This window comes from Gekko japonicus, unplaced genomic scaffold (genome assembly GCF_001447785.1).
Source record: "Gekko japonicus isolate JY-2015 unplaced genomic scaffold, Gekko_japonicus_V1.1 scaffold37, whole genome shotgun sequence".
Taxonomy (NCBI): domain Eukaryota; kingdom Metazoa; phylum Chordata; class Lepidosauria; order Squamata; family Gekkonidae; genus Gekko; species Gekko japonicus.
In genome coordinates, this window is record NW_015171503.1 from 3,548,509 (window position 1) to 3,620,385 (window position 71,877).

The window sequence follows — 71,877 nt, forward strand, 5'->3', positions numbered from 1 at the left end:
TAGTAAATTAGTGCACATGCTTAGGATGGCACTACATATAGGGCTAGTGCTAAGTAATATGAACCTCTGCAACTCTACCCCATGTGTACTTGTCCAGTAAAACATTACTCTTCTAATCTGGAAGTGTTTAATATCTACTTTTTATTTAATCTACAAAAATATAGTAAAAACAATACATCATCAACGACAAAAACATCAGGTCATGTATTTGGGATTTATTTAAATGTTTTGAGCAGGGCAACTTCAGCCTGTGTGCATGCTTTCTGAACAATCGGTAGCACTGAGTTCAGCAGCACTTACTCCTGGGTAAGCGTGCATAGGATCACAGCTTTCACTGCCTTTACCTGAACAATGGGAACATTACCTATGTGTCTGACCCATCTTCTTACAAACCCATTTCCTGACCGTTCTGGATTCTGCATGTGTTTGTTGCGCATTGCTGCAATGTATATGTAGAGTTGGAAAGCATTTGTGTTTACAGTACTGTGAATCCACTTGGCCAGTGTGTGTGAACATGAAGAAATCGGAGGAGGAGAGTGAAAATAACAAAGCCCTGTCCCTTTAAACCTCAGAGGGAGGGCCCAGAGCTTTGTAGGATGACATCAGTGGGTTTGGCCCTGACACTCAATGGAAACTCAATGAGCGAGAGCCTGGGCTGTACACACACACACGCACATACATACACGCACACTGCGAGGCTGAAGAGGAAGGAGGGAGGCAGTTGAGCAGAGAAGGAGGAAGCGGAGCGCTTGGACTGGGGACGGCCGCAGCAACCCTTTTCCAATCCTCCTTCATCCTTCCCTCGCCGGCTTCTTTCCCCCCTGACAGCCCCAGGAGCAGAAGCGGGAGAGAGGCTCCTTCCAGACAGGGTAAGTATTGGGGGGATCTGGGCTGGTCTTGGGGTGCAAATCCGGGGGGAAAGGCGGCCCCTCCGTCCCTTTGTTTTTTTGCTGAGAGAGGAAGATAAGGCTGGGGGAGGGGAAGGGGCTCCCTCGCTCACACACAGGGAAGAATTAGGTGACAGGCGGCTGAGACGGACCGAAGGGGGGGGGGAGGACAAAAGATTTTGTGTTGTTTTTTTTTAAAAAAGGGGGAAGACAAAGGATCCCGCAGCAGCCCTCCCCGCCAAAATTTCAGGAGGGCAGTTTAGGGGAGCCCCCCTCCCGCATACGTTCCTCTCTTGCCTCTGGCAGCTTCGCCGTCTTAAGTGTTGAAATGGCTTCAAGGATCTTTTTCCTATGGGGTTTTTTAAATCTCTATAAGGTCCCTGTTTTTTGGGGGGGTCCACTCGCCTCCCCCCCCTTCCGCTTTCCCTTACCTAGCTTCTCTGTGTAATTTTTAAACAATCAGCTGTGGGTAAGGGATGCATCCCCCTACCCTTCTTCTCTTCACCCCCGAAACTGTTTAATGGGGGGGGCGCGCGTAATAGTTATCCTTGGATGTGTATTTGTGAGAGTGTAACCTCTAACAAACAGGGTGTGCGCTAGGGGAGGGAGGGAGGGGGTGTTATTGTCAATCTCGTCTCCTTTTGTGCACGGGGGAAAGGTTGGGGTACTGTTGTGGGGGGGGGCTGTTTAATTTTATCATCCGTTCTGAGGTGTTGCTTTCTTGCCTGAGCTCGGAGCTTTGTGAGGAGACTAGCATAGGAAATAGAAGTTTCGTGCCATGTCTAATGGATCCCTGCCTTCCTCCTGCAATAGAATATTATTTTTTTCCCCAAAGCCATTTACAGTTTTTTGGCTGAGGGTGGTGTAATTTTAAGTGATGCTCGTGGCGGAGTGATAAAAATGACCTTATCAATTTTGATCTCTTTCTCTTAGTTGACTGCATTTGCCTTTAGGTCCTCCTCTTCTGTTCTTTTGGGGTAACCGTTCAAAACAGGGGGAACAAATCTGATCTTGCACGCTGCTTTTAAAATATTTTTTAAAAACCCATATCTCCCCCCCCCTTCCCACCAAACACTGAAGCTAGAATTAAATGCTTCTCTTTTCTTCTCCCCCCACCCCCATTCCTGCAACCCAGCAGCTTCCATTATATATAGCTGGTCATCTCTCATACAATCTGGCCTACCATCGCCCTAGGTACTACATACACTCTTGGTTCCTAGCAGCTCAAGCAAGACTAGCAGAGTCCTCTTATTTACACTAATTGTTTGGTGGGAGGGCTGGCTTGGTTACTTGCCTGGCCTGTCCAGTCTGTATTGAAATGCTGGTGTGTGTGTGTGAAAGGCTACTGTTTGTGTATATGTTTATATCATGGGATTGTACATATTTATATAATGTATAGTAGGTCGGGGGGGTGCTTGCATATGGAGTTGGTTGGATTATAGCTTTCTAGTGTTGTGAGTAAAGGACATATTAATATATTATAAGCATCCACTCACGCAGAGTGTCTGCATTTGCTCGATGTGTGGAACTCCTTTCTGGAAAACAAGAGATTTTGGTGGTCCTCTTGACTCCCTGGGGCTGATTCCTTGGCTTGGGGAATAGGCTTAGAATCTGTTTTCCCTTCTTTCTGTCCTTGGGAGGTAGAGGCAAAGGCCCGAGGCTGGAGAGTGTTTGGATGTGGGGAGAAAGCTATTTTCCCCCTCTGATTTGGAAGCCGTTCCTGAGGAAGACTGTCTGCTTTCTCTTTGCCTTTGCCATGAGCTGGTCTTACTGCCGCCTTCTGTGAACCCATCTATATGCCCAGGGCTTTGCTTGTGTTATTCACTAATGCTCCATCCTGTCCACGCTTACTAGGCGGTATGTCCTGTTGACCAATGTAGTTTTTAGGACCGTGCTTCACTTGCACATATATGTTTAAAGCAGGAGTGTGTGCGTGTGTTTACTGGTCTCCTATTACTACCCCCCTCTGATCTTTTGCTGCCCTCTCACTGACTTTAGACTCTGAGCAACATCTGCAATTTTCAAAGACATTTTTTTGGTCACTCAGCTGGAGGGGTTGTGGCAAAGCTATCCAGGATACCCCCCAGAACCAATCCATGGTAGTTGTGCAGGAACCAAAAGGTCACTTACTAGCTGGAGGGAAACCTCCCCCTCCATGAACAGCTGGGCCCCTGGGGGCTGAGCCTGCAGCTCTTTCATTGGATGGGTTATTAGCAGTTCAGGCCCTTTTCTTGATGTTTGGTCAAGCTGTTGAGCAGAGCTGGCAGAGAAATGGAGGCCACTCCTAACCTTTAGGGACCTAGTATCTGTAGAGTAACTTCTGAAAAATTCCACCTATAGCCAGCTTTTGTATCACTAATTATATAGCATGAAGGAATATGTAAGGTTGGTTTTAGATGCTGGGTCCGGCCAAAGACACATGAGCAATTCTACCCTCTGATTTATGGTCTTGTCCTCTTGGTCAGATGTACTGTTTTGTTCCGGGTTTGGTTTCTAGGCTGGTATGTCCATTGTATGATCTACTTGAGGGTGGGTGGTTTTGTGGTCTCTTGCAAGTTTGTAAGCTTTAAGTAAACATGACCTCTTTCTGTGTGTGTTGGATGTGTAGAGCTGTGTGTTGTCAGGCTTTTGATAATTCTCTCGAAGCGTTCACGGAACATCTCGGTGTGTGACAGTCATCTGCTCCTCTTGCTGCAGTCTGGTGATTAGTGGCAAATACGGGGTTGGGGGTAAGACCAGAACTGCACTTTATTGGGCTCGTTGTGGCATTCTTGCTTCTCCCGCAATGTGCCTTCTTAAGCAAAAGCATCCTCTTGTCTACTCAGTCTTCATCCATTCTTCCAAACAGCCCACCCTGTTGGGAGCAGAGCCTACATACAGTGCTTTAATAAAAGTGCTTTACATACATTACCATATATCAGAGTCCTCTAAAAGGATCCTCCCCTCCTTCAGATAGGCTCACATTATTTGAATAGGGAAGGGAAAGCTTAAGGTGATGGCCACCTAGGGGATATTGTTGGGAAACCTCCAGAACTCTGATTGATGAAGGTGTATACAACCAAATTACTCATCCTTTGCACACCTCAAAGGTGGTAAGGCTCAAGTTTGGCTGGATCTCTCGTAGGAATGAGTGCACATTGTATGTGTGTGTGTGGGGATGTGGTATGCCTAATAGCAAGCCTTCAGTGCAGACTTCAGCAGAATTACACCCTTCTAAGTCCATTGAAGTCAATGGACTTAGCAGGGTGTAACTCTGTTAAGGTCTGCACTGTTAGATCCTGAGAAATAACAGTGAACAATGTGAAAATGTGATTGGAGATACTCGATATTGTACTAAGTAGCACAACAAGTAATAGATCAGCAGTGTTAGAAATTGTATGTTTGTTTTTGTTCAGATCTATCTCTGTGACTCTTAGTTCTCCTCATGTTTCTCTTTTGGCCTTTTGTGAACTGTGGGAATGGTTGCGGAGGAGTCTCTTACTGCAATTGATTGAAAAAACACACCAGCTGTAGATTTCTTGGGCAGCTTCTGGGATGGATTAATTCCTCCCACCACAAGGTTCTCTGATTTGGTTTTTGAGTTTCCAGCATCCTGTTATTAAGCTTGTTTAGTTGTAAACTCTTACTGATTTCAGTGTGATTGGCTTCTGGGTAAGTACGCGTAAGTATCTTGTGCTAGGTGTGACTTTGGATTTATGAGAACAAAGTTTGAGTCCAGTGGCACCTTTAAGACTAACAGAGTTTTATTCAAGGTATAAGCTTTTGTGTGCATGCTCACTTCTTCAGATATGTGCACATGCACATGAAAGGTTATACTTTAAATAAAACATTGTTGGTCTTAAAGGTGCCACTGGACTAAAACTTTGTTCTGCTGCTTCAGACCAACATGGTGAATCCCCCTGAATCTATTTGGATTTATGGTTTATATGTTAGTGCTTGTTTGATCATTTTGCTTTACTTGGTCACTTCTCCCCATTTTGTCTCTAACTATACAATTGGGGGGGGGGGAACCAGAGTACAGTATGCTGAACCAAAAGATTTGGTTATCTTTATGGGCTGTAGGACAGAAGATGAAACCCAGGGGCAGTTAGAGGTCTAAGGACACTCACTCTATCTGGGTCTCAAAAGCTTTTAATTGGAAGGAGAGTCTCTGGATAAATCTTGCCATCCTCATTTGGTAGCCGAGTTAACAACTTCTAACTTTACTGTGTGTGTCCTCTGTTTCATCCCCCCCAGAGCAACTGAACCATGGAGCTTCGAGTAGGGAACAAATATCGACTGGGACGAAAAATTGGTAGCGGTTCCTTTGGAGATATTTATTTGGGTGAGTTTCTCTTTGCCGTGAATGTGTGTTTTCTGACTTCTGCGTCATCACAGGCTAGTGGGCTAGGAATGGCGAATTCATTCTTCCTTCAAGTTTGCATTCCCCTGTGAGTCGTAAGGGGGCGGAGTGTCTTGAGGGCCCCACTAGACCTGGGGGAGGCAAAGCACCTCTTCCCAATAGTTCTTGCCAACTGAGCAGTCATCCTGGAGCGGGAATGGACCACAACGCCTGGCTCCTGGAGCATTTTTTTCTGATCTCTGTGGGGGCCTCCAGTTTTACCTTATGAAGGTAATATGATGGGGCTTGCCCACAACTTGATTTTTAAGGGGAAAGGCACTTTACTACAATACTGAATCTTTTGAATGATGTATATAAATTACACACATGGATGCAAGTACCAAAGTACATAAATCCCATTACGGAGAAGCTGTTTTTGCTAGATTGCAGGTACCTTATGATGGAGCCTGGCCAGTTTTGAGGCAGTCAGTTTGTGTGACTTTGTAAGCTTCTGCGTTCTAGAACACTGGAGAACAGAGTGCTTCTAGGAGACAGCAATTGTCCATTTTTGGTATAAAATATTCTGAGGTTATTTATTCAACTTATATCCCACTCCTTTCCCCACAGGCAGGGCTTCTGTGATGTAGAAGATGGTTTTGGGCGATTGAGGATTGTTTGTCAAAGGAGTAAGCTTGTGGAAGTTGCTGGCTGCCAATGGCTTTGGAGCTGTTGCTTACACATCCTTGCCATGTAGCCAGGGGAGGAAAGACTTTCTGTGAAGACCTGCCTGTCTGTTGAAATGGGAATTAGATATTAGACCTCTGGCTGGGGCTGTTGAAGGTTTGGGGCACTGGAAAAATTCATAACTGTAAAAGATACTTATCTTCTGTATTGTACTGATTGGGAAGGAGGATTGTGGGTACTGAACTCTGGCACTCTGTGTCCTCTTTGCGTAACCTAAAACTTTGTTCCTCCTAACTCATCTGAATTTCATCTGTTGGCTTTTGTCTCATTTCTATGTTGTCCACTTAAAAATGTGCCCAGAAACAAACAGAGAGTCTTCTAGGTGTGGCCTTCCTACCCAGTGCTGCAGTGAAAAGGGGCTACCCTCTGTGTTCTGTAACATGATGCCTTTGCGTTACGTGGTCTCCCTCCCATGTAGCTGGCTTTCCCCATCATCCAGCCCTGTATCACGTTGCAAATGCCATCTCTGGTTCGCAGTCTGGCATTGCTACAAGATTTGCCAACTTCACTATTCCCCAGGTTCCTTTTCTGGAACACAGAGACTTCATTTCTGTGCTGCATTTCAATCAGAATCTTTTCTTTCTGCTTGAGTTGTAATCTCAGCTGTCTGATTCATCAAGTTAATATTTTCCTCACCTAAGGCAGGTAAACCCAGACGTTCTCTCTCTAGCACCACTAATGCAGTGCTTGGGATAGTTGTATCCTTTCATGTTGAGCATAGCTCACTCATGCCTTCTTTTTCTCCTCCTTATGTTGCTGTTTTCCTTTTGCCCTGGTATCTCCAAGCTTCTGGCCTCCACTATATCTACAGAATAGGTCTTTATGCTGTCTCACAAGTTTGCATGGTATTTCCCCTTTTTGTATCCTTTTCCTCCCCCATCTTTCCTTAGATTTGTATCTCCCCGTTTCAAAGATTCAGGGCAGTTTTATGTGAAAAATCCCCCATTTTATCCTCAGTGGGGTGGGTAGACTGAGAGTGATTGCCCCCACCCACGTGAACTTAATGAGTGAACAGGGATTGGGGCCTTGTCAGTGGCTGCCCAAAGAAGCCGACTTGACCTCCTGTTTAATGATTTTCCAAAAACATTGCTGAGACATGGCTTCTTAGACAGGTTCTTCTGGAATAATTTTACATCTGTAGTACCAGATAATGGTATTGCTTTACACATTTAATGTTGACTTTGTATCGATTGATGTGAGCTGTTTAAAGGTCATCTTGGGGCTCTACAACTGGATGTAAATGTTGAAGTAAGTGAAAATTTGAATCCAGGTGTCTTGGTCCAGTGTTCTGCCCACAGTATCAACCTGGCTTTGGTTCTGTCTGTCAACCCCCTTCATTTCAACAATCACTTCAGCACAGTTGGTTCTGTTTCATCTTTATTCCACAGTGCCGGTATCTTCCCTCCCCCCCAGCTACTTACCTATCCCACCTATATTAGTCCTCTATTAATTCTTGTCTTTGCCCATATATTTTATTTTGTAAAGCCTTGGGATGTGCTGTGCATCACTTTTTTGTGCTCTCTTCTACAACTCAGGATACTGCTGCTAAAGTGGTTGATTGTATGTATTGGCTTGGATCCCAAACAAAGCCATGCATGAGTAAGGCAGCTCACTCCCCCCCCCCCCCGTGTGTTCATGTGGTCAAGAGAGGTGTGGGGGGCATGCCTAGTGTGATTCTGCAGCAGGAAGGGGAAGTGGGCAATCACCTTGCCTTCTTTCTGCAAATGCAGTTCAGTTGGAGAAGCTGGATTTGCGCCAGTGAAACAGCACCTTAAGATCCAGGCCATGGTTCACAGTGATTTAATGGACTGTGATGATTTGCCAGTACTCTTTCATCTACAGCATATTTAATTTCTTTACCTGCTGTTCTAGAGCTGGGGTTAACAGCTAGGGATCTGGAATAAAAACAATAAGTGGACTTTTTTGTTAAGGAGGGCAGTTCTTGAAGTTTTTAAACTCAGATAGTTATCGCTGATGTGCATGTACAGTACCTTTACCGCATATGCTTTGTCTGTCCCACAAAGGAGCGGATAGACCTATAGGCACAGTTTAAATTAGAAGTATAATAAGGGTGCAGTATTTCCTCCAGGAACGAAGGTGGCAGTGCTGTTCATTCTGTGCCATAGCAACTGGAGGGCTGAGTCTAGGCAGAGGTTGGCGGGTTCAAGACAAGCAGCTCAAATGGATAATCTTTCATCCTGTCTTATATATCATAAGAAGGGAGAGATGTAAGTTAATTTTTTAAAGCAACAATTTAATTATTTTTATTTACTTTATATCCCACCCTTTCCCCCAGTGGGGATCCAAAGTGGCTTGCAGCATTTCCCCCTTCATTTGATCCTGATAGCAGCTCTGTGAGGCAGCTGAGGCCGAGTGTGTGTGGCTGTCCCAAGGGCACCCAGCAAGCTGCCATGGGCACAGCAAGGAGTGAAACCCAGGTCTTCCCGATCCTAGTTCAGCACTTAACCACGACACCATGCTTAAAATTTTTACCGAACAACTGGCTCTGCTTTCTCTCAGCACTGTCCCCCCACCCCTGGGCTGGACTTTTCTTTCTCCTCCCTTCCAGCCAGCTGTTCTTTCTTTTTCTGCCTCACTCCATACCCACCTACTCCTCCAAGTTTGGTGTAGTGGTTAAGTGCGTGGACTCTAATCTGGGAGAACCGGGTTTGATTCCCCACTCCTCCACTTGCACCTGCTGATGTGACCTTGGGTCAGTCACAAGCTCTGGCACAGCTGTCCTTGAAAAAGAGCAGTTTGTGTCAGAGTTCTCTCAGCCCCACCCACCTCACAGGGTGTCTGTTGTGGGGAGGGGAAGGGAGAGGAGTTTGTAAGCCGCTCTGAGACTCCAAGTGAAGGGCGGGGTATAAATCCAATCTCTTCTTCTTCTTCAAGGGCTAGTGCCTCCAAGCTCTCCACTGTGTTCTTTTCTGCTCTCTTTTATACCTGTTGCTTTCTCCACCTGTCTTTCTTGCTCCTCTCATGCTGAATTCTCCTAGCCCCGTAGAACCCTCCACTGCTCCCGGAGCTTTGTCCTCCAGGCTTTGTCTCTCTCAGGCCTCCTCTGGTCAGGTTCACCCCAGGTGTGGCAGATGGTACAACTCCTAGCTTAGGAGCTTGTCACCTGGAGCCACACACCAGGCCCAGCCAGCCAGCAGGTCCCTAGGCCTGGGCATGTCGACTGTTCTTTGTCAGTGCTCCTTGGCTGTTGCGAAGGATAGTCTGTTGTGTGGCTTTCCCCCCCTGCGTAAGGGCCTGGGAGCTGTGGCTGGGGCATGGGCTTGGGCAGGCAGCTACACCTGCATTACCAAAGGACAGTGTCGGTTTCACGGCGTCCCTCTTTGCTGGTATTGCAGCAGCAATTTTAATTGGGCTGCTGCAGTACCAGCAAAGAGGGACGCTACGGAGCTGACATTGCACTCTGGTAAGGCAAGTTATCCCAGTGTGTGTTGACTGCATTTCTAGTGCAGGAAGGACATACAGCCTTGAAGATTGTGTGCAGAAGAGAGCAGTACCGAGTGGCAAAATAATTTCTCCAGGCTCGTGTAAACTTGCTGCAAATATGTGAATGGTGAACACACTTTGCAAGATTTTGTTTTGGTTGCAGTTTTTCTGTCCTGAGTTCTGGGGTCCTAGAAATTCAACTTGCTGGGTACATTAATGTAGCAAGCTTTTAAAAAACCTGCACTGGATGAACTGAAGTGTTCTGGGCCTGTCCACATATCAAGGTTCTTATTTCACCCAGTTGTCACCTAGGGTGGCCAGGTCCCCTCTGGCCACCAGTGGGGGATGGGAGGAGGTTAGGGTTGCCAGGTTCAGGTTGGGAAACTGGGAGATTTGGGGGTGGGGCCTAAGGAGGACAGGGAGGGACCTCAGTGGAGTGCAATAGTACAGAGCCCAGCCTCCAAAGCATCCATTTTCTCCAGGGAACTGATCCCTGTAGACAAGATGAGCTGTAATTCCGGGGGATCCCCAGGTCCCACCTGGAGGCTGGCATCCCTATTGTCACCCCAAATTTACCCAGGTTTCAAAATGGGGTGTTTGAAAGTGAATCATATGACTTAGTCTCTCCCTAGTCTTTTCTTGCTGTCTGCTTGCACCCTTCCTTTTGTCCCTTGTAGGTGTCTGTGGTTCATCTCCTTGGACTGGTAAATAATGATGCATTTTTAACTGCATGTTTCTTTTAAAGGTGGGGGTGGGATGCTTACATTTACTGCTCCTCTGCTAAAGTATTGCAAGTAGGCTGCTGGGCGAAGCAGTTGGCTGGATCGCTTAGTACATGCCCTCTACCGCATGTGTTTATTGAACCAATTTTCTCGGAATGCCAATTGGATTGTGCGTATTGGACTGTAGAGGCTTAATCTCTGCGAGTGGTCGCCCTGTTGTTTGGCAGGATTTGAGATTGGAAATCAGTGCTGGAGATCAGGCTTGCATTGGGTGATGAGAGACAATATTGGACCCCATTTGCTTTCTTTGGTTCTGCAATTCAGTAGGTCTCGCAAACACATGTCTGGAATGTGGAGGCTTTTCTGTGTGAAGATTGTTTTGTTTAGGGAGCTCAGCTGAGCAACGCTAGCTGAACTGAGGTGGGGGGTGGGGAGAGTTCTCTGTGAGTCTCAGACACTGGAGCTGCTGCAGATTAGGAGAGGTGGTGGCAGACGAAAGATTTAAGCAGCAGGAGCTGCTGCTACAGGCTGGAATTGAGATGTCTCGGATTGTTGGGGGGGGGCAGTGAATATGGATAGGAACAATTGGAAGCCAAAGGCTGTTTGTCTTGCAGAGCATGTTGGGAAACTGGTGATATCTGCTTGGATAGTTCCTGGTTGCATGCCCCTCCCTCAGAGAGACGGAGATGCATTCTCTTTGTTTCCTAGCCTGTTAACTCTCTCTCTTCCTGCCTGACTTCACCCATCTGTTCAATTTCATCTCTTCCCCCCCCCCCTTGCCACTAGGTAACAAAATTGACAGGGAGGGAGAAGGAAGAGTCTGATGTTGCTGTGCTGTTGACTGTAAGTAGATACAGGGTGGGGTAACAGGTCCGTAACTTTAACATTTCTAGGAGTCCCTTGTGAAACGTGCCATTTTCACTTAGGCTGGTAAACATTAATCCATTTGGAAGATTACCCCACCCGATATGAGCAGTTTGAAACAAATGGATTCTGAAACACGGAGCCCACACAATTGGATGAGGGAGGGGAGGATGCTGCGTAGGATTGTTGATTTCCAGATCTCTCAGATCAGTGAAGCATAAGGTCTCTGTAGCTTTTACATCATTATGAAATGTCACGAAGAATGAGACTGCTTCTAGGGACTCTTCAGAGTCTAGATGACGGCGTAATCTTATTTGCGGTGAGGGCTACTTTCCTTTAATTCTGCATGAGATGGTGAAATGTGGATTCGTAAGGATTTAAGTCTGGGGTGGGATGGGCACATGGTGTTATTCCTTATATGTCCTCTACTGGAACACACTGTGCTTTGTCCTTCAAAGCAGACATCCATGGGGGGAGGGGTTCCCATGTAGTATAAGTGATTTGGTGGTGATTTGAGAACGAGTTGGCAGAGGAGTTGCGTTGAGGAAAATGGAAGGAAGCTTTTATAAACTTACATTCTTAATGCAAAAACTTCCAAGGTGGGTTATAAGTAAGCAGTAGTAAAATCATAATTAAATCAGTCAGTAAAAATCAATAACAAGCAACAATTTGCAGCAAAAGCCAATGACCAGCAGAGAAATTAGTCAGTAAACAGAGAAGGAGTTTACTTACTTCTATATGTAAAGTAAGACTTCCAACTTGGTGTAATCAACCATAAAACGTGAGTGAACAAGCAAGTTTCCAGTAGCTAAAACTAGCCAAGCTATGTACAGGTGAGTATCTGTGGGGAGGACGTTCCAAAGGTGAGGTGCCCCTCCATCATCTTCATCTAAAGCGGAGGGCCACACAGCGAAGGGCCTCTGCTCAAGCTTTTAACCGAGGGGGAGGCCTAGTTTAGAGCATGACATCCTTTAAGTATCCTCATTCCAAACCAGCACTATGAATTGTGCCCAGAAGTGAATACGCAGCCACTGCAAGTCTTTCAGGATTGGTGAGAGAGATTCCCAATAGTTTGTGCTGTTTTGTGATTTTGTCAGTTCATTTTTGCACTGCTTGAAGACTTCTGAACAGTCTTCAAATGATGCTCCATAGAGAGCGTGATGAAAGAGTGCATTCTTGATGTGATTGGGTCCTGGATGATCTGGTAATGCCTGTAAGGAAAGCTTGCTGCTGGCATGCGGACTGAAATCGGGTAAAGGCACTATATGCTTCAGAGGAGATCTGAGCCTCCCTTGCAGACCGGGAACTGGTAGTACCCTCACCTCAGAATAATGGGGAAGTCTTTGCAGTCAGAAAAAGCAATGTAGGAGAAAGCCTGGAGAAAGCATTTGGTAGGACAAAGGGACGTAGAGCTGTATGTTTGTGAAGATGCTCTTTGCATTTGATGGTTGAAATTTCTATGGTCCTTGCTCCAGCATTGTCGCCTGCAATCTTGTTTTAATACTGCACGCACAGTCAGCCTGCGGCACAGTTTCTACAAGCACCTCATGCAACAGGGACATGTGGCATGATTTGAAAGGTACACGAGGGTCTGTAGTCTGGTATAGTCTGGCTATGGAAAGGCAGGTGTGTGTACCTGCCTGTCTCTCCTGCACTGTGCTGCTGCCTGTTCCCTGGGCCAGGAGACCAGAGGAGGAAAATCACAGCGAGGCATGTAGGCTTTGTAGATACTGCACTGCTAGAATGACACCATCTCCCACTGCAGATCTGTCTGTGATGCACCTGCCAAAAAGCTGGGCCCCCACCGTCTTTCGACCCATTCACCCTTAATACCTTGTCTCTTGCTCACATCTGTCTTGTTAACCTAGCTGACCCTCTCTCAAATCCCATAGATGACAAAGACCTCAAATAAAGGTGTTCAGAAAAGTGTACTGATTTAAGTATGCAAGATAAGCAGGTTTGCATAATCGGAGGCTAAAGTCTCCCTGAATGAGGAATTTTGTATGCCATTTTATGAGCAGTAACCTCTGCAGGTATTAGGCCTTCGTTTTGAAGGGCAGATACTTTCCCGCATTCAATCCTTGTATCACTTGTAGGATTGTAGACCTTCTGCTCACAAAAATACCTTGTGTGCGGCCACTGATGTTATAAATGGATTCCGTTTTTCCTGAGTCTGCAGACAAACCTGAACCAGTGACTCAGATGTCAGCTTCTGTGTGCTCTCAGTCTCCTTACCTCCCTACTAATCTCATTGGGGTTGTAGCTCTAAAGCCGAGTGACAACACTCCTTAAATGTCAGCATTAACTTTGGTTTGCTGATCATTTTAGCAGATGGAATGAGAATCAGCTCCTTGGGAGAGGTAGGGAAGAGGACAAGGAGTTCCTAACAGAGGATAGAAACGCAGTGGAGAGAAAGAAGGGACTGCAAAGAGAGAGAGAAACCAAACCAGAATGAGCCCGAGAGATGGGTGGATTGTATAATGCCGGTCCTAAGGGGGATGTATCTTTCCTAATGAGTAATGCAGGACGTGATGATAAGATAATGACTGGGTATTTAATAACTGAAACATGCATTATGTAAGGGCCCTGCTCCGCCTGTCTTGCACAAGCAGAGGTGTTGTTTTGTGTACTGAGTTGGAGTATCTTTGCTTGAATGTACACCTAGCCCCAAGGGCTACAACAACCAGAATGGAATACCACAGCTTTGCCTTAACAAAGTTCACGGGCAGGGTGGTAATGCCTGGGTGAGTGTGTGTGTTTCCTGTCCTCTAAGACATGTCCAAATGATTGCTTCATCTACATCTGTTTCCTTGGAGCATTTTTTAAAAGCTTCCTTTTTCTTTCTTTGGTACACCCAATCATTTTATATTTCCAATTTGTTGTGGTGGTCCTGTTCTTTCTTCCCTCCTGAGCCAAAATATTGCTAGTGGTGCTAAAGCAGGAGTTTGGGATTTGTTTCTTCTTCTTTGTTCATCTTGCGGTTCCTCTTTACAGCCCTTTGTTGTCGCTTAAGGCATATAAGAGGAAATGGATGTTCATTTTCATCAGCTAATCCAGCTGTGTAGATAAGTACCAGAGTCTTACTAGCTTGTGTGCCCATGATTAATTTCTGAAGACAGGTGCTGGGATTCAATCCTGTCTGAAAGCCTTTCTTCCTAATCCCAGATGTGGAGAGGTAGGCTATAGTTTCTCCCTGGATCCAGATGAGTATGTGGCAGATGCATAGAGGTACTCCTCTTTATTTGACTTTTCAAGGAGTGGACCCAGTCTGAACTATCCTGCCTCCCTTGTCTACACATCTGTTTCACAGGATAGCTTTGATCAGTTTATCTAGGGCAGGGGTGTCAAACACGAGGCCCACAGGCTGGATCAGGCCCTTGGAGGGCTTCTGTCAGGTCCACAGTGGAACTGGTTGTTTCCTGCTTCCTTTTCCAGTGCTGCTGCTATGTCACAGCTCGCAGTAAGAAAGCAATGTGAACTATTATAGAGGAATAACAACAAGCCAGTGAAGTGGATTAGGCTGAAAGTGTGTGTCCAGAACAAATTCACCCAGCACATTTCCTTTGTAGGAAGTTGTAGTTATTTCTCTGGGGAAGACTATAGTTTTCAGTCTGTGTCAGAATGCCTTCTCATATTCTTGACCAGCACATGAAGCAACTTATGTACAAAAGCTCACAATGCCCAGCTATTTCATGTTTTCCCCCGGGTCCTAGACTCAGAATACTGAGCATGAAATTTCTATAATGAATGTCAATAAATCAAAAGTAGGTTTGCAGCTTACAGATACACACCTGAACTGCATACTCAAGATTGCTTTAGCATAGACATTTTGATGCAGTAATTCAGAGCATGAAGTGTCAGTTATCAGAGACTGTTAAATAGACAAAATATTGCAAGAGTGGTAGTGTTTTAAGCATGCTTTAGCTAAATTTTAAAAAATCTTTAATTGTGTTTGTAGCCTATATAAAGTTTATATCTCTGCTACCTTTTATGACTCACAAGGTCTCATTTATGTCATATTCGGCCCTCATAACAAATGAGTTTGACACCACTGATCTAGGGTGAGTGGATCTAGCCCCAGACTTCATTGAGCTGCTGAAGATCCTGATTGGCTTTTTTCACTCTTGGAAGTTCACATCATTTTGTGATTGTGGTTCTGCCCGTATATTCTTAATCTGATTGAAAAGTTTGAGAAGCACCAGAACTGTACAATAGCCTTTATATTCTACTCTAGCTTTCGATCTGGGAAGGTAATGAAATATTGCCATGCTTCATTTTGCTTTTTTTGCTCCATCCTGTGGCTTTTTTTCTGTGTGTGAAATGTTGAGTAGAGCTGATTTAGTTAAACTGCTGTTTGGTCGGATGTTCTTTTCTGGATATTCTTTTCCCATCAACCAATATCTGAAACCAAGCTGTACTTCCAACTATCATATGTTTTAAAATATTTTTTTTTCTTTTTGGTCCCCAACGCAATGTATAAAACAACTATTTAAAATGGTATTGACATAAAACAATAACCTCCTTCCTCCAAAATTGCAAAAAACAAACCTCAGCAGACAATCAACATAAAACAACATCTAGTGAAATACCACTAAACCTATGGAGAAGCAAAACCATTTTCATGATACCTGAATGATAAGGCAGAAGGCCCCTGATGGCTGTAGTTGAGGAGAGAATTCTGTAGCTGAGTTCTACATGCAGAACTGTTGTATAAATAGGGCAGAATACCAGGACCCAAATGCAATTGTGGTGCAGCCCGCCAAACTATTTTCCATCTATCACAGGAATGTGAGCATTGTGCTTTCCTGGGAGATGTGACAGAGCTCTGAACTCTCCCCAGCTGCGATTGAGTGGATTGAAAATTTAGATATTTAGGGGGATTACCCAATTAGTCTGCATGCCCGTTGTATCAACTTGGTTCTATATTGTATATTATTATATGCTTCCTGTGTGTAACTTTGCTGTACGATAAATATAAATATAATGTGTAGAAAAGACTCATCTGCCTTGTTTTGAAGCTGGGGGGGCGGGGAAACCTAGCATAGGACCTGGGGAAAAGATTTTAACTGTATTCTGTCTTCTGATTTATGTTCAAAGTTGAGGATGGTGACATTGGCTGGCGAAGGTTGTCTGAAGGTGTTTAGGTCAGATATGGGCTCAACTATGGAATATTGTACTAGGCAGAAACATCACCAGTATAACCTTCCCCCCCCCAAACGTACTTGTAGCTCTGTCATTACATAGGCCGTTGGTGGAAGATGTGATGCCTAGTGCAGTGGTGTCAATCATGCGGCCCAGGGGCCATATCAGGCTGCAAGGGCTAGAACCGAAGGTTGTCTTTGTATTTGCTCAGTTACAGCAGTGCAGCAAATGAAGAGTACAATACATAAAACTTTCGGACATCTAACTGAAATAAAAGAACTTAAAAGCTATATTTTTAATTATAAGCAAAAGGTAGATAAATAAACTATAAGCTGGAAACAAGTAATGACTATATTCAGATATTGTATGAGGTCATTAACCAGTTCAAAATGATGTAAAGAGAATACCCCATATGTGTATTATTGTATGTTTGTTTTTGTTTGTCTGGTATATAAAAATAAAAATCATTTTTTAAAAACAACAACAGTGCAGCAAATAAAGCCCTACAAATAGCTCAGTAGCAAATAGTGCATTTTGTCTAGGGGAATAAAAAAATAGTGTTAGCAGAATCTTCAGGGGAAGTGCAGACTCCTAGACTTATATACATACTATGCTACATTTTTTTTAAACTGGGCTACCTGAATACTTTAAGTATAGGTCAGAGGTCCACATTTTCTACCCTCTAAGAAGCAAACTACTTTAGGCAATAGATCAAGATGAGTAGCCCTGTTAGTCTGTCTGTAGCAGTAGAAAAGAGCAAGAATCCAGTAGCACCTTAAAGACTTAACAAAATTTGTGGCAGGGGATGAGCTTTTGAGAGTCATGACTCACAAAAGTTCGTAAAGGTTTCCCTTGCTCGAAAGCCAGTCAAATTTGACTCTAGGGTGCAGTGCTCATCTCCGTTTCCAAGCTGAAAAGCCAGCGCTGTCCGAAGACTTTTCTGTGGTCATGTGGCCGGCATGACTAGACACTGAGGCGCACGGAACGATGTTACCTTCCCACCGAAGCAGTATGTATTTATCTACTTGCAATTTCTTGCTTTCGAACTGCTAGGTTGGCAGGAGCTGGGACCAGAGATGGGAGCTCACTCCGTCATGCAGCACTCAGTGCTTTAAGGTGCTGCTGGACTCTTGCTGTTTTCTACTTTAGACAATGTTCTTGGTGGTGAGATTGAAAGGAGGGGAGTAGTTGCTGATGGAGGAGAGTGGGAGGAACCGGTTTCTTTCTTGCCAAGGCATAAGGGAGTGCTTCCTGTCTTGCCACACAGTAATGAGACCACCAGAGGAATATGGAGTAAGACGGGGGCCATCCCTGTTGTCAAAGAAACTGGGCCAGTGCTCTGCGAGCGTGGTTCCCTTGGCAACAAGGGACCTTCTTTTCCTTGCGCCACTGTAGTTTAGCGGCAAAGCATCGTGGCTTTTTTGCATTCACTGGTGTCATTACATAGTCAGACCTGGCCATGTGGCAACGTGATACCATCGTGTCCCCTAAATGATCCCCGGGAAGAAGAGAGCCTGGATTAGAAATCCAAACAAAACCAAGGCACCCAAGTAGCGGCAGCAAAACAGGGATGGAGAGCTGCCAGCTGCTGCAAATGGCAGCAAAGGAAGTTGCTGCTGTAATTTCAGCAAATGTTTTGTTCCCCCCGGGAGTTTTTATTTAGCCTCAAAGTAGAGAATGAAAATTCTGTGCTGCCCTAATTTTCAACTTTGTTAAGTATTTGAAAATGTGTACTGTATTGGCTACAACTGAGATGTTCACCGAGAAAGCTGAATTCTGCCACAAAATCAATGAAGCATCCTTTTTTGCATCATTCTGGAGTTGTGTGGAGCGACTGGGACTCACCACTATGGTTACTACAACCATGCGTTGCCCACACATTTCCATGCCTATCTTCAGCAATTTGCTAGCCCTCAATGACTGTGATTAAGTATCTAAATATGGAAGCTGAGGTTCTCAAGCATGTATTCTCTCATGAATTCTGTGTGCCATGCTGAAGTCTGCATTTTTCCCTAAAACGTAACGAACAAGGTAGAAACAGCTGCTGCACAGAAGGCATAATATTGTGATCATAGGAAATTTTGCGGCAGGGTTGAGTTGAAGCACTGATTCATAAGTAAGGCTTTGGGCAAACCCAGATTCTTTATCCAAAGTGGGTTAAGTTTCTGTCCATGTCACAAAACTATTTTAGATAGCTGATCATCTTGGAAAGTATTTAAAGTCTCTTTAAAAAAAACAAAACAAAAAAACCCTTCATGGCCTCAAATGCCTTCCAAAAATGAGTCTTGAGCTCTGCTGAGAAGGTGCTGCTGCAGTGAAGACTCCATTCCTTTCAAATGGCAACTCAAGCTGCCGGTAGAAGCAGAATCCAGAGCCTCTCCAGGAGATCAAAGGCACTGGGGAGGTTCTTGTGCGTGGCCTTTTGTTGGCAGCCTCGTCTGTTCTGTTCTCAATATAAGCAAACAAGGGAAAATGTGGCGAGGTAATACGCTTGCCAGCTCTTGGTTGGGAAACATGTGGAGATTCTGGGGGTGGAGCTTGGGGAGGGACTTCAGCAGGATGTAATGCCATAGAGTCCACGTTCCAAGTCAGCCATTTTTCCCAGGGGAACTGATTTTGATCATCTGGAGGTCAATTGTAATAGCAGGAGATCTCCAGGTGCCACCCAGAGGTTAGTGACCTAGTTAAAGTTGTGTGTGCCCCTGGGAGGGGTATGTTAGAGCATGGGTAGTATGTAGGGCTGCCAGGTCCTGTCTGGCAGCTGGTTGGGGGATCCTTGGTCCTTTCTGGGATCTTCTGTCGTGCATATGAAGCACGTGCAGCGCAATGACATCACCCGGAAGTGATGTCATCATGTAACCGATGGTTTGCCCAAAGACTAGAGCATTGCCATGCAACGTCAGCAATGTGATGATGTCACTTCCCGGTGATGTCATCATGCTGCCTTTTGGGCCAGTTGGGGGTGGGGCAACCCTAGTAGTATGGACTGGTCTTGTGCCTTAGGAGAAGGTGTAGAAAGCTGAGGTGTTCGTGCCGTTGTTTGAGATGGGTGGTTTAAATTCAGCGGGCTCAGAGGGTGCCTTTTGAACAGAGTAGGCCTCCAGTTACTTCAGCTGCTGTAGAATACAGTTGCCCACCATTTTGCCTGAGGCAGAACGCCGTGATTATATTTATCAACTTCATTGACTACTAATGGACTTCCAAATTCAATTCAAGATGCTGGTATTAACCTTGGGTTGTATTTATTAACTTTGCTGTTGATCACCTCCAATGCAAGGAGGTGAGATGTAAATCCCGAAATAATATATATTTAAAATATATATTTAAAACCTTGTGACTGGCTAATTGATGACTGTTTAGAGAGAAGTGCCTGCTTATACTCAGGCTTGGAATGTCGCACTGCATAATTATGAAGTCCTGTTTATCTCATGACCTCTAGGGAAAGTTATAACACATTTTAAAAGTACTGTCCTAAATAAGGGGGATCTGTACAGTGGCCCTCAAACTTTTGCTTGTTAACTTATTACCTTTGTAACAACCGTATCCTGGAATAAAGCCTACACTTTAAGATGACGTATTTGGCAACTTCTAGATTGAGAGAGACTCTGTGGCAGAAGTGTAGCGGCCTACTGGACCACGTCTGTTTGCTTCCATTTTAGGTTGATGGAAGCTTACAGAATTGTGTAGTTGTGAGGAAAGATGGCCCACTTCTTTTCTTCTTTCTCTCAAAGGAAAAAAAATACTTTTAAAAAAGGACTGTGTACTGCACTAAAACAATTTCTGGTTTGGCTGTATGCTAAATTTGGCTGCTGCCATCCTAACATCTAATTAGATGAGAAATAAAATGGTATCCTATATATATGTGTGTGTGTGTGTAGAAGTTCCTGTTTGGTTTAACTTTAGTGAATTATTCCCCCCCACACCTCTGTTTTTGCATTGATACACAGGATTTTTGTGTGTATGTATGATGGCATTTTAGTAACTGTTCAGAAGCTAAAGAGTGATTACCTAAGTAGGTGGGACAGATGAGATAGTATGACTTTAAAAACAGTGGTTGGCCTGTGAATTTCACTGCATAACAATATCCATGTTGTTTGGAAGTAGCATTGCTGTGTTATCTCAGGATGTGAGGTGCATGAACAGGAGCTACTCAACCAGAAGAATGCCACTGCTGGTAGAATTCTGATTCACAGCCTTTACCAAGCAGATGTGCGATTTACAGCACTTTGCCCGCTGAGCACAACTTTAATCTTGCTACAGTAATGTTATGATACATCAGTGAAAATTGTTGACACTTTCTAGTTGAAAAACTGACCAGAGACGCTGCATGCTCTTCATCTTTTTTCATCTTCGTTCGGAAGAAGAAAATTATCGCAACGGTAGACTATTCCGGAGACCATCATTAACAACCACAGTTTAATAATCACAGTTTTGAATAATTATTTATGTATTTTGTATTCATCTTTTGTGCTTTGGCTTTATCATTGATGTAAAGATTTAGGAGCTGCGGTGGCTCAAGTGGTCAAGACACTGAACTGCAGGCTGTGGAAGGTCAGTAGTTCAGCAGTTCAAGACCCGGGTGCCGCAAGAGGGGGTGAGCTCCTGTCTCTAGTTCTAGCTCCTGCCAACCTAGCAGTTCAAAAGCAAGAAATTGCAAGTAGATAAATAGGTACCACTTCGGTGGGAAGGTAACAGCGTTCCGTGCGCCTTAGTGTCTAGTCATGCCGGCCACATGACCACGGAAATGTCTTCGGACAGCGCTGGCTCTTCGGCTTTGAAACGGAGATGAGCACCGCAACCCTAGAGTCGGATTCGACTGGCTTTCGAGCAAGGGAACCTTTACCTTTTAAAAGATTTATTTAGCGCTAACATTACACAGTTTTCTGGTATTTTTTGGATTGTCTTATCAGCTGTTACCATCGTTTGGCATAGACCAGAATCTGCTACCAGTCTTTGGTTGTGATGGTTTCCACTGAGTTACTGTGCTGCTTAATGTCTGATGGCTTTTCATTAATACTTATTGCTGGATTTAAATTGGTACATTGCTGCTTTTATTTCCTTTTTGAATTGAGCTTTATTAATGGTTCAGTTGATGTTTTATGGATTTTTAAAGAACTGCTTCCGGTTCTTTCTTTTAGCCTAACTGTGTTTCATGGTAGTTATATGTTGTCTCAGAAGTATACTCATTGAGTGCTTGGGTTACAGGTATTAACTGTTTTCCTTCTCAGGAGAAGACTTTTGTCTATTGTAAACCTGAACCCCTGATATGGAACATTCTTGCATGTTTCAGTTGGTTTGGGTCATTTTGTACATTGTACAGCTCCAGTCCTGAGTTTGCCATCCATTGCACCAGTGGAGGCTGCCACTAATTGCATCTGCCGATTGAACATGCTTGATAACACATTTGTGTTGCCTTAATACTTAAGAAGGCCTATTGTATAAAAAATGAAATATGGAGTATATAGGTAACAATCTGCTTCCTTCATCTGAGAGAGAGTTCACTTTGCAGTTTCACAGATAACAAATCGAGGTTGAATAGTTCCAAGCTGCCTAATAGCAGCTGATGAATCCATGATTATGTTGGGAATGTATCCTGGTTGTTTCTGGTTCAAGTGCATACATTATCCATTAGACCCTTAGTTACTTGTGAGTATTACTGGCAGACTGATGACCTGCACCCACATGGTCTGAGTTCCGCTTATGGCTTCTAATACATCCTTAGGAACGGCTTCTTGGAGTGTCTCCTGTTGCTGTCTCATAATTACCGTATTTTTCGGACCATAAGACGCACCTGACCTTAAGACGCACCTAGTTTTTAAAGGAGGAAAACAGGGAAAAAAATATTCTGAACCTTCGGTCCATAAGACCGTTGGAAGAAAAAGTGAGTCTTATGGTCCAAAAAATATGGTGTTACAAATGATCCTTGACTAATAATGAACATGCTAACACGTTTGCTACATGACATAACTTACATTGTTTGAGTGCAGTCTGTGGTTTGGGACTGTGTATGAGGGCAGAGTAGTAGTTACTTTTTATTAGGCAAATGTATATTGGTAAGTGTGTTTTATGCTGGTCTGTGGCTCTGAAAACAATATCCATGAACACTTCCATTAACTATAAGTTCTTGCTTCTTCCATGCTTGAATTCACAAAGTGGTTTTCTTCCCCAAATTTATAATTACCAGCGCTTTCAGATTTCTATGAGATCAAATTTTTAAATTCATAAACACTTGGCAAAGCAAAAACACTGGGAGTGGAGTTTTCCATGCTAGCTGGAATAATTGGGACCTGTGTTCTGCAAGATTAGTTTCCTTGAAGGTGACTGCCTTGACCCAGTAATGTGTGGTGATATATTATTTTTGTTCTCTGTTCTTACACAGGTGCCAATATAGCCACAGGAGAAGAGGTAGCCATTAAGTTGGAATGTGTCAAAACGAAGCACCCACAACTCCACATCGAAAGCAAATTTTACAAGATGATGCAGGGAGGTGGTAGGTTCATAGAAGAGCAACGTTGCATTCAGGAATGATACAGCAGAAGCTGTTCTTGGATGCTGCTGGGTATAGGGGAGAGCAGGATGGTTTGGGGCCTGGTGTCTAATGCCTGCCTCTCTCCTGAATCCTAAGGGGTGTGCGTGTGTTTTCTCTCCCACCCCTGTCATTTGGTGTTTTTTAGTGGGTATCCCTTCCATTAAGTGGTGTGGTGCAGAAGGAGACTATAATGTGATGGTGATGGAACTTCTGGGACCCAGCCTGGAGGACCTCTTCAACTTCTGCTCTCGCAAATTCAGTCTCAAGACTGTTCTGCTCCTGGCAGATCAGATGGTGAGTTCTCCCGAAAAGCTTGGGTTCTTGTCCCCCCATTCCTTGTGCTACTTTAGCCCCCTGTTTTGATGCTGGCTCCCCTTCTTCACAGTGGTGGTTAGAATATTATAGTGCACAGTGGCTCTGTTTGAGTAAGGCTGATGAGAGCCTTCACAGAGGGTGTCTCAAACATTTAGAGAAGCACATGATCCTGTAGAAGGAAAAGTAGAGGGACTGTTGTGTCAAGGAAAGGAGTCAGTCTTATTCCCGGTTTCTGAAGATGATTGCGGAAGGGAGAGTGGGATGCACTGGCTGAGGGCTGGTATAACTCCTGGACAATCATGGCCTCAGAATTTGGAGTACCTCATAACACATCCATGTTCGTAACCATGGGAGAATCCTGCTTTTACTGGCTCCCACCCTGCGAGTTTTGACAAGCTCTTCCTTCAGCTGCTGGGATGTCTTGTGAATGAGCCTTGCTTTTCACTTTGAAAGTGCAGGAAACTGTGCTGGAAGAATTGCTTTAGCTCCCTGACTTCTCATTATTGCAGAGCTCTCCTATCTCCGTGTCCTCTTGCTGTGTGTTATGCAAGCAATGGATAGGATTTAAAAGTTGTATTAATTCTCCGCTCTTCCCCAACCCACTTTCAGATCAGCCGTATTGAGTACATTCATTCCAAGAATTTCATCCACCGAGATGTGAAGCCAGACAACTTCCTTATGGGGCTCGGCAAGAAAGGCAACCTAGTGTACATCATTGACTTCGGACTGGCCAAGAAGTACAGAGATGCCCGCACCCACCAACACATCCCCTACCGGGAAAACAAAAATCTGACTGGCACAGCACGCTATGCCTCTATAAACACCCATCTTGGCATTGGTGAGTCTGTCTAGAAGTTAAGTTCTGGAGGACGTGATGATGGAGAGATTCATGAAGGCATGAGTTCAGAAGTGTGTCATGACTTTGGTGTAACGCTGTGCATATAAGCAGTGTGGCAGAAATACGATCTTTAAGTGAGGGCTTTGTATGGCATTCTTAATTACCTGTGTGTGGTTATTCTAATGCTTGGTTTGGTGCCAAAGGACACGAGGCCCAGAAGAGAGAGCTCATCTTTGTCTCAGTGCTGTCCAAACAATAGGCGCTTCTCCTTTGGCTGTGGGTAGAGAGAGTCCTTTGTGATGATGTGGGTTGTTTTTGTGCTAGTTACCCAATAACCAGGATGCTAGCAAGAAAACAGCTAGATGACATGGGATGGGGGCGCACAATATATAAAGCCATTTTTGCTGGTCTGAGCTGGTAGCTTTCACCAAAACTCTAGTCAATGTTTGCAGGATTATATTGTAATCTCTACTCATGGCCCTTCAGTAATGGGATATTGGGCTAGATGAGCATCATCTCGCCACATAATAGTATAGGGCTATCACAGTTCTTTTAAGGGCCCCTTAGTTCAGCTGCATGTTTAGCAGGGAATGAAATGCTTTATTGGAAGTGTTTAGTCATGCTGGCCACATGACCACGGAAAAGTATTCGTACAGCGCTGGTTCTTCGGCTTGGAAACAGAGATGAGCACCGCCCCCTAGAGTCAGATTCAACTGTCTTTCAAGCAAGGGAAACCTTTACCTTTACCTTTTTGTTATATATGCTCCTATAGCATAGGAGCATAATTCTGAATATACTGTACATACTACAGCACTCAAATCCAGGATGCATTTCTGGACTTAGAGGGTACTGCCATCTTTGTGAGGAGCACACAGGACCCTCTTGTGAACTTCTGCTTTCCTTCCTCTGGTGACCTTTAAGGCTAAGATGTATGTGTCTCGGTAGCACAGGTATAGCAGCTTGCAGTTCTGTCTGTAGTGTTGGATATGTACAGTTACTCTTCTAGAAAAATAAAGACATTTTTCCTTTGGTATATTTTTGAAGCCCTCACCTGGATAGCCGAGGCCAGCTCGATCTCATCAGATCTTGGAAGCTAAGCAGGGTCAGCCCTGGTTAGTACTTGGATGGGAGACCACCAAGGAACTCTAGAGTTGCCATGCAGAGGCAGGCAGTGTCAGACCACCTTGAAACATCTCTTGTTTGAAAAGAGTCAATGGTGGGAGTCTCCCAACTTTTTTTGAGCCTGCAGGCACCTTTGGAATTCTGACCCAGGGTTGTCAGCGCAACCATAAAATGGCTGCCACAGGAGGTGGAACCAACCAAAAATGTGAGGTTGTGCATAACTAACAATTATTTTATTTTTTAATTTATTCTTTGGATTTATATCCCGCCCTCCCCGAAGGCTCAGGGTGGCTAACAAGAGCATAAAATGCCAGATTATAACAATAAAACAATATAAAATACAATAATACAGAGTACTACAATTAATTAAAATTAGTAAAAATAAAATCGGTGCTCCAAATACTCACTCTGAATCATACAACCAAGGTGGTGTTCTAAAGATGTTATAACTGAACCACAACAGCGATATATGTCCCCACAACCCTGTCATCCGCTAGGGACGACCCGCACCCCCGATGATACCCGCACCCACGGTGGTAGAGTGCGGTGATGGAAAGGCGTTGATGGAATAACGGCAGCGGTGGCTCCTACTCGAAATAACTCATGAACATTTCTGGCAATAGCTCTGTTTAACAGGATGCCTCTTAAAACGAATACATGGTTTAAAAATATTTCCTTACACGCACCTTCACACAGTGACAATCCTTCTGTTGTGGTAGCAGCTGCTGCCAAAGCAGCTTTTAAAAATTCTGCACAGCCAGTCAGAAGTGCTGCTGGGTAAAAGCCCCACCTGGCCCCACCCACTTCCTAAAAGCCTTTGGTGGGCACCAAGAAAGGAGTCTGTGGGTGCCGTGTTGGGGACTCCTGCTCTTGAGGGTCATCATAAGGAAGCTCTGACCTAGTGGCAAAAAAATATTTTTTTGAAATTAAGCCTTCAGTTTAATATGCTAAGTTATAAATGTTCTATATTGTTAAAGCAGTAAAACGTTTAAGTTTGATAAGAATGTGTTGCTTATGTTCCAGTTTTTCCCTAAATTTCCTTTTTTCCCAAGTGGGGGGAACATGTTGTTCTCCCCACCAAATGGCTTCAAAATTTCTTTAAAAATTGCATCTCTAATTACAAAGATGTATTTACATAGACCAGAACATGTGCATGGAGCATATCATGGGGGGGAAATGTTCACAGAAGGCTGCTTCTTACTTACTTGAATGCATAGCCTGCTCTGTCATGGGCTGATAAAAATAATTAGAAAACAAATACAAAAGCGTAGATAAGATTAATTGTACAAAACAAATACTGGGAACTGAGACTATCCAAAAATTAAATATCTTTAAACAGGGGTCATTTAGTAGAAAAAGAGGTGCAGGAGCTCATTAGCATAACTAATTAGTATAACTTATTTGTATATGCCACACACCCTGATGTCACCAGAAGTGTGTCAGAAGGTAACACCCACTGCTCAGACTCCACTGGACTGTTTTGGATTGCTAGCTTTGGGGGAGGATGCGCAGATCTGCCCTCACAGAGGAGGGAGAGCTTGTACCTGAATAAACCTTGGTCTTAAAGGTGCCACTGGACTGTTTTGGATTCCTAGCTATGGGGGGGAGGTGCAGATCAACAACTAAACTAAATATACAACAACAAAAATGACATTTTATTTTGTGAAAGTTCTGCCCTTACTTCCTAAACAGTAGCCAAAAGACTTAGTGGGCCACAGGAAAAAAAAAAAACCCAACTAACAAAGCCATTTCTTTCTCTCCTTATTCCCTCTGTCTCAAGGCTGCTAGCAATGCAGCAATCAAGTTGAGACAGAGGGCACAAACTATTCCAGTCCAATTCAAATGCACAAACTACAGATTATTCAGATATACACACATCATTTTGACAGTACTGGCCCTCATTCCTGGCTTGCACGTGCACACACACGCACACACACACACACCTCTCAAGTCTATCTATTCTTTAGGGTTGCCAAGTGGAACTTACCTTGGCGGCGGGGGACTCCCGGGTGCATCCTAAAGCGTGCGCGCTTTGAGTGTGCGCGCCGCACATACGTTACCAGGAAGTGACGTTATGACGCCGGGCACGCTGGGGGCGGGGCCACGACCATACAAGGGAAAACCATAGAGTTTTCCCTTGTATGGCTGTGGCCCCACTCCCAGCGTGCCTGGCGTCGTCACGCCACTTCTGGGTGATGTGCATGCGACGCGTGCGCACGCGCCCGGGGCCCGATCCGGCGGTGCTGGGGAACGGGCCTCTGGGGCGGGGGTTTCCTCGCCCCCTGGGGGGACTTGGGATCCCTACTATTTTTGCAGCCAGCTCCGATGAAGCCAGGATTGCATGCAAGGATTCAAAGAGGGAAATCCCCTTGGTTTTGCCAAAAGCAGGGTGTGGAAAAGTGGGGAGGTGCACAAGATACCTTCTCTTAAAACAAAAGCACGTGTTGAAGCCTCTTCCCCCCACTTCTCCAACCTGTGTCTACTGGTAGACAGTTTTTAAGAAAACACATTTTTAAGTCCCATTCTATATTTCTACAGTTTTCTATTTTCCCCCCACCCCCCCCCCCCCCCCGTACCTCGTTCTTGCTGTTTTCTATAAAGACTGCAGTGGAGTCTGCCCTTCCAGCTTGCTTTCTGCACTCTGGGGTCAGGCTTGCTCGCTTGCAGGGAGGGAAAAAGAGGGATCTGTTTTCTGTGTGCTAACCTTTCCTGGTGGGAGTTTTGCTGCAGAAGTGCGAGGGGCTGTTCCTGATGAGAACTAGGGCTCTGTAAACCATCCATTCCTCAAACGGAGATCCAGATAATGGATTGAAAGGGTGGGGCAGGAGGAAGGGGTTGGGAATAGAGAGGAAAGAGGGCGTTCCTACCACATTTAGGAATGGGAGGAGGGGAGGAAACCCTTTGAATGAGTCCAGGAGAAAAGATCCAGCAACGAGTGGGAGGAGTACAGTGTAAATAAAAAGAGTTTTCGTAAAGGGGGGAGGAGACAAGCAATTCCTGAGGAGCAGGAGCACTGCAACTTTTCCTGTAATAATCTTTTTTTCCTGATGAGCCAGTCAGATGAGGGGGAGGGGTGGGCAGGTTCTGCTAGCAGCCTTCTGGACTGGGCAGCCAGGAGGGAGGCCAGTTACTGGCTAGGACCACGGAGGAAGCGGGGAAGAAGTGGCCAGCAGCTGGGCCCCGTGCACCTTGCACTGAGGGAAAAACCCCTGGGCTGCAGACTAGAAAATAAATGGAATGCAGTCTACAGGGAACCTTGCTCCCCACCTCAGCTCTTATGCACACACAGACACACTGCCTGCCTCCCCCGACAGCACTGGCCGTGACAGACCCTCGAGGGCTGCTAGGCTGTTCTCCCGGGAGGGAAGGAGGCTGCCGGCTCCCACCCCTCTCCACATACACATGCAGGCACGCACGCGCACACACTGGGGTGCTCCGGCAGGAAAAGACCCCTGTTTAAGGTGATTAACTCTCAGGCTTTCTAGAGATCGATTAAATGTTACATTGAAAAACCACAAAGGTGTCTTTTTGAGGCTCTTGGACTATAGTTTGACCTGTAAAATGGCCATGTTGAAAGGTCTGCTTCTACAGACCAGAAAGGAACACCATCTTTACGCCTATACATTTATGCCTGGAATTAAATAATAATCACATTTTCACATTGGCTGGCCCTTCCAGAATCCTAGAGGGACTTACTTTTCGCACCAATTATGGGCAAATTTTAATCAGTTTTATTTTTACATTGATCGTGCTGATTAATCAAAGCTTTCAATCTTAAACCAGGTAGAATCCCCTGTGATGTTCTGATCACTACCATCTCTGACGGAAATGTAGAGGAAGCGTGGAAGTGGAAAATGACAGTATGATTTGCCCTACAAAGAGAGGCCAGAAACGATGGTACTTTAGTTTATGGGGAAACGATGGTTAAGGAAGACACGGTTATGGTTTATAGAATCATGAAGTGCGTGCAGAAGATCACTATTTTCAAATACCAAGCTCCAGGTCTTCCAGTGGCATCGTCTAACCAGAGGCTCAGGACAGACAGGACACACAACAGTGCCTAATTCACCTGGTTCAGATTCCTCACCTTCATGGCTTTTTAAAAGGATTGTTCATGCTTGTTGAGTCTTTCCATGATCAATAACTATGAAAATAGACAGTAGCACCTCCATGTTTCAAGGTAAAAAACCTCCAAGAATCAGTTACTGGGGACAGATAAGGGGTGACTGACAGTATGGCCCCCATTCTCAAGGTCTTGGGGGTGCCAGGTGTTGAAGACACAAAGCTGAGCAGAATGGCTCTTGGGTTGACCCAGCCAGGCAATTCTTACATTCTTAAGGGAGTTGTGGGCAGTTTTTCAGCACTACCTTTTTGCCTGCCCTCACTGCCCACACATGGCGTGTGAGGCTGATTCTCACTGAAAATATTTCAAGACGGTTGTTTTTGAGAACCATGTGCTGAAGGTGCTCTCAGTTCTCTAACTTTGTTTTAGGGTCCTTCACCAGCTTAAGCTTTTGGATGATTGATTACTATCCTGGGCAGCAAATTATTTTGATGTTCTCATTCAACAAACCTTCTACTTAACTGGGCTGTCAGTAGGGACTGTTGGCATGACTCCATGAAATGGCCATTCTGGCTTCCTAGCTGTACCACTGCAAAAGCATGAATTTGTGCAGCAGCAGCCCCCCCCCCCCCCAGTTCCTCAAAGTACGGATGTGATTGTTATTGCCCCCTGTGACTTTTATACATGCAGGTACTTGCTGCAGTGACAAGGAAGCGCTTGGATAAGATTTTTGCTTGCTGTGTTGTAACTGATAAAACAACAGAGTTACTGCCTGGAAGACTAACTTGCCTAGCTGTAAACATGGTCTGCATTGCACCTAAGTCAGCAGAAAGGAGATGTTCTCACATGTTCTGCATTTTGAAGGTTGCTAAATAATCGTCCCTGTTCCTTAATGAGACTCTTATTTTTAAGGGTTATTAGGGGATAAGCCTCACACTCTTACCCTTGAAGGAATTACATTCTTGTTGTTTTTGTTGACAAAATTACCAGCAGAGCAAAACTGACCTGAACAGATTCACAGCTGCATGAAGGATTTTTGATAGCAGTGGCAGAAGTAATTAGACTCTTTGCTTTGATCCTTGGCAAGCAAGGTGTGGAAGCATCAAAACAAACACTCCCTATATTTACAAGCTGACTTCAGTCCAGTAGTTTTTACTATGTACCATTCAATTAAACGCAGCTTTCTAGACCACCAAAGCTTGTGCCTTATGGTCTTTCCCACCAGCAGGAGATAGGCAACTTTTGCTGATTTTCGCCACGCCAGGTCACTGCAAACCCAAACACTGCTCCAGTGTTGTTAGGAGAACCTATGGGTAGATGTGGGCAGTTCTGAGCTTATACCCAGAGAGAAGGCAGGAAAGTCTTTTCCATGAGCTGTTTAGCTCATGGTTCTTGTTTAATACAACCCAACATCTCTAGTTGACCAGGTTGGCTATGCATCCTGTCTCTTCCCCCTTCCCCCATAGTTTATTACCTAGTTTCATAAACTGTCACCTATTATCTTTCTTAAATGTCTTTTAATGCCCCTCCATACCCTTGCCCATATTTTTCCCCATGTGGCTTAAATTGGTGATTTTCAAACCTGCTGTCTTTCTGCTGTCTGTTTCCCAGGGAACCTCTTATGTAAAATTTGTGGGTGCAAACCTGTTGCATAGGGAACCAATCAAGCTTGTTGGAAGAGTGCAGCCCAGGCTGATTTTGGTGCTCTGCTGCATGGAGCTACTGGATAGCTCAATCAATGTGGCAGCCAGTGTTCCACAGCAGTGAAAAAAGCAACCTTTATGCTGAGGATTATTAGGAAAGGGATTGAAGATTAAATAACCGATATTATAATGCCCCTGTATAAATCTATAGTGGGGCCTCATTTGGAATACCATGTGCAGTTCTGGTATCTCAGTCAGGATGTTGCAAAGCTGGAAAAAGTACAGAAGAGTGCAACCAATGTAACTAGTGGGTTGGAGCACCTTCCCTTTGAGGGAAGGCTGAAGAGTTTGTGACTTTTCAGTTTAGCAAAGAGGCATCTAATGGGGGATGTAGTAGAGGTGCTATAAAATTGTGCATGGGGTAGAGAGTGTGGACACAGAGAGCCTCTCTCAAAATACTAGAATCTGAGAGCACCCAATGAAGTTGATGGGCAGTAGATTCAGGACGGACAAAAAGGAATAATTTTTTACATAGCAAGTGATTAAAACGTGGAATTTGCTGCCAGAGGATGTAGTGATGGCCACAGGGATAGACAGCTTTAAAAGAGGATTAGACAGGTTCATGCAGGAGAAGAACATAAGAGAAGCCAATGTTGGATCAGGCCAATGGCCCATCTAGTCCAACCCTCTGTCACACAGCAGCCAAAAATACCAGGTGCCATCAGGAGGTCCACCAGTGGGGCCAGGACACTAAAAGCCCTCCCACTGTTGCCCCCCCCCCCCAAGCACCAAGAATACAGAGCATCACTTGCCCCAGCCTGAGAGTTCCTATCTATATCTTGTGGCTAATAGGTTTATCAGTGGCTACTAGCCTGAAAGCTAATGTCAGCAGGCAACAACAAGGAAAGGCCTTGGCCTCTGTGCCCTGTTGTTGACCCTTCAGAGTAACCGGCCACTGTGTGAGACCGGATGTTGAACTAGATGGACCACTGGCCTGATCCAGCAAGGTTCTTCTTATGTTCAGTGACCCAAGCATAGTTACAGCTCGTGGAGGTGTGGCACCTAGAGAAAGGAGTACTGAGCATATAGAAAAGACTAGCAGCTGTAAACCATGGCTTGCCTGCATATCTGGAAGTTGAGTTCTGAATGGTGGTTAGCATAAACCGTGGTCTGGTTGATCTCTGAACTCCACATAACAGTTGCACTGAGGTGGTTTCACAGATAATCTCAGAAGCTGGGTGTTGCTTCCTACCGCGCTTTTCCTTCACAGCTGAAGTGGCCCTCAGCCCTAGTGCCTTCAGCCGCACCAGATGGACTTGCATGCAGTCTGTGCATCAAGCAATCTCAGCTGCTGTTTGTGACTAGATCTTTTCAGCTTGGCAAATAAGCAGCTCCAGTGTTAGTTTACATGTTGATTGATAGATGTTAATTCTCAACAATAAGGCTTATCTGTTGTAACTGATGTATAGACATTGCTTGCTCTTCCCAGAGCAATCTTAAATGCTATCAACCTGATGAGGTTGTCTAGACATTTAAAGATTAACCTGGTGGAAGACCGGATTCGTTTTATGCTTCCGTGATGAGGAAAACCAGATTATGCCAGCTCATTCTCTAAACCGAATAAATTATGCAAACTATATTAAATTTAGAAATATACCCCGAATTGTTTTTTATGGTGGTGTGAGCTGCCTTATAGGCTCCTTATGCTTAAAGGGGGGTGACAAACCAAACAATACTTCCACCGTTGGCCGCTTTGTTCTGTATACAGATTCTTAAAAAAATACTAACCATTGTTAGCCAGTTTTCTTTTAAAAGGAAGAATCTTAATTTAATGATCAGAATTTGACATATGACATGAGAACATCTTTTACACAAGTCTACACTACTGTGTATTCACTTGCATGTTTTATTTATGTGTGTTACAGTCCATCTCTTTCACAGGGGCTGAAGGTGCATTACAGATAGGGAGCCTGTACAGTCACCAAATTGGGACATTCAGTAGCCAGTGCATGAGGATTTTAGAAGTCTGGAACCACCAGAAACTACAGAGGCATAGCATAAGTATTCACATGACACATGATGCGGTACAGAAATGACACAAATAGGATCCTACTTACAATAAGCTAAACACAGCAGTACAGACCACAGTTCTTAATCATTTATCCAAGCAAGTTTGTAAAACCATTTTGTGCCATGCAGCCCTATCACCTGCACGTACTGTGTGATCTGTTTAGGATTGCTTAAACTCCCATTTGTTTGCCCTAGCTTTGGGTACTGTTGCAAAGCAGGTATTTTTCCTGCTTCTCCACAGCATCATGGTGTTTCCGTGTACCTCCCGGTTCTTCCTCCTCTTTTCTGTGATCTTCCCCAAACCTGCTTTGCTGCGATGTTTTTGGAAAGATGGCAGAAAAGCCAAGGTTGCCCCCATGGGAATGGGAAAGTCTGGATCGGCACCCTTTTTCCTGCCCTGGTCCCTTGCAATGGCCATTTTCCCCTGCCACTTCAGGTGGGTTCTTTTTAACGAGCTATGGAGTAGTATTGTTATAAAAATCTGTGTATCAGGGTCTCTGAACTCCCAGCTTTACTGTTTTTAAAATGACAACTGGGAAATCAAGAGAATCGGTTAATCAGTTTGGTGTAGTGGTTAAGTGCGCGGACTCTAATCTGGGAGAACCGGTTTTGATTCCCCACTCCTCCACTTGCACCTGGCTGGATGACCTTGGGCAAGCTGTAGTTCTGATAAGAGCTGTTCTTGAAAAAGGGCAGTTTCTGTCAAGAGCTCTCTCATCCCCACCTACCTCACAGGGTGTCTGTTGTGGCGAGGGGAAGGGAAAGGAGTTTGTAAGCTGCTCTGAGACACCTTTGGGTAGTGAAGGGCAGGGTATAAATCCAATTTCTTCTCTTCTTATTAACACAGATTCAATTATTGATCTAAAGGAATCTGAAAAAGCATCAGTTATGGGGGGGGGGCTGTGAGGTGACTGGGACAGGGAAAATGTGTGGAAACCTTCTGTGTGGAAGCACTGTACAGGTAGCTTCAATAGGGAAACTACACAAGCCTTCCCCAGAGTTGAAAACTGCTCGGACAGACTTACCACCATTTCAGCTCTGGCCAGATACAAGATGCCATTCATATATTGCTATCCGTTGGACAGCCCTGTGAGCTGTTACCATCAATCCTATAGTGCTGGAACCTTTTAAAGAGAAATAGCTTGAGCAGTTTGGTTTAGACAAGGCCTGAGAAGTCAAGGCAAGAGCTGTAATTAGAAGCTTGGGAAGCTACAAGAGCTGGTAATTGGCTGGCTGACAAAAGTTTGCAATTATTCAGAGTCTGGAGTTCTGTGCTTAAAATATCACATTCTGCAATCAGGAAACCCCCAGGTCTCCTGGCTGGCTGGCTGGCTTCGTTTGGGCTGTCCAGTTTTAACCCTGCTTTTAATGAACTAGTCCGTTTTCTGTCTGGGATGCATTATTTAGTTCTTGCATTTAATTTTAGAGAAGAGAAGGAGGAGAGCTGTGTTGTTTTGGACTTATTTGACTGTGGTATCCTCAATTAGAAGAGCCTTAATTTGAATGTATAGTGCAAGGATTATGTCCAGAGGAAACACAGGATGTGTATTCATTCAAACCCTATATGAAAGAAGGTGGGGAGGAGAGGAAAGGAAGTCTGGGAGGGGCCCTTCAGCTGGACCCTGCAGGATTGGTTCCTGGGAGGAGAAGCAGGCTCTTGATTCATGCATTCCATTCAGTTTTCACATGCTCTGAAGATGACTTCCAGCATATCCTGCACCCTTGAGAGATCTGAAATAGACACACCGAGGGGTCCAAGAGTGGGCCTGTAACAGATTCTGTCTGAATGCTGGAGGAGGGCATAAATATATACTAGTTCTCACATGCTTGCAAGTGATTTCCCCTTCCTCAAAGCTGTCTGGAAGCACACAGCAGGCTTCCAAAGCCCCTCGTACTTTCTGGTACAGTTAGCAGATCTCATGCCAAAATAAAGGCATTGATCACTCTCAGAATGAGGCAAATGCCTCAAAATAACTCAGTGCAAGGGGTGGGGGGGGAGAGAAATGTAAAATACAGCATTGCTCAGTTTCATTAGTTGTGAGTGGCAGTGCTAATCGCCCTTACCTCTGTGTGTGTGTGTGTGTGTGTTTGTGTGTAAAGTGCTGTCAAGTTGCAGGTGACGTATGGTGACCCCATAGTGTTTTGAGGGCAAGTGACTAAGCAGAGGTGGTTTGCCATTGCCTTCCTCTGTGGTCTTCCTTGGTGGTCTCCCATCCAAGTCCTGTGACCCTGCTTAGCTTCCGAGATCTGATGAGATCAGGCTATACTAAACCATTCCACATCCCAATCTCCATTATCGCTAAGGGTTTTCTGCTTGCCATTCAGGAGTCAAAACTAATTGTATGGGAACAGAGAGAAGAAACCCATGTATACAGGTCTCTCCTGACGACCCTCCCCCCCCCAATCTTCTTTCTCCCTTCTCTTTTTTAAAAGCTACCAGTAAAATTAAAACGGTACTGCTGGTACAGTCCCAGAGTTGGGTTGCCACTTATCATCTGGCAGTGTGGTGTAGTAGTTAAAGAGTGTTGGACTAGGATCTTGGAGTCCCAGATTCGAATCCCCACTCTGCCAGGGAAGCTCCTGGGTGACCTAAGGCCAGTGACGCACTCTCAGCCGAACTGACTTCACAGGGTTGCTATAATGATAAATAGGAGAACAATGTAAACAGCTTTGGGTTCCCACTGGGGAGAAAGGCAATGTATGAATGAAGGTTTTTTTTTTAAATGACCAGTGCTTTGTCTGAATGTGGGATCCTCAGATCTGCTGCATGCTGTGTTTGCCTTACCCACTGAAATAGTAGGAAGAAGTTGGGCATGCCATGCAGAGGAATAGAGGCACGTCAGCATTGGATGGCCAGCAGCCCCTTCTTTGAAAATGAGGTCACTGGCAAACAATAGTGATGGTGGGGAGACCATATCCAGCACAGAATCAGGGCAGCGGGGAGCAAGAGAAAAGAGAAATTCTGAACTTTCCCTGTCTGCTGCTTCTCCCCCCCCCCTCTCCTTTTCTCTTAGTACAAGACAGAGATTGGAACTGGGCTGGTGAGGGAACAGCCATTGGTTTTAGGCATAAGAGCTGTTTGGGGAGGGGTTCAACACTCCCACCCCCCGCTGCATCTCACCCCAACCTTTGTAATAGCAGTCGCTGCTGTTTGGCGGCGGCAGCTCACATTTGTTCATGGCATTGCCAGGCTTCCAAAACTTCATGAGGCCATGATCCAGCGAGCAGCTAAGAGGTTTTGTGGGGAAAGTAGTGGAGGTGATGTGAAAGACAGACCTCTGCTTGAGACCCCAGAATGCTGCTGCTAGTTGAAGCAGAAAATAATGACCTCTATAGACCAGTGGTCTGATTCACTATAACACAGCTTCGTATTTGCAAGCCTGCTTGGGCCATTGCAGCTGCCTGGCTAAACTTGTCATGCAAATATTGAGAATAAAATTCTATCAAGATTCGTTGTAACTTGCTGTATAGCTGCTTGGGGATGACCAGAAAAATGTATACAGGCGTACCGTGTGTGAAAATGTGTGTACACGTGTTCCTTTTTCAAACTGGCAATGGGGTGAGTATTGCTTAAGCACTGTGTACCAGGCATTCTGCCTCCCCCAGGCTGGAGGCCCTTCTTCCATGTGAGGAAGCCCAGGGCTTGGTCTAAAGTTTTGAGAGCTCTCTAACCTCCTTCCCTACTTTTCCTGAGAATGTGATCCCAGTAATAAAATGGCATGGGCATTAGAACGTTGGATTCACCTGCTCTGGGTGTGTGATTTTCACCGATCCCCCCTTCCGGTGGCAGAACTCCAGTTTCCTCTCAAGCTTTTCTTGGGGGGTCCCCTGTCCCTCAGGAGCAGCATTCCATGGGGAATTCCGGGCTATAGAGGGAGGGGGAGAAGGTGGAGAAGTTGCACTTTCGTAAACCCACTATCCTCCTCCTTCCATCCATGTAGTCGGGAACCAAGCTAATGGATGGGAAGACAAGCACTGTAAACAAACTTTTTGGTCAGGTGTGCTGGAAGCCAAGTACTAGGGCCACTTACCTGTAGTATTAAGCATGCTGAAACCTGATGGAATTGGATTTAACAGTACTTGTTGGTATCGCACTTACTTGTTGTTTTTTCAGGCTTATGCTTAAGTATTAAATACTTCTTGTTCTGACTTCAGGTGTCTTCTAAAACTGAATTCTGCTATTGTATTGTAGATTAGGGGAAATAGGCTGAGGTTGTTGCAAAGGAGAAGCAGCAGTCATAAACAGACGTGGCTGAGAGGAGACTCTGTGCTAAATGAATACATTCCATCTCTCTTCCTTCTGATCTAATAGCAAAAGGAACATATATTTCACTTTGGGAAGTGTCTCTTTCTCTCTGTGTTTAAATCTTGTACTGAAGCTGAAATCTACAATTTGTATCTAGGTTTGATTTGCATGTTTGTTTTCTTTGCATAATTCATTTGGCTTCTGCTAGTCCTGGAGTGAGGGGAGGATCTAGCCAAGCCCTGAACCCTTTCCTTGACAACAGGAAATCCTGTTTAGTTCTCCTCTGGCTACATTGGTTTCAGCATATGTTGCCTACACATTCATGCAGGCAGCATCTGCTGAAACCACTGTAGCCAGACGAGAACCGGACGGGATTTTCCTGTTCTCCTTCCTCTGCAGTCATAAAGCTAAAACTGTGTGTGTTGTAACACACACACATGGATACATGGATTCTTGGCATTTGACCTGCTCTGCCAAGTATTGTGTTGGATTCAGCGTCACTGAAGCCATGGAGAGGCCCTGATATCTAGTTTCACCTTCTTGTTTTCCTAACATTATATAAGCTGTTGCTGGAACAACTCTTCTTACGCCCATGTATGCAACTCTTTCCAGAGCAAAGTCGCCGTGATGACTTGGAGAGCTTGGGCTACGTGCTGATGTACTTCAATCTCGGCTCACTGCCTTGGCAAGGTCTGAAGGCTGCCACAAAGCGCCAGAAATATGAACGCATCAGTGAGAAAAAGATGTCAACGCCTATTGAGGTGCTCTGCAAAGGGTACCCTTGTAAGTTCTTATTTTTGTGTGTATGTGTGTATATGAACAAGCTCAGTTTTGCATAGACATACTCTCCTCTAATGTTGCAGTACTCAGCTACTGGAGACAACTCAGAAGAAGGTTGTCCCTTTGAATGCAAAATATTCAGTGAACAATCAGGAATTCAACCAGGGGCATTCGGCACCATTGTCCCACTGGGTGAAGCAGTCTACAGAAATACGTGGAACAAGGCCACTTGACTTCAGGGGCCCTTATGTGCATACAGTAGAGGCTGTACTGTACTCTCTAGAGATAAAATGGGAAGCCCAAAGCTTGTGAAATGGGACTACTTCCACTTCCCCAGCCACCTGCTGATGAGTCCCACTGAAATTCTGTGGCCTGCAAACAGGAGACCCGTGCAAACAGTACGCGAGGGGCTGCATGGATGGGTCTGTAGTGGAAGGGGAAGCTTCAGGTTGTCTGATGGGAAGGCATTTCACCCCGCAGAAAGCGACCTGAATATGAATGTACCTGAATGCATTACAAAGCCATAGTGCTTAACTGAGCAACGTCCTCCACTGGTAGTGGGTAGATGTTTTGCAGAAGAAATAGATGTTGCCCTTTGGCATCAGTGCTAGATTCCCACAGTGGTCAGTATGCAGACTCAAAGCCAAGACGCAACATCTTGAGCTGTATTTGAGAAAGGAGGAGCTAGTTGCTTTGGGTCCCCACTCAAGGAGAAAAGCGGGATATAAAGCCGCCCTGAGCCCATCAGGGAGGGCGGGGTATAAATGCGAAAAATAAATAAATCAATAAAACAAGCTGTGCTGGAGCCGAGACTGTAGTTCTCAGTTTTAAAAAGAGATGGGGCATTGCTGTTGGAGGGGCCACAGGCCTGCCTGCGAGACTTTGGCCTTGACTCGAGGAGCACAGTGGGATGGGGAGGGTCGTGTGGGCCCCACAATCTCAGGGTTTTGTGGTGACGGAATAGGAGGAGGAGGGATGGGGAGAGTCGGGCACCAGCTGTCATTGCGCAGAAGGCCTTTGAGCTGAGTAAGCCTCCAGATCAGAGCTGACTTAGGTATTAGGCACGGGGCCCATGAAAATGTTTTAATTTCTTTTAAAATCAGAAGGGGGAAAAATAACTTTTAGGGTCGAAGAAAATGTTTTAATTTTTTTCTCACTTCAGGGGGGGGGAAATAAAATGTTTAGGGCCCATGAATCTATTAAATTTTGACTAAAACAGAAAAAAGAGTTGAAGTATTTAAAATTATATCGAAAATAATTTAGATATTGGTATTATTACAGTAGGAGGGGCCCATGAAAGCAACAGTGCCTACGGCCCATGCAAGTCATAATGCCGCCCTGCTGCAGATGTTCCTGAAGGGGTGGGATTAGGGTGTTTGTGTTTGCGTTGCCTGTGGTGTCATACCCAAGATGACTTGGGTGGGATGCCGGTGTTGGGGTTCAGTTAGGGTTCAGTTAATGTATCCTTCTGTTCCAAAACTCTCCTGTATGAGTTTTTGGGGTGAAATGCTGCTTTTCTTCACTCAGCCCTGTATCTACATTCAAGGCAGTAGATGTTTCTGCCCTCTGCTGCTCATTCAGGCTTCTTCGGTAAATCTCAGATTTTCATCTCAGATTTTCCCGAACAAGAAACAGCAGGTCATGGAAAAGAGGGCAGTAGGATGTTTCTGCCCTCTTTTCCATGACCTGCTGTTTCTTGTTTGGGAAACTCTGAGATGAAAATCTGAGATTTACCGAAGAAGCCTGAATGAGCAGCATTATTGTGTGCATGCACACATATCTCTGTTTTGCTGCAGTGGTTCTCTGGAATGTAGCGACATTGTTGTGATCTCCTCGGGAAGTGGTGGGCTCTCCTCCTTTGGAGGTTTTTAAACAGGGGCTAGATGGCCATCTGACAGCAATTCTGATTCTGTGAACTTCGGCAGATCATGAGAGGGAGGGCAGGACGGATTGCATCAGTGCTTAGTTCACATGGCCCCTTCTTACATGGCCAGGGAAATGCTGATTGCCACTTTGAGGTCAGGAATTCTCCTGGCCAGTGTGGCTGGGGATCCTGGAGGTTTTTTGTCATCTTCTGGGAATGGAACAGAGCTCAGTGTGTGTGTGTGTGGGGGGGGTATTTGTGAATTTCCTGCATTGTGCAGGGGGTTGGACTAGTGACCCTGGAGGTCCCTTCCAACTCTGTGATTCTGTGATCCTAGTTTTAATGTGAAGCCTTGGGCAAAATTGTGAATAGCAACACCTCATGAAAGTGAAACTGTGCTTGAGAAGAAGTGACCCATATCTCCGTCATTCCCCAGCTGAGTTTTCTACATACCTCAACTTCTGCCGTTCACTGCGGTTCGACGACAAACCAGACTACTCCTACCTGAGGCAACTGTTTCGCAACCTCTTCCACCGTCAGGGCTTCTCCTATGACTATGTGTTTGACTGGAACATGCTCAAATTTGTGAGTAATTGAGAGTCTGCATGCTGGTGAGCTGCAAGTAGTTGGGAATGGGGTGAGGGGGACAATCATGACTGCTGCAGTCTGCATAGTCCTGGACCCAGAAGGGGATGCACGTGCTCACTTCTACATAGGGCTGCCAAATCCCCGTGGGGGCGGAAATCCCCCTGCCCCAGAGGCCCGTTCCCCGACGCTGGGGAATCGGGCCCCGGGGGGAACCCCGCCCCAGCGTGCATGTCACAGGGAAGTGACATTATGACGCCGGGCACGCTGGGGGCGGGGCCACGGCCATACAAGGGAAAATTCTATGGTTTTCCCTTGTATGGTCGCGGCCCCGCCCCCAGCGTGCCCGGCGTCATGACGTCACTTCCCTGTGACGTGCATGCGGCGCGTGCGCGCACATTGGGAGTCGCACAAGAGTCCCCCGCCGGCAAGGTAGGTAACATTTGGCAACCCTACTTCTACACTTTGCATTCTACAAATATGAAATGTTTAATGTGTCACTGGGTGCCAGGTCTTGGCTTCTAGGTTTTTATAAGCAAGTGTCTAGTCATATTGGCTGCGGAAGCAAGCTTGAGAAGCAGGAGAGGGCCTGGTAATGTCTTGGAAGGCAGTGCAGGGATGAATAGGGCTTCCTATGTTCTGCATAGCCCTTACTAGTTCATAGCCAGCAATATCGTGGTGAAAGGGACCAAAGGGTGCTCTGGTGCACTATGGAACAGCTGGATCTACCTGAGCTGCTAGTAAGGCAGAGGTACTCTCTGGGCGTTTGTGCTCACGCGGCGCCTCATTTAAATTGGTCTGATGTCACCTGTGCAATGGCTAAGTTCTATTAGACTCACCATGACCAGGAATAGGGCGTTCTCGGTGGCGGCTCCTATCTGGTGGAACGAGCTCCCAGAGGAGATCAGGGCTCTGCGGGACCTAGCACAGTTCCGCAGGGCCTGCAAGACGGAGCTCTTCCGCCAGGCTTTTGAATAGGAGCCGCCACCACTAGTGCACTACCATCGCACTAGTTTACCATCTATCCCCCATATATGGACATCAGGATGGGGGCACGCACATTTAGGCCCCATAATCGCTGCACTATGGGTGAGAACGGGACGGTTAGGGGACAGTCATCTTGCTATTAGAAATTGTAATTTGGAGATTGGAAATTTGCTGAGAGGAGCAGAAAAATCTTTTTTGATGGGGCTGTAATTTAATATTTTGTTCTGTTTTACTGTTTTATTCGGCAATATGCCCTGTAAGCCGCCCTGAGCCTCCGGGGAGGGCGGTATAGAAATGTGAATAATAAATAAATAAATAAATAAAAGTATGCCACATAGCTGCTTTGCTCAGGTAGCAGCCCACTTTGTACTTGGCACAGCTCTTGTTCAAAGTCCTGCAGGATTTTTGCCCCCTCCAACAGCATGTTTAAATCAAGCCCCAGTCAGTGCAAAAGAGCAAAACCCTAAAACCTTCCATGCTTTAAAGTTTATTGAACTTACTTAAATTTTAATGCAATGTGCTTTTTTTGTTGTTAAAATAAAATACCAAATATCAGTCATTGTCAGTCATCTCAGTGCCTTGGTGCTCATCAGCCAAAACTGTAGAAGAAGAATAGAGGGGGAACAAGAGAGAGAGACAGACAGCGAGACCCTTTACTAGGCAGTTGTGTAGAATTGGTGGCTGCTTGCTTTCCCTCTTAGTGCAGTTAAGAAAGTTTAGAGACTAATTTCACTTTTTTAAAAATGAAAGCTGTTTATTTACAAAGGGTCCTGGACTATCCCTACATCTAAATTGATCCTGTTTTTTCTAGTAAGGAACACCGTAAACTGTGCATAATAAATTAATGTATGGAAATTGTATCATCTGCTGGTTGAATCATACAGAACTTCGTTCTTTCATTTCTGTGACTATATCTAGCTTGTTGCCGGTAATGCCATGGGGAGGTGTGAGGAAAGTGATGGTGCCTTTTGCCTGCTTCTGAAGTCTTACTTAATTAATTTATTGGCCACCTTTCTGCTTCAAAAGCAGGACTCTCAGAAGTTAATCAATAAAAACGTATTGCTATACAGTTAGCTAAGAGCACCGACACTCCAAAATTTTAAAACCTCAAGCAAAACAACTTCATTCAAAGACCTTCTGATTAAGAACATCTTCAATTTAAGCCAAAAGGCATTTTAAAGAATTGTGTTAATCACACCATCTGGGGGAGAGAAACTGACTAGTGTAGGTGCAGGAAGGCCTCGCTTGTTGCCCTCCAAAACCCAGGCAAGTTGGTCTGGATAACAAGAGCCCTTCCAGTACTGTGGTCTGAGTGCATTGTGGGGATGTTTGGTGTTTCAGGGGGCAGCCCGGAATCCTGAGGACATGGATCGGGAGAGGCGAGAACACGAGCGAGAGGAGAGGATGGGGCAGCTCAGAGGTTCTGCTACACGGGCACTGCCCCCCGGCCCTCCTGCCGGGGCCACAGCAAACCGCCTCCGTAATGTTGCTGAGCCTATGGCCTCCACGCCCACCTCCCGCATCCAGCAGTCTGGTGAGTAGCCATTAACCTAAGAAGCAGCACAAGCAGGGTCAGGCACAGGAATCTCACACCTCACAGCCTCATACCCAACCAAAAGGCAGCCCAAGTATAAGTGACCTTTCCTTTTTCCCGTATCCCCCCCCCCCTGTTGCCTCTTCATTCCTTCACTCTTATCTGTCCAAGTGTTGAAATTTAGATTGTAAACTTGAGGGGGGGGGAGTTTTTGCTTTGTTAATATTGCCTTGTAAACCACCATTAATTCCTTCTCTTCCCCCAATTAGGAAATACATCCCCCAGAGCAATCTCACGGGTGGACAGGGAGCGGAAAGTCAGCATGAGGTTACACCGAGGAGCCCCTGCCAACATCTCCTCATCTGACCTCACAGGACGGCAAGAGGTGTCACGGATTTCAGCGTCACAGGTGAGTTCCTTCTGGCGAATGGGAGCCCAGGCAGACTGTGTTTGGCACTGGATTAGCCATCACATTCAGTGAACTATAGTCCGGCCCCGCCAGGATGTACCAGTGCCAGTGTTCCCTCTAAGCTGAGTTAGTGTGAGCTAGCTCACAGTTTTTTAGCCTCCAGCTCACACATTTTTGTTTTAGCTCAGGAAGGGATGGCTCCAGAGCAAACTAATTCATACAGTAGCCAAATCGCTCGCTCACAACTTTAATGCCAGTAGCTCACAAAGTAGAATTTTTGCTCACAAGACTCCATAGCTTAGAGGGAACATTGACCAGTGCCCGTTGGATTGCTTCAAGTGCTTACTCTTGCTTCTGTGTGGGTCTGCCTAAGAAATTTCTGGTGCTCATAAGGAGGGGGGGGGGGGGGGGGGGTTGCCATCGGGGGAGCAGTTAGCAAGTTCCCACTGTGGAGAATGTAAAAATTCTGCCAGCTCAGCACGACAAATAGAATAGTGATGCTATCTGCCCTGCAGTACTGCTCAGGTGCCAGAATAAGAAGAATTCATTTGTCTGAATTCTCTCATGTGTGAGCTCCCCTGTTGCATAAGGCACTGTCATTTTCTAAGCAGCAGGGAATTTTGTCAGAGGACTGGGTGACCAGAAAAGTACAAAGCTCCCAAATAAAGCCAGCTGGGCAGTTAACGTTGTGGTCCTGTGGGATTTTGTGTGTTCAGAAACAAAACCGTGTTAGTCTTTTTTTAGGGGTTAGGGAGAGAACCAGAATGGTGACTAGCAGCAGTTCCCAAAACACTTAATGAATCCATTTTAAAAGACACTACCTTATGTATTAATTCACAGGTGCTACCTGCAAGTCACAAGAGGCCTCTCTGAACAGCACAGTATTTCCTAAAAGGCAGACTTCTTTGAGGAAGGGGAGTCATAGCATTGGGGCCAGAGCAGAAGAGGTTCCACTTGTATTTTGCTTGAGCCGACTACATTAGTTGATGGTACCTGGAAGGTTTCTCCAGTAGTCTTGGGTGAAGAGGAGGATTGTGGGTGGAGGGCATCATAAATATACGCAGTGCTCATGCCTTTGAGAACTTTGTAGATTCATACCAGCACCTTGTTTTCCAAATGGGAACTAATAGGTAACCGATGCCTTTGTTGCATTGTGTTTTGTGTATTCCTGTTGGCCTACTGAAGCAGAAGGTGGGCTGCTGCATGTTGCATGAGTGCAAATTTCCAGGTAACTTTCAAAGGAACTCCATGAGCTGCTGTAAATTATTCTTGACGTTACAAAACCATGAACGATGGTTGCCAGAAATGGATAGTGACTGGAATAGGTGTATTGGTAGGAAGTGTTCCTGGCCATGACGAATGGCTGTCATTTGAGCTTCCAGGGTAGGGAGAAACACATTGGAAGAATGTGACTTCCTCCCATGCCGAAGCATCTAGAAGAAGCCAGTCCCTGTCATTGCTGTCCCTTCTGTATCTGGCTTTAGCCCATTGACCTGTTCAGAACTGTTCTTGAATCTGCTGAAAAGGTTAAACTTGAGTATAATGTAGAAGTGAATATTTTACTTCCTGTTTGATATGGAATGAATTAACATATTCCTGTTGCATCATAGATGTTTTACTATAATGTGAGCTACTTACTTAATACCCTCATTGACCACTTGTGGGTGAAAATCCTTCTCTTAACTTCTCTGGCTGTTCTAATTTCCAGACAAGTGTGCCATTCGATCACCTGGGAAAGTGAAGAGAGGATGCCACCGGACCAGTGTTTGCTTAGGTGAGTGCCGCCTTCCCCTGTCCTTACTGACCTTTCCAGGATTGCTGTGTTGATCTGACAAGCAGATCTTCATGGGTCTGCACCCTTCCTCTCTGTGTTTTATCCCAGCACATTGCTTTGTGCCTATGGTTAGTGACAGTGAACTGCTCTAAACTTGCCCCATGGCTGCTTGTCCTGTATTAATCTTTGCTTTTTGTGTCTGGGGATCTAATCACTCCTGCTTTGGTTAATGCATCAAACAGCCAATTACACAGCCTATAATCATGCGAAATGTGCAACCTTGGGCATATTCAGATGATCTTGCCAAGGGATGCATTCATATGGGAGCTACTGCTGGGCATACATAGGCCATTGTCAATCTTGCTGTTGACCACCGTTGTTTCATTAGATGTTCTTGAATTAGGCCATGTGGATGGTTCTCTGGTAGATGGGACTACTTCTGTCCTCTGGAGTGCAGGCAGTTGGACTGAGCCCTCTCTCCAAAAGTCGCATCCTCCAATCTCCCTTATGTAATATATGGAGGTAGCTACTCCTTGGCTGTGGGGGCAGAGCAGCAGACGGGAAGAGCAGTGGCTTAGTTCTCACTGCAAACAGTGTGCAAGTAAAACATTCTGTTCCAAATGTGAATTCAGGAGTGAACTGCTGCTTTAAAAAAAAAATGTACTATAGTTGCTGGATCATTGGCTTTGGGTCCTAGCTCAGATACTATGAGCATAAGAACATGAGCATAAGAACATAAGAGAAGCCAATGTTGGATCAGGCCAATGGCCCATCCAGTCCAACACTCTGTCACACAGTGGCCAAAAATACCAGGTGCCATCAGGAGGTCCACCAGTGGGGCCTCCCACTGTTGCCCCCCCCCCCCAAGCACCAAAAATACAGAGCATCACTTGCCCCAACCTGAGAGTTCCTATCTATACCGTGTGGCTAATAGCCACTGATGGACCTCAGCTCCATATGCTTATCTAATTTCCTCTTGAAGCTGTCCATGCTTGTAGCCGCCACCACCTCCTGTGGCAGTGAATTCCATGTGTTAATCACTCTTTGGGTGAAGAAGTACTTCCTTTTATCTGTTTTAATCCGACTGCTCAGCAATTTCATTGAGTGCCCATGAGTTAGATGGATGACCTAGCTGACTTTATGCATTGCAGTATTTTTCTCAGCCATGTCTACCTCTGTTACATTTTTTTAAAAATCTTGTTGGCAGAAAATACCAGAAAAAGCATAGAAGGACAAGCCTTTAATATCAGAGTTGGCTATGATAGCGAGACACGCATCTTATGTTCCTTACAGTGTAATCCTAAACAAAGTTCCACCCTTCTAAGCTCATTGACTTCAGTGGACTTTGAAGGGTGTAAACCGTGCTTGTCATTGGTAGGACTCTGCAGATTCTGTGATTTTACTTCACAACTTCAGTGGCTAAGTGCAGAATTCAGCATCCTGGGACTTTTTCATTTGTGTATTTGCTTGTTGTTTCATCCAGCTGAGTCTAATGCTTAAGATTCCAAGCGTGCATGATAACTTGTAGGAAATGGCTGGTGAAATTACAGCCCCTTGTTGGCGGGGGGGGGGGATTGTCAAAGACATTTGTAGCCTTCAGTTTGCAAAAGAAATTATACAAACAGAAGCAAATCTGATTAATTCAGTATATCAAGAAAAGCTGAACTATGGTGTGCATGGGGTGTCTCTGTATCACATAACCCTAGTCTAGCTTTCCTGTGTTAACAAAGTAATACATATTTCGGCCATTTCCTGAGACATTAAATTGGAATAGTAATTGCATATCTTGCAGCATTGAAAAAGGATCGGGAAATGCATCCTGTGCACCATTCCAAATTTTAATACGGGTACAGTCCACTGATCATGTCCCCTGTTCTCTCCTCCTTAAAACAAGTGGAAAGGGCAAAGAGTGTTGGAGATAGACACTGAACGCCGTTGAGAGGGAAAATATAACCATTCTTTTTCTCTTTTCTTTTTTATAGTGTCTTCACTGTATTTTTCTTTTAAAAAACAAAATAACAAAAATTAAAAAAAAGAAAAAAAATGAAAAAACCCCAACCTTTATTTTGGCCAGCGACGAGGAGAGGAACTGCCCCTGTGCTGGTGTTCATGCCCTTTCCTTCTGAGATCGCCGCCTGTGTTCCCAAGCCCAGTTTGCCTTTGACAAGTCGCCGATGCAGGAGCCTTGCAGAAGCACCTCTGCTGCTACCGTACAGCTTTATCTCCCCAGGCCTCGCCCCCATCTCATGCCAGCAGGCCATGCCCAGCCGTGCCCAGGCTTTCCACTCCCGTCTCAAGCTGTTTGTATCTTTACCCAAAAAAACCCCTTCCCGGACTACTTTTTTTAAAAAAAATAGTTTGGCGTGTGTAAATCAAGATGGTTTCCAACATGAATTTAAAAATTCTTTTGGGATTCTTTTTTAAAAAGAGGGGAGGGGAGGATATTTGCAGGAGATCTAAAATTCCAGCCCTTGGTGGTGTCGGTAGCTGGCTTAATGTTAGTTTCAAAACAGACTGTGGTAGCAAGCTGGCGCTGCTTTTTTAGGGGATAGAAATGGTGGGGAGAAGCCTGCAGTTTGCATTCTTTCCCTGGGGGGACACTGCTGTCCCTCTGTGTATTGATGGGCACCTTGGGAGATGCAGCGGGCATATACCAGTAAGGCAGATGATACTGGCACGGCAGCAATTGTGTGTCGAAGGATATGCACATGGCTGGAGATGGCAAGGCTTGAGCAAATGTGAAGGATGTAGAAATGTGACCCACTTCTCACGCAGGCAGTGGGGGTCTTCTTTTTTTTCCAATCTGTTTGAGTGTGTTTAGTTATTTCTTTTTAATTGTTTTTATTTGCCCAGAAGACAGGGAGGGTGTTGAAGAAAAGGGAGGGGTACGAGAAAGTGAGGTGGCGAGGGGGGAGTAAAAAGCTGACTTTATTGTAGAGGTTGCTTCCTCCACTACAGATGAAAAGGACAACCCAGCTTAGACGCCCTACCCCCCCCCCCCCCCAGTCAAAAGCCTCTCCCACCTTCCTTTTTGCCCTGTTCTCTCTAAATTTTAGGCTTGACTCAAGAGAACCGAACCCTTATGGGCTTGAATTGCAGCTGTCATCGTGCCCTCTGGCTTTTAAACCTTGACCCACTTCTGACCTTGGACAGTGTGGAACCCTTGGAGGGGCAGGCGGGAAACTTGACAGTTTGGTTCTTAATCTTTTTTTTTTTTAATTTAACACGTGGCTCCTTCTTTATTTCCCCCCTAATTTATTTACCCCGCTTACTGTGTCTCTCACTCTCCTTTTTTTTAATTAAAGTAAAAAAACTTTTTATTACTTTGTAATCTTAAAAAAACAGAAAAAAAAACCTTGAACTTTGGGGAGGGGGGATTTTGTACTTTTTTCCTGTGTAAATATTGGACTTTTTTGAGCTTTATTGTGGTTGTTAATTTGAAGTAATAAAGTAGAAAATGATAAAGTGATGGAAGCATCTGTTGTCTTTCCCCCCCTCCCCCTCCCATTCCCTCCTGCTGCCAGCCCGGCTGTCATGTGACGTCATGTAAGCCGGAAGTCTCGTCTTGCACACACACGTTCCACCTCACTCAGTTCCGAGTTCCAGGAAAAAGATTCACTGGGAAGAGAATGTACACCACCGGTACACCTAAAAATAAAGCTGATCTGGCCTTCGGATTCATAGTTGATATCCGTGTGATAGCTGAAGTCACATGGGAAAGGCAGCCCCCTTCAAAACATTCAGCCTGTACTTTGGATTCCAGAAGTGGGGGCGGGGACACTATGTGGGTTTACAAATTTTGTGAAGATCTCAACTGTCTCTTGCTTGCTAGGTTTGGAGTTGATCATTTAGGCCAATGGACCTCAAGAACGGATTGTAGTAGACTCTATGACTTTATGGTGTTCAGTAATGTAACACGTGTTTACAGTGTGTTACAGTAATGTAACACGTGTTTCAGTTTCGCAGAGGTGGTGATTTTCAATTATTTCAATTTTCAATTATTCAATTAAAACCTGAATTGGCCCCTCCATGCAAATTAGGAGGGGGGGGGAACCACAAGTGGGAATCACCCAGGTTTAGGGGTGTATGCTCCTTCAAACCTGGGGTAAACCCTGGATAATCTCCAAGTCTGCAGAAAAATATGAAAACATGCCAAGAAGGGTTTAAAAGACTATGCATGCACAGGCATTGTAGCAAAACAAACAAACAAACAAAAGGCAGCATGAAAATGTAATGAAAAAAGGGGGAGAGGAAACCTGGCAGTTGGGTGAGCTGGAATGAGGGGAAACATCTCTAAAGTCCTTTCTGCTGCACTTCCTACCATATTCTGTCTTCAGTTTTGGGCATGTCTGAAATTATAAAAAAAGATCACTGCCAGCAGGTATGTTGTACTGTTCCTATCTGGGCATATCAGTCCCTTCTATGATGATCCACTGTCTCCTGCCAAAGAGCATTTCTGGTTGATTAGTGTGTGATGATTGATAGTAGGTTTGGTTTCCAATTCTCAAAGCTTGAATCTTGCTGGCTAGCCTTGAGAAAGCCACCCATGCGTAGCTGTGAAGATTATAGTGAGAGGAGAATTCTGCAGGCTTTCGTGTGCTGAGCAGTGCTGGAGAAATTACAGACCCAGCAGGGATCTTGTTTAGCAACAGGAGCCATGTTGAAAATACATTGTGAATACTGCTCTGCTGGGGGTTCAGAGTCTTGCAGTGCCTGGATGGAAAGCACACCGTGAGAGCAACTAACAGCTGAGTGCAGCAGCTTGGATGGAGTGCCTTCTCTGTGGGTAGAATTCAGATTTTGGGGTTGTGTATCTGAGGATGTCACCTTGCTTACCAAAGAGGCTTCATGGGCTACTCAGACATATGGGTGAGAATGCTGTGCTGTCGTTGCTTGCTTGCAATTGCTCCGGTTAATCTACTTTGTGTAAGATCCTAGTTGCCAGGTTAAATACTGGGAGAGAACTCTTAACTAGTTACTGTACAGGAGAGGGAATTTCAGCAGGTGGTATTTTCCTTCAGCACAGTGCTATGATTGAAGCAAAACTTGCTGAAAGTTGTCCCTTCTCTATGGCTGCCTTCTTCCTTACCTGAATCTGGTAGCCTTGGACACAGTGCCTGCAGATGAGGCAGAATTAAACTGTGTTCTGCTTGGCTAGCACAGCACAAACCAATGGGCTTTCCCAAACCCTGCCCTGCCCTGTTCGCTGTGCTTCATATTACTAGGCTATAGTAGGCCTTTGGTAGGGTATGTCCCCTGACTTCATTTACAGCACCTGGGACAACTCCAGGCACTTAATAAATATAACTTACGCTTTTAGTCTCTCCCATTCATGTTATTGCTTGGCAAACTTGAAAATGAAAATGGAATAAATCACACTCTCAGGTTTTATTGCCCACAACTTTATCAAAGCTGAATATTCAAGCTTTTCAATAAGTGCTAGCAAAATAGTCAGAGGTCTTTAACAAAAAAAAAATCTTAAGTTGTGTGTCCTCCTCATAGCCTGTTCAAAATAGCTTGTAGAGCTCTGTCACAGCGTGACTGAAAGAGAGCTGCTAAATTTGCATGCACTTAACAAAAACTACACCTAGCTTTTAAAACATTTGCTTTCCCTTGTCTTTTATGTATATATTTTGGGTTTGCTTTCCTAGTGTTGGGAAGGCTACCTAAAAGTCAACCGCTTGTCTTTGGGGCTTAAGCTGCCAGTAAGAAGATGGCAAGTTTGTGCACCTGATTGTGGCAGAGGTGTCTGGGAGCCCTTTGGAAGGCTGTGCCAACCAAGATGAGAGTGGCCTATGTTTGTCTTCTGCTAGTTATTTTCTTGCCTTTTCAAGGCTTTTATCCACAAATGCCCTCTGTGGAAAGAATAAAAACAGCAGTATATCTTGCTTAGTAGTTATGCAATCATTCAGGATCCATGTACACAATTTAATACCTCCAAAGATATTGTTTCTAGGTGGCTACATAAACAGATTTGTAGTAATACCACCCATGGGTAGCAGAATGTTTTTGTAATTGTGCGTTTTCCTTGGAGAGTGGCTTCTTAGATCATTTCACTTTTCTGGGACCAAATCAAAGAAAACTGCCATAGTTCATAAAGTGCTGACAGTTGTCTTAGGATAGCTAGCCATGAGGTGTATGAATTAATCTCTCAAACCAGCTTGTTTCCTTGTATCTGCACCCTGACATGTCCTTCATGACTTCTTAACTTGTCCCACATCTTGGGGCTTCAGTACTGACCTCCCCTGGCCTTTACAGATCTTCATTTAAGTGACAGCTTCTGGGGAGGGACTTTGAACTCATGGACCAGGTCCCTGGACTTCTGCCCCAAACTCTGGCCCTGGCAGCACCATTCTTGAGCTGTGTCCTTCAGGAGTTCAGTATCACAGAGGCACAATCTAACCAGGTATTTCTTGCTGAAGTGCAGGGTGGAGGTCTGAGGTAGATGATTTCATGCTTCATTCCTTCACCTCTTCTGAGGGGGAATTTCTTGCCAAGGTACAATGGATGAGGAAGGATCAAAATTTCATACAGAACTGTGAGATTTCACTTTATGTTTTATATCTGGAAAGTATACACAAGTGCTACCAATGTCAGGTGTGAACGAGGTATATATAATTTAACACATGTTTATTTTCTTTAAATGACATGGCTGCAGACAGAAAAGGGGTCAGGCTGTTGCTTTCAAGTATTTTAATGGCAGACACACAGTGGCCAAAACCCAGGTGCCATCAGGAGGTCCACCAGCGGGACCAGAACTCCAGAAGTCCTCCTACTGTTTTCCTCCCAAGGACCAAGAATACAGAAGCATCACAGCGCCAGACACCATGATCTATATGTTGTGGCTTACAGCCACTGATGGAACTCTGCTCCATATGTTTATCCAATCCCCTCTTAAAGCTGCCTGTGCCTGTAGCCACCATCACCTTCTGTGGCAATTAATTCCATGTGTTAATTACTCTTTGAGTGAAGCGCTTCCTTTCATGTATTCTAAACTTACTGCTCATTAATTTCATTGAGTGCCCACAAGTTCTTGTATTGTGAGAAAGGAAGAAATGTACTTCTTTCTCAAGCCTGCCTATCCTGTGCATAAATTTGTAAACCTCTATCATGTCACCCCTCAGTTGTCATTTCTCCAAGCTAAAGGGCCCTATCATCTTTAACCTTTCTTCATAGGGAAGGCATTCCATCCCCTTAAATTTTTTAGTTGACCCTTTCTGCACCTTTTCCAATGCAATAATATAATTTTTGAGGGTGCGGTGATTCCAAATGAGGCTGCACCATAGATTTATACAGTGCAGCTGAGCAGTAGAACATTCATTTAGCACTCCTGAAGTCCCAGGGTCAACCTGTATCACATCCAGTGAAAGATCTTAGAGAGCAGGTGTTGGAAAAGGCTTTACGTAAGCTAGAGAGTAGACAATACTGAGCTCAATAGGTCAACTGTCAGATTTGGCAGACAGCAAACTTATCTTTTCATGTGAAAAAAGTAAATGAATTGACACGTTTCCTGCACAGAAAAGATGGATTACCAAAAATGTTGATGGTTTTCTCTCTCTCTTTTTAAATAAATTTTTATTAAGTTTTTAAAATACAGAGGGGTGAGGAAGTGAAAAGGGGTAGGGGGAAGGGCAAAAGCAATAATTTTCTGCATGTAACTTTCCTCGACTTATAATTTCATGTTATACACAGATAAACTGTGAGATTTAAAAGTTCATTGAGTCTTAATATTATATTATTAAAAAGTTCATATCTTTATATTTCTCTCTTATCCAATCATAGAATGGAGTCCATAGTCCAACTAAGTCTTCTTCCATTTGCCCTTTTAGCACTGAGGTCAATTTATCCATTTCCGCACTTTCCATAATCTTTGCTATTAAATCATGTTCCAAAGGTGTTGATGGAAGTTTCCAATAATTTTCCAATAAAATTCTCGTTGCAGTTACTACATGAATTATAAGATATCTTTGATTTTTGTCCAAATTCTCTGGTATACGATTCAATAAAAACAATTCTGGTCAAAAAGGTAGTGAAATCTGCAAAACTATTTGTATCAGAGTACGTACCATAACCCAAAACGTACACACTATCTCTCTCTATAATAATTCTGTTTTGGTCATGGACTCTCCTGAACATTCCACATGTTCCCAAATCAGTTGGCTCCCTGATCTGTCACTCAGAAGCTGTCCCTATCCACTGGCTGTGTTGCCTGAGTCTCACCTCCAATATTCTAAACAGTTTGCTGTTCCTCTCACCACAATAGCCAGTTGGAACACAAAGGTCATTTACATATGTGGCCTGATTGGCCTTTGCCTCTAACATTCTAAACAGTTTGTTGTTGCTGTTGGGAGTCATTGAATGTGTCCTGAGGTAAAATACATATCCCAATTTTCCCTTAAATGGTCACTGGAGTTGCCAATCTCCCTGTGGGGCCTGGAGATCTCCCAGAAATCACCGTGTTCCCCAGCCATAGCACATCACTTCCCCTACAGAAAATTTCCCAGCTATTACAATGGTTTCTTTGGGCAGTGGATTCTATGACATTATACCCTGCTGAAGTCCCTCCGCACCCCAAACCCTGCCATCCCCAGGCTCTACCCCTCAGATCTACAGGTCTGGCCCTCCCCTTAGTATTGCCAGCCTCCAGGCAGCACCTGGAGATCTCCAAGATCAGTTCTCCTGGAGAGAACGGCTGCTTTGGGCAATGGACTCTATGGAATTATACCCTGCTGAGGTCCCTCTGCACCCCAAACCCTGCCCTCCCCAGGCTCTACCCCTCAAATATACAGGTATTTCCCAACCCAGAGTTGGCAACTCTGTAACTGGCTATGGAACCACTTTCCAGACCCTCGGAACCCAGAAGACGTGGCATAGGAGGAGGTGCTTTTCTACCTTAGCTGCCACTGCATAACCCCAAATCAACATAAGTCAGGGGTGGAGTGAACCATACCTGTTACCATGAGGCTGTCCTCCCATACTACCCACTTGGGGCAGCAAAATGACTTGAGACAGCCCTGTCTTATAGCTAAGCAGAAGGAAATAAACATGGCTTGCCTCCCTCTATTTTCCCCTTCCCTATGTCACCCCACCAGCCACAGTTGGGACACTCACCTGGAGCTTCCTTCTAGAGCTCGTTGTATTTCTTCCCACAATGGGCCTTACTCCTAGTATCACATATCCACCACATATGATAAAACATACCCATGTTTTTTATACTTCCAACAACTATTTGACATATTTTTAATACATTTTAGCTAGTCTGTATGGTGTTAAATACCATCTATAGAACATCTTATACAAGTTCTCTTTAAATGCCATCGACTTAGTTATTTTCACATTCACTTTCCATAGTTCACTCCACCGTGTAAGATCAATGTTACAACCCAGATTTTGCATCCGTTTCACCATACAGTCTTTAACCACTTCATCTTCCATTTTTATTTGCATTAAGAATACATACATTTTCTTAATCGGCTTATCGTTAGATGTACACAACAATTCACAAATACATTTTGTTCAGAATAAAAACCAACTTTTCTGTCTTTAGCGTATATAGATTCAATTTGGGCCCTTGTCCACCAGTCCAAGCTAATCCCTTGCTTTATTAATTTTTCTTTTGTTTTTAAAAGTCCTTTATCATCTAAGAGATCTTCATACCTAAATATTCTGTCTGAGGGAATTAAATCTGGTTGTGAAAATCTGCTTGTGAAAAGGCTTCCAGTGGTGAGATCCATCTTGGAATTTTAGAGTATACCAAATACAGGGAATAGATGAAGGTTCAGTGTTAATATTAAATAATATTTTCTCTTATTTTCCCCTTCTTGTCATATTCTGTTCTCCAACTATATGTGTGTAATGTATAATTTGAATAAACATTTTAAAAATTAAATTAAAAACCCAGCACTATAAAAGAGTTATGATAAGTAGCTTATGTTGCAGACTGAAAATAGTGATCCAATGGGGGAGGAGCATATGAGCATGGAAGAGGTTAACTATTGGGGGTATTAAGTATTTTAGGCAGTCCTTTCTCTCTACTTGAAGTGGGTTCTGACAGAGCAGAGCTTTTCTATGACCCATTCTATGCTGAGGATTGATTCAGATCCTAGATAGCTCCAAAAGGCCCTTTAAGAATGATACACAGCCAACAGCAGTTGGCCATCAGGTTGGATGCATGTCTGTAATCTATGTGCTTGTATGTATATATCAAAAATATATGTAAACGAAGATAGATTCAGGTGGGTAGGCATGTTGGTCTGAAGCAACAGAACAAAGTTTGAGTCCAGTGGCATTTTTAAGACCAACAAAGTTTAATTCTGGGTATAAGCTTCTGCTGAAGAACTGCACATGCACATGAAAGTTTATACCCAGAATTAAACTTTGCTGGTCTAAAGGTGCCACTGGACTCAAACTTTGTTCTGCACCTGAATGAAATTACCTTGTCTGGAGCGCTGTTCTTATGTCATCATTTTTCTACTGATGGCTTGATGGACATTCAATGACATTGCAGTAGTGGATTAAATCCCCTGGAGTGGGACTTACCCATGTACTGGCACTATATAGTAAAAAATAGAAATAAAAATTAGGTTAGCTTTGAAGTGGGGCCTTCCTTCCCACTTTTACTAGGCTAAATGACAATGAAGTTAGGTCTGTCTTAGTTAAAAGCGGGCAATAATTTCTCTATCTAGATGCAGCTCAGTAATCAACTTGGCTGCCTGCAAATGCTTTGGGATATATTGTTGGCTGTTACCAGTAAAAAAATTAAATCAGTTATCTACCCATGATACTTTAAGCAGAGGGTATCATCCTGTACTAGGGCAGAATAGGGACAATTCCCCACCAACACTGATTATGTATTAAACACACACAGTCGATGGCTGGGATGATACTCTACACTTCGTATTAAGCCGATAGTGTGTAACTTCCTATTACAAGATGATGCTGAAACCATTGAGTCAGCAAGGTTTCCCATCCCAGCAAACATGAACTGTCTGTGTGACTCAGTGTGGCATCAGCTGTGAGATCTGCCAGGACTGCATTTGCCAAGGCGACTGATTCACCTTCCTTTGGTGCAGTCTGTTAATCAAGGTGTATCAGGAAGCTCTTTCCCAGTCTTCATCCCACCTATTCATCACTGTTCCAAGCACCACTGCCCTTGGGAACCAGAGAGGCTTCCTTTAAAGCCATCACAGCAAAGTGTTCCTATCTCTTCCTATTTCTATCCTACCCCTTCACAAGAGATTGGGATGACTAATACTATTTAAATACACTTTGCAATTTAAAAAAAATGGGTTGCCCTCTTTAAAAAAAATAAAACTACTGCTTCATAAACTGGAGTTCCTTAAAAGTTGGGTTCTTAAAGGCTGGTCCCATCAGGAAACCAAACAATGCTTACTAGAAGTATTTAGCTTCTGACTTCAGCCCACTTCAAATGTTCTCCCAGTGGTGTGAGAGCTGTTTACTTAGGATATTTTTGTCTTGCCTCTCAACAGCAAAGTCCTTGAGGCGGTTCACCTGTGAGCAAATGCCACAGGGCTAGGTACTGCGTCAAAATGTCCCAACTACATGGGTGAGGCCAATCATTTGGGTCTTCCCTGTGGAACCCTTTCCCATGGAATAGTTTCTCCCCTCCCAGTGGTGTGGCTCTGCCCACCCAGCAGAGTCATTTAGACCTTGTTCACATACGTAGTAGGAGAATATAAGATGGTGGCAAGGAGGAAGAGTTCTCAGGCATTGAAGCAGAGGATCGCTAGAGGATCACCGGTCCGCTACTGCAGGTGGTGGATTCCAACTCTGAATAGTCTCATTTTGGCTACACAACCCCCACCCATGCAAGCAAAATTAGCACAGCAAACTTCCGTTACATTTTTATTCCCACTCTTTATCCATCTGATATACATGGTCTTCCCCTCTCTTTTATCCTTGCAGCCTGTGAGGCAAGTCAGGCAGAAAGAGACTGGCCAGCCCAAGGTCACTTAGTGACAATATTGACCAAGTGAGGGTTTAAATCTGGGTCTTCCTAATCCTGCACCTTAACCAGTATGCCATACTGGTTCTTTTTGCAAGCAGTTTTTAGTATTGGGAACATTCCAACATATTCATTTCATTTATATACCACCTTTCTCCCCTATGGGGACACAAAGCAGATAACATCATTTCCCACGCCTCCTTTATCCTCACAACCATCCTGTGAGGTAGGTTAGGCTGAATGTGTGACTGACACAAGATCACCCAGCAAGCTAACATGGCAGAATGGAGATTCAAACCTGGATCTCCCAGATCCCTAGTCCAACACTCTCAATCACTATAACACACTGATCTCCATGATCTGCCACCTCCAGTCATTCATTCTGTAAACTCATTCTCCTGCATTTGTGAACCAAGCCTGAGATATATCCCACATTTACATGGCATCTGCTCTGTTTAGGTGGCCACCTCACCACTGGCGCTTTCACAGATAAATAGCTCCCATGAGGCTGAGAGAATGTTTAGACACAGACCTCAAAGGCCCCCTTCTTTCTTGCACACTCACAAAGGAGTCATGTTTGTGACATGCTCTCCCTCGCTTGGATGTGTTATTTACACATATCTCAGCCATGTAGCATAGCACTATAGGGAACTGGCTCCCATGCAATTTGGTGTGTGTGTTTTAGGTTAATTGGGTCTGATGACAAGGAGTTCCACAATGTGGAATGTGGAGCAATGGCTGAGAGCAATTCTGCATGTGCCTTTGCTGGTACATAGACAATGCACTCGGCTGATCTTAGCAACATGATGGAACAGAGTACAAAAGATTGTCTTGGAGAGCTTTAGGGGCTTAAATAGGTCAAAACTAGCACCTAGAGTTTTATGCAACAGTTGCTGGTCCTCATAATACAAAATTAAAAATAACTCTTGGTGCTCTCTCTCTGGCCTCGTTCTGACCCACCTCTTGCTTTTTTGCTATTGATCATTGTTTTTGGCCTATTCAAGCTGTAGCTTAATTTCAGCTAGGACTGAGGGTTTAAACACTGGAACAGTTTGCAAAGGCTGAACCCACGAACATAAGGGAAAAAAAGGTTCTTGTGAGCATCTACTACATGTTTTTCACTAACAACTGGGAATAGTGTCAATGGCTTTCAGAAAAAAGAACAAATCCAGGAACACTGGATTATTGCTGACACTACTTATGAAACAACATCTGAGGCATACCTACTTGGAGGTAAACCCCACTAAATGTATGTAGAATTGCACCCCCTATGTAAAGTGCTAATGTGAACACAGCCTCATCCATGAGCAGGTACCATGTGGTTTCTTATTGTTTTCTATTCAGGAAGTCACTCTTACAATTATCTGTGACAACAATACTTTCTTTTATATGGGAAACATCAGTGTCTTCTGTTTGGACTGGTCTTTCATTCTAGAGGTGTGATTAGTGGAGCCCTCTGATTGATTTCCAGAGGTGTACTGTTGGCTGGGGATACTCAGTTTAAAATCACCCACTTCATTATTAACCACACTTGGTAATTTCTGGCTTGCCCCCCCCCCCTCTCTCTCACCCAAGCCTAACTCACAGGGTTGTGAGGATGAGATACAGGAGAAGATAAATGTGTACTCAGGGCTATGTTTGGGCAGGAACGCACAGGGAGTTCCGGCTGGCTCCCAAGTTGGCCCAGCAGGAACTCATTAGCATAATAGGCCACACCCAACAGCAGAAACTCATTACGATTGGCTACATTAGGGGTATGTGGCCTAACATGCAAAGGAGTTCCTGCTACAAAAAAGCCCTGGGTTTTGACAACAAACAAGGTAAACAGAATAACAAGCAAAAGGTGGGTGTGGCTGGATAACCACACTCCTGGTAACATGGGGGTGCGGCCTAATGTGCCAATGAGCTGTACTGTCAGGGGTGTGGCCTAATATGTGAATAGATTTTTGCTGTTGGGTGTGGCCTATTATGCTAATGAGTTCCTGCTGGGCTTTTTCTACAAAAAGAGCCCTGTATGTACTTATCCTTAAAGGAAGGGCAGGATACAAAAAGAGGTGGCTGGCTGCATTGATTGGGTACAATTTAGTGTATTTTCTTAAAAGGAAAACAACCCTGAATATAAGATACTCCCCTTAAAAATGTATCTATTCTAGGAAATTTTATGCAGCCTCTTCAGACTCCTTCTCAAAGCAGCTTACAATTAAGGCTACATGACAATGTTCTTAAAGTAATTAAAAACAAGTTACACACCTGTAACTTGTATGCAAATTTAAAACGGCCCATTCTTTTTATTGATGGCACGTGGTGGGGGAGAACTTGTCTGTCTTTTAGGTAAACAGGGTATTATTACAAGAGCCCCAAAGGCTTATGACTTCTAATCATTGGGGACTACTGCCGTGCTGTTTCTGCAGTTAAATGCACAAAGCAAGGTAAGTCAATATTTCTTATCAGCCAAATTCTGTTGATGTAAGAGCATGACACCTTCTGAGTCTTGATCTGTCAACGTGGCCTTTGCCCTCCATGAATATTAGCTGCTCTGTTCATTCTGCCTAAATAAATCCCCAGATCAATACACAGTTTGATTCTTCATTTTATTATTTTTTTCTGTCCAGCCAGGGAAGCTGTTTCATACTATGAATTATTTAAGCAGGAAATACTGCTGTTACATCAGTGTATTTATTCGGTAGCAAGTGTATGGTTTTTTTTAAGTATATATAAAAATATGAGACTATGTAACAAAAAAAGTGTAAATGTGAGTTCCAGCACCCTGCCCCAAGCAAGGTTTTTAAACATGAGTACACAGAATGTATAAAATGGAATAAATCAAATCAAAATTAGCCAATCTGGGTGGAATTTAAGGCAGTCTTCATTTTATATATTATGTTGTGTTAATTGTGTTCTCTAATTTTGTAAACCAGCTTTATTACATTGTAAATTGTATATAATGTTCCACTAGGTTGTTCCACAATCTTGTAATTCCTGCTTTACTGTCAGTATTATGCTGTATTTTAGCACAGTGCTCCCTACTTTTGTGGATTGTATGTAGTGTTCTTACTGCATTGCTTTTAGTTATAATCCACCTTGAGACACATTGAAAAAGAAGGATTATAAATGAAATTAATAAATAAATTTAAAGACGTTATACCCCTGTTTATTTTTATTTATTTATTTACACGTGATTTCTATACCGCTCATAACCCCTAATGGGTCTCAGAGCGGTTTACAATTTATGACTACATTTGTAGTCGATCCTAACTAAGGCCACAATTTGTGCGAGGGGGGGGTTACCTAACGGCACCCAGACAGCGGGTTTTTCCTTTCTTCTTTTTTCCACACTTTCCGGCGGCTCAAGGCAGTTCCAGGCATAGTCTCGGCACTCCCGGGTAGCTGGCAATCCTCGGCGGGCTTCCTTCCGCACGCTGCTTGTCGTACTGCGGCTCGGCTATTCGTCCCTCAGGCTCCAGTCGCGTCGCCTCGCAGCTGCGTCGTTTGGCCCCGCCTCCGCCCGATGTTGCCTCCACGGTTGCCGGACCGCCATTGTTCTTCCTCGCCGCCTTCTCGTTGCCGCTTCTCTCTTGCTTCTCTCGCTGCCGCCGCCGCCGTTAACCTCCTGGCACGGAACCAGGAGGAGGGTGCCCCCTGCCTCTAAGACAGGTACCCATTTCTCTACTTGATGTTTATTTCGAGCCGCTGGGTTGGCGGGAGCTGGGACTGAGGGCCGGAAGCTCACTCCGGCCGCGGTGGGGATTCGAACAGCCATTAGCTGTTCGCTATTGATGTTACTAGCAGGTGCTTAAGCTCCCTGCGCCACCGCATTTGCACTTCTAGAATTTGCTGTGTGAAGTATTGGGGTCACTGCCATTTCCTGCCAATTCATCTTGTATGGTAGGGCTATATTAACAGCTGTCCTTTTGCCTATTTTACAGCTATTTCTTTACTTCGAGTATCTGAAAGGCAGTCAATCACTCTTCACCATAATACCTTATCTATGGGATCTGCTCTACTTTATCTTATTCTAAGGGGAAGGAATTTATCACTTTGTCCCAGAAATAGTTTCCTGTTTGTGCAAAAGTCATGGCCAAACAGGTTTGTGGCATTGCTAATCTCTGCAGAGATCAGTATACGGCCTCTGTCGTGTATTAAGGGGGAAAAAGCCAGGGCTCCTTTTGTAGAAAAAGCCCAGAAGGAACTCATTAGCATAATAGGCCACACCCAACAGCAGGAACTCATTAGCATATTGGGCCACACCCCTGACAGCACAGCTCATTAGCACATTAGGCCGCACCCCCATGTTACCAGGTGTGGTCATCCAGCCACACCCACCTTTTGCTTATTTCGTTTACCTTGTTTGTTGTCAAAACCCAGGGCTTTTTTGTAGCAGGAACTCCTTTGCATGTTAGGCCACACACCCCTAATGTAGCCAATCCTAATGAGTTCCTGCTGTTGGGTGTGGCCTATTATGCTAATGAGTTCCTGCTGGGCGTGACCAACTTGGGAGCCAGCCGGAACTCCGTTCCTGTGCGTTCCTGCCCAAAAATAGCCCTGGGAAAAACTCTTATCAAGGAGATACCCACCTCTGTGTACTAAGGCCCTTCGCTATTTCCAGGAGGCCTTTTCTTATGTTTTCATATAGGTGATGGAATTCGGCTACTGGTTAAGGAAACTGTACTGGTCTAATTCCTATCCATGCCTCCAGAGGAACAAATCAGAAGTAATGAGGTCGAATTATTTTCTCTCTAAACAAAATACAATAAATATTCCTAATTACTTCTCTGTTCATTTGGCTTTCATTGTCTGATTCGCAAAGTCTATTTATCAGCTTTATTCAGTTTGTCCTCACAGCTGTTGGTGGTATTCCCATTTTACTGAGGAGAGACTGAGGCGGAGAAGACGGTGACTTACCCAGGTCCATATAATGAGTGTGTAACATCTGGGATTTGAGCTCAAATCAAAGCCTAAGTCTCCCGTCTGTTAATGCTTTATAGTTTTTGTGTTCAATATTATTACAAATGTAAATATATGGACTATAGTATGGCATTAAATTGGCCTTCATGCGTGAATATGCCTCAAGTAGTTTAAAACCTAGGAAAGTTCTTTTAAAAGGCCACTGCTGTTTTGCCTACTGTCAGAAAATGAACATGTGTAATGGGGTGCAAGTAGATAAATAGGTACCACTTCAGTGGGAAGGTAACAGCGTTCCGTGCACTGTGTCATGCCGGCCACATGACCACGGAAACATCTGCGGACAGCGCTGGCTCTTCGGCTTTGAAACGGAGATGAGCACCGCAAACCCTAGAGTCGGATTCGACTGGCTTTCGAGCAAGGGAACCTTTACCTTTAATGGGGTGTTAGTTATGTGAAAGGAACAGTATTTGCTTGACTGATCTCTTATCAGAACGTTACAGCAGCTGCCAAAGCCTATGCCTATTCTGCAACCATACACAATTCCACATAAATGGAAATAGGTATTGGGTGCAAGTTTAGTAACTGGTGGGTCTCAGTTTTATTTTGTTTTCAAAAAGTAAGTTTCTAGGCTGGGGAAATAGGCTAACTGAGAATGTAGTGAAACTGATGAATAGGATTTTGCTGCAGTAGAAAAAAAAGAGTCCAGTAGCACCTTAAAAGACTAACAAAATTTGTGGCAGGGTGTGAGCTTTCGTGAGTTACTGCTCGCGTCATTGGTCAGAGACTTCAATCCCCAGCTCTTCGTTCTTCCTCATAACAAGCAATAGCAAAATGAGTATACGCCAGTGTGCATGATTTTCATAATTTATGCAGGTGGGAGCATCCAGATTTTTTGGTGCAGTGTGTTTACTTTTTGTATTTAGATTAAGAAAAGAGCCCAGTGACACCTAAAAGACATACAAAACTTATTCCAGCATAAGTTTATGTGAGTCAGAGCTCATTTCATCTGATGCAATTAAAAAAAAAGTTTTGTTAAGGCCTTCAAAGACTACTGAAGTCATCCTGTGTTATTTTACTATTACAGACTAACATGGCTACCCATCTGGAATTATCAACTAATTTTAGAAGTCAACATATAAACCTTTGTGTGCCACACACAGGAGCAAGTGTGACTAGCCTGTACGTGTCATTAACCAACCAGTCCCATATTTAAAAGGATTAGTGTGAACATGCATTGGATCTGCCTGGAAAGCTTTTCTAATGCAGATGAAGAGTGAATATTGGCCCTAACTAAAGAACAAAGCACCCATTTAAAATAAAGAGCACTTCAAAGGAATAGAGGCTTTATCAAGATCAGCTGCATTTGATCAATCCTCCAGACTCTGAAGAGAATCAAAGGAATTGAGCTTTGTGAAAAACTAAGAGGGTTATACTTAGCCCCCTTTCCTTTGGTGGTAGCTGGCAGCAAGGGACAATGCATGGGGCTGGAGCTTGCCAAAGGTCAGTTAGATTTTGATGCATTAAGAAACTCTGGGGTAAGTACTACTATTTAGCATTAGAGAAGAAAAGATGGAGTGTTTCTTGCACCCAGTCATTTGTAATCATCATAAAATGTGTATCTCCTAAACACTGGAAGATAATAAATCTTGTGGCACTTAAAATACATGCACAGGAGAGTCTATACTAGGAACACATTAGGTTGCAGTGAAACATCAGTTTTTATGCCTTGCTGTCTGAATAGATCCAAGTTTCAGAAGCATTACATCTGAGGTCATGGGAAAGCTTTGTCTGTCCCATTAGATCTACCATGGCCCATTCACATGGTGTATGTGTCCTCATGCTGCTGCCTGCAGCCACGTGAACCAGCCAAGCCCATACTTCAGGGCCAGTTCACATAGCACTCAATCGTGTTTGATAGTAAACAGACTGGCACACATTCTCAGCAGAGTTCACTTTGTCCTGTGAATTGGCTCACAATCTAATTAATAAAATCTTTGGAGAACCTTTTTCAAAACACATGGACTTCTAGTTTGCTTGCTTGGGTTGGCCATTCAAAGGGTTTGGTGGCAGGTACATCATTGGGTGATTCCGCAAAAGACCTGAATTCCTGGTTCAACCCTGTCTGCGAATTTACATTCTACACTACACTCAAGTTCACCCCTGTAATTATCTCGGGGTATTTTTTGATTCCACATTACACTGAGGTCACCCCAGTTTCGCCCCACAGTTGTCCTGGGATAAATGGATGCTATTATAATCAGGGATAAATGGAAGGTATTGTGTCGCGAGTTGAACTCTGATAAAACCAGGGATGAGATCCAAGTGCAGAAAGGACCATAGTCCACTCCCTATACAGGCCTTTGTGGCCTGAGAATGCATGTGGGAGATTGTCTCTAAAGTGCCACCATTTATGGTGTCGCTATCTGTCAGCTTCTTAAGTTTTTATTGGTTTGAGTAGCTTTGTTGTTGCATGTATGTCCCCTCCCCCCATTATTATGCCAAGTCAATATTACAGTCTTTTGCTGGCCTTGGTTATATTTTGCTTTGCTACCTTTGAACTATGCCGATTTTTCTTTCTGTTAGTTATTGTTGGTCTGGGCTGTTTATAACTTTGTACTACTGTTAGTCCTTTGAATTCTTATTTCTGATTTTATGGTTTGATTGTGTGATCTGCCTGCGGCATCCTTGTTCTGTAAATACAGCAAGTAAATATACCCAACAAATAAAGTATTGGACTGTGCATTTTGTGTTTTGGTCTTTTTTTTACTTCACAAGCAATTTCATGTATGTTGGTGTTGACTCCCATAATTTGCCCCGTCATCATGAGATCTCTGTGAAGTGTTAACGGATTCATTGTGGTTTTTTTCTCTCTCTCTGAAATGAAGCTTGGTAAATGAGTGGGTGGAGAAGTGCTTAATCCTTTTTAATGTTTTCAAGTACTTTCCCCCAAAGGATATTTTCATGATCAAAATATTTCCCCCTTTTCTCACTTCAGGAGAGGTCCCTTTCTCCCCAGTCGAGAAAAGATAAAGGGACCCTGGATCTTTTCCCCTTCAGGTGGGGAAACAAAAGTGGAGAAGGTGCTTTTCCTTATTCCACTTTTAGCACCATGGTATCAATTTACTAGATGATCACCTATAATCTCTTTGATAGGGTGGCACTGAAAAGACACAAGGATGTGTGTCATGAAATAAAGGCTGCTCTCCTGGATTCTGCTCTCCTGGATTCAAGGATGTGTGTCATGAAATAAAGGCTGCTCTCCTGGATTCTGGAGAGAGGCTTCTAGTGAACCTGAAGCAGCCTTTGCATGCAGATGTCACCTCCTGCAGGGTTTTAGACAGTCTAGTAGGAGGATAGATGTATACCTTTCAAGTGGCTGCTGTGGAAACTTGGGCTCAAAAGATATGTGTGGGTGGACTCCTGCTCTGCTGGAGAAGAGAGCATGCTAATTTAAAAATGCATGTTAATAGAAATGATGTGTAAAAGAGACCTGAAAAGATTATTATTGATAGTCTGCATAATGCCCACACATAATGCTTTCAGCCACAAGGAAAGGCGGGGCATAGAAATGTTCATAAACACATTAAGATAAGTGTGTTTAGGACTGAAGTGGGGCAGCTGGAACTTAGCATGTTTACTCAGACACAAATCCCCTTAACGACTTCCTGCCTTAAAATGCAAAGTTCGGTTGGCAAGGCCTAAACCATTATTTGTTCTTGAAGGTCATTGTGACAAGCTTGAGAACATTAGCAAAACAAAGTGTGCTAGATACTGTACAGTGTAAACAGGTGGAGAAGGTCTTTGAAAAGCATATATGCTCAGAATCCCAGCTGAATATTCCTTAGGACTACCACCCTGTATGCAGCAGCCATTTGCAGCGAACAGAAGGTCAGTTTTTAATGTGTTTCCTGAAAAGACAAAAAGCCTGCCCTAAAAGTGTCTCCGCTAATCCTGAGTGCCCTCTCTGGGCACAACTGGGAACTATCCAGTTTCCCATTGGCATTGGCCAACATTCCCATCCTGGACAGTTGTCAGATAAGGCTCCCCCCCACACCCCCCCCCCATAGAAACAAGCAAATAGACAACAGAGGTTTTTACCTGTTTGGAACTTTAAAGAGAAATTAATTTGCCGTGATGTGCCTATAAGTCCTCTGCAACGTTAGGCTGGCAACCAATTTTTAACTTTCATTTTTAGCCCAGGATTTTCAGTGCTTAAAAATCATCTGTTTCGAGCTGCCTTTTCTACTTCCTTTCCCCTTCCTTGGGTGTGGACTTTAACAAGAACTTTCAACTGGACATGAACAGTGAGTTCCTAGCATGATGGGGCCTGATTCTAAGCAGGACTGCAGCATGTGTGGAGAGAGGGCGCTTATGCCTCCTCTACCCCCACATCATTTCTCGCATAGGATCTGAAATGGCCCGACAGGTACCATTTGCCCGTTAGGTGTTCCATAAACTGGGTGCTTTGAAATATGCTTTGTAATATGTAGTTAAGCTCTAAGGAAAAGGAAGTAGAGAAGGCAGCCCAAAACAGCTGAGAAACAGGATGTTTAGGTACAGATCCTTTCACAGCCAAAGCTGGACTTCGTCAATAGGAGAGGCTGGCTCATTTTCAGGTGTGGCTGCAAAGAAATGAAGGGAAAATCCAAACCAACAGACTCTTTGAGAATTCTTTCTCCAAGCCCAAATGTGCCTCAGTATTTGAGTGTCTATTAACGATATCTGATAATCAGAAAACTATAAACTGAATATGAACAATTAAGTTCAGAAGTTTTTTTTCTTTTCTTGAGTTATCCTTCATCCTATTCAAACACATTTTCATGCTCACAGGCCGCCTTGTTGGAAAGAGGGATTTATTTCAAGAGGATGATCATGGGGGGAACGGACCGCCTGAGACAGGAGGATGTGTCTTAGATGGGCAGAACTCAGCTGATCAGGGTGGATTTTGGAGTGCTACCACTTTTGCAAGAAGAATCGGCTGCCACTGATGTGTTTTGGAAAACAGACTCTTACTTGTTATAAAACAAGACTGTAATTCTTTCAGGGGGATGTTCTTATGTCATACATTAAGGAGACTTTTCCCCACAAAATAACTGTAGGTGAGGCAAATCAGTGCTCCAGATGTGGCGGGATCCCACTGGCCCCAACTCTGGCTGGTCCAGCTTTGCATGTGATGGAGAAATCCCACGAGCTTCGACAGCAGTAGACAATGACATACAACTGAGAGAAGTCTTCAACATATTTCTCTTATTCTCCAGCAGTTGACTTTAGGGTAACAAGAGTGCCCTCTAGTGTTGAGTTGAGAAAGGCATCACAAAATTGTTTTCCTGTTTTTAGCACATTCTCCGCTCTGTATAAGAGTTGGTCACATATTAAGCCAGTCCTTAAATATTTTCCTCTCACCAGAGCTTTCAAGAGATCGCTGTGCTAAAATATAATTTCAAAAAATATAAAAAATATTGTCCGTAGATTACAGTGAAAGAACTAGTGCCTAGAGTTTCAGACTAGAATCTGGGAGTCCCAGCAGGGTCAAATCCCTACTGTGCCAATGGGTGATCTAGGGCAGCCTCATACACTCTCAGTCTAGCATACCTTACACAGGCTTGTTCTGAGGATAAAATGGAGGAATGATGTAAGCTTCTTTGGATTCCCACTGGGGGAAAAGGTGGGGTATAAATGAAGTAAGTAAATAAAAGAAACTAGACTACTATAATATTTTCTGTATGGGGCTTTTTAAACAATTCTCATGCTGCTGTTTTGGATGTCAGCTTTATTAGTATCTCGTGTATTATAGTGCAAAGACAGGCCACAGCTATAATAAATAGATAAAACCACCCTTCTGGAAGTGTGTTGGGACTGGATCAGGATAAGGTGTTCAAATTCCTCATTCAATCAGGAAGTTCCCAATGTTTCAGGGCCAGTCAGTGCCTCTCCCTCTGCCCAGCCTACCTCACAGACTTGTTGAAAATATAAAATGAGGGGTATTATGTAAATCTATCAGAGCTCCTTGGAGGAAGGATGGGATTAAAAATTGTTTTAATGCAAAGACACACGAGTCCTGGATGATCACAGCCTCCACAACTCTAAAGACCTTCAAGAATTGTCCTCCTTTCTGAAGTCTTGTGACAAGGACTTTGTTGCATCTGATGCCTCTTCTTTGTGCATCTAATGAAGTGGTCTCCCAATATACAAAAGTTTATGCCAAAATGCTGAGAAAGGAGAGACTAGTTGGCCCAGAATCATCTACAGTGTAATCTTAAACATAGTTACACTCTTCTAATTCCAGTGCAGGCTTGTAATTTAAACCCAGTTCTTGCCACACTTAACAGGCTAGTAATAGGATATAAGTATTTATAAATCATTGTCTGTATTCAGAATGAGGGCTAGTTCCAGGTTTTGGAGTAGCCACAGGCAGAAAGTCTCCAGGGCCCTCCTCTGCCTACCATGGTGTGCCCCCTCCTTTCTGCTAACTCACCTGCCTGTGTATCCTTCCCCCTGCATGATCCTGAGCCCTTCCATCACCCACACTCACAACCATCTGCATAGGCTCTTTCCTTCACAACACTGGATGGTGTGTATGGCTAGGAATGCCGCTGCCAGGAACGCCACATGTACACCCTTCCCCAGAGCTGCTGGGCAGTATGTGCAGCCCAGAATGTGAGTGGGGGAGCATGAACAAGCAAGTGGGTGGGGGAAGACTGCACCATTGGGGGGTTGGTAGCAGGGAGCCCTGAAACCCTTGGCAGCTCCCCCCCCCCCCGGGTACACCAGCCCTCTAAAAAGATGCAGTTTTGGAGACTTACAGACACTTAACATTTTCTGAAGAGAGAATGGTGAGGATTTCCACTGCAGACCTCCACTGATGAGTGAACTGGGAAGTGTAAATGACCCTAGCTGGAACAAGCCAAGTGATTAAGGTTGCCAACCTCCAGGTGTGATGTGGAGATCTCTTTAAATTACAACTGGTCTCCAGATGGAGAGAGCAGCTCCCTTGGAGAAAATGGCTGCTATGGAGGGTGGACTCTATGGCCTTATACCCTCTTGAGTTCCTTCCCCTCTCCAAACCCTACCCTCAGCAAGTTCTGTCCCCAAATCTCCAGGAATTTCCCAACCCAGAGCTGGCAACCCAAGATTGGCCCTTGTGCTGCTACAAACCACTGCAAAATAACACCCTGGGGCCAACAAGGGCTCAGCTATTGCCTCCTGCTACAAACTAACAAAGGGGCTGTGGTGGCTCAGAAGTTAAGATGCTGAGGTGCACACCAGAAGGTCTGTAGCTCGGCAGTTCGAGACCCTAGTGCTGCGTGGCGGAGTGAGCTCCCACCTTTGGCCCCAGCTCCTGCCAACCTAGCAGTTCGAAAGCAAGAAATTGCAAGTAGATAAATAGGTACCACTTTGGTGGGAAAGTAGCAGTGTTCTGTGCGCCTTGGCCACATGATCATGGAGAATTCTTTGGACAGTGCTGGCTCTTCAGCTTGGAAACGGAGATGAGCACCGCCCCCTAAAGTCGGATTTGACTGGCTTTTGAGCAAGGGAAACCTTTACCTTTACCAACTAACAAAGCAAAAAGAGGGGATTCGTGGTATGGAGAAAATTAACAAAAGACCAGAAACCCATGACTATAATCAGGGGTCATTTCGTAGAAAAAGAGCTAGGGGGACTCATTAGCATAACTCATTAGCATATGCCACACCCCCTGACATCACCGGAAGTGTGTCCTCCCCACAGCCGGCGGCGACTTCCAGCGGGCACCAGCAGGGAGCTCCAGGCCCCGCCCTCCCGCACCTCACCCGGGGGATGGCGTCCCCCCCCAAATGACCCCTGACTATAATAACAAAAAAATTATAAAAATAGTTTGTGAACCCTTAACAAATGTTATGAATGAAGAATACCGTTTCCACAGTGTCTTCTTCAGTGCTCTTTGAAAATTTGGGAGCTGCTTTATCAGACCAGGCTAAGAAGTAGGAAGACTGAATGTATTATGGATTAATTATGTTTGGTTGCGGTACCTGTTCCTGAAGAAGACACTGTGAAAATGGGATTTTTACTGGTGCTCGGTTAACAGGATCATTTTGACTCCATCAACATTGGACTTTATTGCTTCAAAGGAAGGACTGCTTCAGATAGGAATTTTGTTGGGACTTTGAGGTTACTTCAAAAATTGGACTGGCAGCAGAGACATTTAGTATAATATTCTTCATTCGTAACATTTGTTAAGGGTTCACAAACTATTTGTATAAATTTTTCGTCATTATATTCACGGGTTTCTGGTCTTTTGTTAATTTCCTGCTACTCACTGCCAGCAATGCAGAAGGCTATTGATGAGCTGATCAGCCCACTGGGAAATTTCCCTGTAAGTCTAAGGTGCTACACTAGCCTTGAATCTACCTGTAAGTCAAATAAGTTAGTTCCTTTGACCTCCTGTGCTATCCATTAGGGTATCCCCGTAATGATATCCCCCCACCAACAGGGCCGACTTACCCATTAGGCATAGTAGGCACAGTGCCTAGGGCCCACAATACTTCTAGGAAGGACGTACTAAAACTAAGGACAAGCGATTGCCCATTGGGAATACATGAGTGGACAGCGATTGCCCATAGGCAATACATGAATGCCAATAGAGAATGCATGATTGCCCATAGGGAATAATGAAGAGTAGGCTTGCCCATAGGGGATAATGGAGTACATAACTGCCAATAGAGAATCCATAATTGCCAATAGAGAATCCATGATTGCCCATAGGGAATAATGGAGAGTAGGCTTGCCCAGAGTGGATAATGGAGTACATAATTGCCAATAGAGAATCCATGATTGCTCATAGGGACATAATTGCCAACAGAGAATCCATGATTGCCCATAGGGAGTAATGGAGAGTAGGCTTGCCCAGAGGGGACAGTGAAGTACGTAATTGTCAATAGAGAATCCATGATTGCCCATAGGGAATAATGGAGAGCAGAGCACACCTGACCATAGGGTATAATGGAGTCCACGCTTCGCACAATGAATAAGGTAGACCCAGGGCCGGCATGAGGTGTTCCTGCATCCTAGGCAAGCACAGATGCCAAACTCCTGGTGGGACCTGGAGACCTGCCTGGGTGCACGGCGAGAGATCCGCATGCGCACGCACCCCTCTTCCCGCTTGCCTGAGACTTGGAGAGGTCCCTCCCTGCCCCCAGCCAGCACCCCTGCATGAGCCAGCTTGGCGGAGGAGGAGAGGTCCCCATGCCGGCGCTCCCCAGTCCCGGCTCACTCCCCACCCTTGGCGAGGCTCGGGCGGCTGCTGCCCCTAACAAAGGGCTGTGCAGCTCAGGGGGAAGGGAAGGCCGTGCAGCTCAGCCCCGGCCGGGCAGGGAGGCAGTGGTGGCGTCTGCGGCGGTCTCCTGGACCTCCGGGCAGTGAGGCGAAGCGCCGGCCCGCGGAGAGGGCTGCGGGGTGCTGAGGGAGGAGGGCTCCGAAGGGCGGCTGCTCCTCTGCAGCGGGCAGCAGCGGCAGGGCACTCGGAGCCGAGCTTTTGGCAAAGCGGGGGGAGACTGCGGAGCACCTCCCTCCTTCCCGGGTGCCTGGTCGCTCACACTGGGGTAGCGGAGGCGGCTCCGGCAGGCGGGCGGCGGCAGCAGGGCCCTCGGGCGGCTCAGTTCGGCGCCCTCATGATGGCCCAGTGCTCTAGGCGAGAGACTAGCTCACCTAGTGAGCGGGCCGGCCCTGGATAGACCACATGTGGACACAGGGAATAAGGGACACCACACTTGTCCAGAGGGAATAAGGGACACCACACATTCCGATATGGAATAAAGGAGACCACGCTTGCCCACAGAGGATATTGGGGTCAACGCTTGCCCAAAGGGAATAATACAGACCAAATTTCCCCATAGGGAAAACGGAGCCAATGCTTGCCATAGGGATTAAGAGAGAACACGCTTGCCCATAGGAACTACTAGAGAGCATCCTTGCCCATAGGGAATAATAGAGACAATGCTAACCCATAGGGAATAATGCTGCCCTCGCTTGCCCACAGAGGACAATGGAGTTCACGCTTGCCCATAGATAATAATGGAGACTACGCTTGCCCATAGGGAATAATGGAAACCACGTTTGCCCACAGGGAATAATGGAAACCACGCTTG

At 44.7% G+C, this 71,877-nt stretch overlaps 1 protein-coding gene across 1 annotated transcript; it reads left to right on the forward strand.

The window, feature by feature from the left end:
• Positions 1-639: 639 nt before the first annotated feature.
• CSNK1E (casein kinase 1, epsilon) lies at positions 640-48,163 on the forward strand. Its single transcript, XM_015419232.1, has 11 exons — positions 640-869; positions 5,124-5,211; positions 22,504-22,614; positions 22,799-22,947; positions 23,578-23,806; positions 37,563-37,733; positions 40,031-40,179; positions 42,508-42,700; positions 42,970-43,109; positions 44,818-44,883; positions 46,866-48,163. The coding sequence occupies exons 2-10, from the start codon at positions 5,136-5,138 to the stop codon at positions 44,848-44,850; spliced, it is 1,251 nt and encodes a 416-aa protein (XP_015274718.1). The 5' UTR covers positions 640-869; positions 5,124-5,135; the 3' UTR covers positions 44,851-44,883; positions 46,866-48,163.
• The last annotated feature ends 23,714 nt before the right edge of the window (positions 48,164-71,877 follow it).

Bases quoted from the DNA above. Each gene is read 5' to 3' on its own strand.
- CSNK1E (XM_015419232.1), top strand. From the start codon at position 5,136: ATGGAGCTTCGAGTAGGGAACAAATATCGACTGGGACGAAAAATTGGT. The intron at 37,734-40,030 runs GTAAGTTCTTAT...GTCATTCCCCAG, and splicing joins GCTCTGCAAAGGGTACCCTT to CTGAGTTTTCTACATACCTC. The intron at 43,110-44,817 runs GTGAGTTCCTTC...TCTAATTTCCAG, and splicing joins CACGGATTTCAGCGTCACAG to ACAAGTGTGCCATTCGATCA.